This window comes from Rhipicephalus sanguineus, chromosome 3, assembly GCF_013339695.2.
Source record: "Rhipicephalus sanguineus isolate Rsan-2018 chromosome 3, BIME_Rsan_1.4, whole genome shotgun sequence".
Classification (NCBI taxonomy): domain Eukaryota; kingdom Metazoa; phylum Arthropoda; class Arachnida; order Ixodida; family Ixodidae; genus Rhipicephalus; species Rhipicephalus sanguineus.
In genome coordinates this window covers 67,393,107-67,454,523 of record NC_051178.1, presented here as the reverse complement: position 1 = coordinate 67,454,523, position 61,417 = coordinate 67,393,107, and the positions used below count along the sequence as shown (strand labels likewise).

The window sequence follows — 61,417 nt, the reverse complement described above, 5'->3', positions numbered from 1 at the left end:
TGTTGCTCTCGCCTTTCCTGACGCTCCTGTTCCTCACGCTTTTTCTCGCGCTCCTGTTCCTGTTGCTTTTGAATCTCGTTCCACGTTTCTTTAATATCGTCACTGCTCAGATTCAAGCCCTCGATAGCGCTAACAATTGCGTCTTTCTTCATCCTCGCATCTACTTCTGCTCCCAGCTCCTCCCCCAGAATCAGGAGCTGATTCTTCAACAAACGCTTCCAATCCATGACAGAGAACTAGTGTGGTGCGGCTCACTCTCTACCCAGAAGTTCCGTAAACAACTGCTTCTGTGGTAGCCTCTACCAGCGAAAAGATTGCACTTCTATCTTATCAGCCTGGCAACCAAAAAACCAAAGCCAGCACTCACCAGTCCACAGCTGTCAGTCTCCATGATCTCGGCGTGTTCATTCTCCATCCTCCAGGCTCACATCCCACCGCTTGCCATCCAGTTGTAGCGCGTCGTGGCGACCGCTGTCTGCGGGTAGCGGGGCCGGTCGCCGTCACTCCGTCGAATCAGGACCAGGGGAGAGCTTAGAGCAAACTCAATGGGTTTATTTACATTTTGACAGTGAGTTGTCGAGATGAAGACAGAAGACCGCTCTGGGCGAGGCGCCGCACGCCCTTTTTGTTGACCCCCGTTCCCTAGGTCCCTAGGTTGGGGATCACTACACAAAACAATGCGGACCAATGGTGATGTGGAAGTTCCTCTAAGGGAAGCACCTTCCTCGGGAAGGGACACGCCCTTCATGTATGTTCACAGAGGCACAACACTGACCCGCACATACACACACACCCTTGCCACTAGTCGCAGCGCCGCCGTAGAACGGGGAGGGGGAGAACGGAAGATGCACGTGCGCATCGACCCCTTTGGTGCCGGCCGCGCGCTGCGTTCCCACGGGAAAGTTTCAGCACGCACTTTCGAGATGTGCCAGGTTCGTGGAATCACTCCGGGGGAGTTAATCCCTTGACCAGCGCCGTCGTCGTCAATCTGTGGGCGCCGTCTCGTGTAGTCGGCCCCTGTCGTCTCCTCCGTCAAGCCGTGGCGAGACAATCCTTTTGGGCGCTGGTCCGGCGGGCGAATGACCCGCTGGTCAAGGCATAGCGTGATCGCTACACCGGGTCCACCGAGAGTTCAGTGACATTTCCGTCGGAAATGATATAAGTAAAATGACACGAGCACATGACAAATTAAAACTACAAAACGATGTCATTCTACCGCGAATGACATCGTATTCGTACCGACCGCGCGTTTGTTGCTTGGTGGATGTCAATGACGAGAACTTGCCGGCGTTGCAGCCAGAATTTGACAAGGTGGTCGAGGCATTTACAGGCAGAGACAGCATCGGAAGTTATTTTAAGATCGCCTTCCTAAACGGCCAAAAACGCATGTACCTCTTGGTACGAATGTACCTCTTGGAGGACACGCGCGACCAAACCGCGGACCCGGGAGGATGTTGAGTCTACCACGGAAAAAGTTCGCGGAAGCGCCGTGCTGCGCACAAGACGAGAGAAGAAGCGGGCGGAAAGCAGGGCTGCTCGTGAGCACGCAGAAACTCACAGGGTCCCTCATGCATTCACTTAAGGCGACTCGAATGCGAAAACCATCTTCTTTTTCTTCTCAGTCGATGTATTGATGCTGCCCCGCCACCCTTCCAAACCTTTCTGCACCTAACGTGGTTTTGCACTGCCTCCAAGATTGGAGTCACCTCAATTGGTTTTGCATTGCCCGTGTGATCGGACCTTTGAGCAAGCTGCGACACCATGTGGTACGTCATATGATCACGTCATCACGTGATCAAGATTTTTTGCATCACTCGTCCCCGACGCCGCGGGACGCGGACAGTGAAATTTCACGTTTGATGGGGCATCTAAGGCTTTGGCCTTAATAAAGGAAAAAAAGAAGTGTTCGATCAGGGCAACGCGGGTGCCAGTCTCTTCTCTGTCTGTACATAACCCATGCAAAGTGTCGCATAAGTTTACCTGCTGTGACAGCTTCGCACGGAATGTGTCGCGCAGCTACGCCTGATGTCTCGCGTTCGATGTCTGGCCACGGCGGCCGCATTTTGATAGGGGCTAAATGCAAAGAACACCCGTCCGCTTAGATCCTCATAAATTTTCAGTGTCCATTAGCGCTGTTCTGTGGTTTCACCTGTGACGCACACCCACATACAACGGGCCTTGGTATGCGGGTATGCGCCACATATGCGCCAAATGAAGTGTAGCATAGTCGCTAAATACGCTGCCTTACAAAACGTAGCGTGGATATTAAGCTACAAAAATACGGCACGGCTGTCACCTGCCATGTTTCGCTCAAGGGACCACACAGCGAGACACCTGGGGCTCTCGCCTTAATGTGAATATGAGATCACCAGAAGAGGAAAACATGGAAGAGTCCATACTTGGTGAACTGAATCATGGAAAGGCAAGAGATAATTAAGTCAGCGGAATTATAGCCGGCGTTATCTTTAGTTCCTAAATGAAGTGCCCTAATTATAGAATAAACAGAAATGGCAGTAGATTAGAATACGACTTCCCATCAGAGGGGAAGGAAACTACGACCTCCGCATACATGTGCCTTGCACTACAATAGTACCACAGCGGCCGCTGCTTTCCCGCCCATATCCTTGGGAAGTTATGCGCGAGCAATATCCTGGCAGTGTAATACTCGCGACCGTGGTGAAGAATGGCAAGCATTTTCTTGTGCTCAATGGCGCCGCGTAATACTTCAGCAGGCAGCTGACCAACCAACCCTCGCAATGCATCAAACCTGCCGGAGTTGAGACACTGACTATGGGAGTCTCAGTTCTGTGGAACAAAAACAGGCCCCTCAAGAAATTCACATATTCAATAATATAATCAGAACAGTCTCAAATTGCCACCCGTCTAAAAAAACATTATATCTGCAAAAGAATGCAACAATACTGCGGCGAAACAGCGCAAACGACGAGACAAGTGAAAGAGCCAGCAAAAAAAAAGGGCTGGAACGAACAGGACCATATATTTGTCCTGTCTGTTCGTTCACCTGTCCCGACGGTCGCGCTGTTTCGCGACAATGTCCGCAAATCAACAAGCCCAGCTAAGAACTCTTCAGAATACTTGCCCTTTGGACAGAAAGTTCGCAATGTCAGCCATCTCAAGTGGGACGTCATTGACGCTATCGCCTTTCGTGACGTAGTGATAGAGCGTGCCGTTCCTCGCCGACACGGCAGCTGCCATCTTCTTCGACGGACACGTCGTCAACAACTGAACGATGGTTTGGGCCATGTCATTTGGCGCCACAACTTTCAACGCAGCTTCGCGGCTCGCCGCGTCCAACCCGTTCGCGTCGTTCGTTAAGAAGTACCGCAAGCTGTCGAATACATCCGAAGCCTGCAGATTCGTGGAGTTGCTAAACTCCTTGGCCGAAGGAATGATGACGTCATCGTAAAGCCGCTTTCCCTCGCTGACGTCACTTCCGAGCAAGATCTCGACGCCCTCGAAGTAGGCCGTCTCCTGTAGACTCGACAATGCCTCGCCATTCAGGGCACTGGGGACGAAGCGAATGGGCGGACCCACGTTTAGCGACGCCTCCAGAAGCAGCTCTTGAGCCACAGAGCGGAGGCAGTCGGCTTGGTCGGCGATTCTGGGTTGGTAACAGCTGAGATCTCGTGACATTTGCGCCAGGTACGCTCTGCCGATCTCCGGCGTGTTCCGAGGGAGAGGCGCTGTCGGACATGGACCCTGCATTTCAATGTCGGTGCTCGTTATTTGATTCCTTGTGTTTTTAATGTAAATATTTCTTTGACAACACTACCCCTCCCCTTTCTGCATACCAGAAGCATGGGGCGAGAGCAGGAAAGGGAATTGTTAAAGCTGTTCTGCATAAAGAATAGAAGGCATGCTTGAGTCAGCGATAGTGAGTTTTCCTTTATTCTACACTGATAAAATATTTGACACGACCGATGAGCATAGCAGAGAAAACCATGTCACCACGTTAGAGCTGCCGGTCTAATACGCACGCGTGAAAAGAATATGTATGTTCGCTCTTGTGACGCCTTGGTTTCATTAACATTTTCAGGGTAAAAGGCTTCCATGCACGTCATCGCTTGTATGTTTAGAAAACGCGCCTTTTTCGACCAGTTTTCTTGCTTTGCATGTGCTGCCACCATAAGTCGGCAAAAAGAAAACTGGAGATCACTCATACTCACTCTAAAAATACATTTTGCGCTTAGGTCTCACTCCGACTCAGACTCACCGAAATTTCCCTCAACTGGACTCACTCGGACTCACCAAAATATTACTCACCCGGACTCCCTCAGACTCACGGCTCTATCTGAGTCTGAATCAGTCTGAGTGAGTCGACTCAAGAGTCCGTTAGCGCATAATTAGCTTTTTCAACAATGGTGTCAATGCTCTTTAACACCGACGTCTCACATAATGGGTGCTCCACGTTGTGCCTTGTGATCTCGTACTTTCAAATACGAGGTATGTGTGGCTGCGCAGCAGTGTGTACATGACTTCACATGAGCTATTTCTATCAAAAATTTCCCTTGTGCGAGTTTACGGAAGGCGGGGGGGGGGGGGGGGGATTTCAACGCACCTTTCACCCTCCGTAACTCAAGCCTCTGATGAATCAATATTGAGGTGGCATATGATTGCTAGTACACTGAGGTATGTGTGAGTAGACGTGAGTATAAACGTGAGCCGGCATAAGGTTGACAGCAATGCTGAAGTTGAGCGGATAGGACAGTTGGTCGGGAAAAAAAGTGGAGCTCACCCATACTGACTGAAGAAATATTTACCGCTTAGGGGCTCACTGGGACTCAGACTCTCCAAAATTTTGCTGAATTCGACTTACTCCGACTCAGACTCACTAAATTCTTTTCCTAACCGGACTCACTCGGAGTCAAACTCACCAAACTATTACTCACCCGAAATCGCTCAGACTTATACTCACAGCTTGATTTGATTCTGAATGAGTCATAATCAGTAGACTGCTGCGTGAGTTTGCCGACCTGTGGCTGCCACATTGCGGGAATACATGTAATTTTTTTCTTGCGCCGATGTATCTCCGTTTTTTTCTATGCTTTACTACAGCGGCGGGCCGGCTAGTTTTCTTCCTTAGGCCAGTGTCGCCAACCAATTTTCGGAAAATACCCTAAGTCGCCGTCAAAATTACCGCACTGCACCCTACATAGCGCTTTTTATTACCCTACAGTTTACCCTACGCCTAAAAATAGCGCGGTGTAACAATACCGTAAAATGCCGAGCAAGCGCCCCCCCCCCCCCCTACGGTGAAGGATAATCTAACCAGATTTGGAGGGGGGGGGGGCGCTTGCTCGGACCTGGACCGAAATTCAAGGTGGCGGCGGGAGAGCCGCTAAAAACAAAAAAAATGCCCATCCATATCTCTAATGAAATTCTTCATTTATTTACTGTTTTTATTCCCCCTCGTCACTGTCCAACTCGTCAAACGACTCCTCAGAGTCGGACGCAAAGGTTAAGTCCGCACACTCGGCCTAGAGAGACCTGCGGCCTTCTGGTAGTACATCGCCGACACTGGAGAGCCTGGCGTGCAGCGCAGCATCCTCCAATATACGACCGGCCACATAACAACGGAATTTCATAGACAACAATAGATACGGAGAAAACTATTATTTAATCTCCAACCAAAGTTACGAAAACACGTAAAAACTCGACGTCCAGGTGGCAAGAAGGGGCAGGCACTTGGAGTTCGTTTACAGGAGGCCGACGCACACCGGCCGATACCTTCAATATGATTCGTCCCATCCCTCCACTCACAAGGCCTCCGTTGTCACCACTTTACTTCAGAGAGCCAAAAAGATATGCTCCACTGACACGGAACGCCGGAAAGAAGAGGCCCGCGTAATTGCGTACCTCACAAAAAACGGATATCCGAAAAATTTCATCGGACCCGTCGCCCGCCGCGCAGAGCAAAAGAGGTTACGCAACTCCCAGCCAGCATTGACGGACAGCTCTCCAAAACGCGTGTCGGTCCCATACGTCCAGGAAGCCAGCGAGGCGTTGGCCCGGATTTTCAGAAAAGAAGGTGTGCACATCGCGCACGTGCCTTCGTGTACGCTGGGCCGCTTCCTTCCCCGCCGGAAAGACAGACCAACAAAGCACAGGGCGCCCGGCGTCGTATACAAAATACCGTGCGCCGAGTGCCCCTCATCGTACATCGGCGAGACCAAAAGCCTTCCAGAACGAATTATACAACACGTCAACGACGTCCGGAAATTCAACAAAGAGCGCAGCGCCGTCGCCGAACACGCCGAGACCTTTGACCACAAGATAGACTTCAACGGAACGGCCATCCTTGAAAGTGAAACCAAGTTGAGGAGGAGATTACTATTGGAGTCGTGGCACATTCAGCGAACCACTCAAAACATCAACCGTTCCCTCGGAACCCTTCCCCCGGTGTATGCGCATCGGCTTCGCTCCGCGGTAATGCGTGGGGTCATTGACCGCCGCGAGAGTGCCTTCAAGAGGCCGCTAAAGTCGCCGCAGTCCCCCCTGAGGAAGGAATCAAGCCGATTACGACAAGCTGTGTTCTTACGTGTTTTCGTAACTTTGGTTGGAGATTAAATAATAGTTTTCTCAGTTTATTTACCCAACCAGACAGACTTTTGTCTAATGTTTATTTCAACATTAGATACGCATTCAGTGGATACCATTGTTGGGGTTCTCTTTAAACAAGCAATGCTCGTCTTGAAAACCAAAGTGGCAGCAGGTGAGGAGGAGGACGGGGGGGGGGGGGGCGCTTGCTCGGCATCTTACGGTAATAAATTACAGACTATACTTCACTGTACGACATGCAGACGGGGGGGTGGCGTTGAAGTCTGCAGCGACTTCAGCTGTTTGAAAATTAGTTTCGACGATAGACTAAACGACTAAACAAAATGAAAGGCAGCAGATGGGAAGAGAAAGCGCTCCGGTGTTCGTATGGGAAGAGCGTCCACTCACAGTTGAGGAGAATCATCAGCAAGTTCACCCTAAGAACAAAAAGAGTACTATGACTCTCTTGGGAGAGTTCTGGCATGCCACGTATATGACTCTCCTTAAAGAGGCACGTCAACTCTCTGTGGGGTCATTATACGACGAGAGTCGTGTGTCCCACAAGAGTGTTAACGGGCCTCTTTGAGGAGAGTCATATACGTGGCAAGTCAGCACTACCCGAAAGGAGTCACAGATACTCTTTCTTTTTCTTAGAGTGTGTACGACTGGCAGTGTGAGCGACATGGCAACAAAGAGCAGTAAGTGAAACGTCATAGAGGCGGAAAAAGATGCATTGAATAGCAGCGAAGGAAAGCAAACCGGCCCTGGGTAACTACCGAAAGGGTAAAGACGAAATAAGCATGGACACATTTTACGATAATTCAAGGGCAAGCGCTCTGCTGTTTGAAGCGACGTATTGTATTGATCCCCCTGCCCTCGAAAAATTTCTGCACCTAGCGTCGTTTTTGCATTGCCTCTGTGACCGGAGACATTGTTAGCTTTCTGCACCTCACGTGCCTCCGGGATCGGCCCACCTATGACCAAGAGACGATGTCATGTTATGATGTCATCATTTGACGTCACGTTGTGATGTCACAGTAGCATCACTCTGACTTCATGATGACGTCGCAAGTTCTGGTGATCTGTGACGTCGTTATACCATGATGATTTAAATGTAAACATTTCGACAGAAGTCTGTCTGGCTGGGTGGAAGAATTAAGAAGTTGAAATACCTCCAGCCACAAATTCTTGGAGGAAACCCGACGTTTCGAGACCGGCTTGGTCTCTTCTTCAGGGGTGACTGTGCTGATCAGGGAGGCTTCGTCGCAAATTGTTTTTGGCTCCGCCTTTCTCTTTCCCTCACGTTCCGGAGGCCGTGCACGTAGATCGGAGGCATTGTTCCGAGGGACCGGTTCACATTCGCAGGTGTGTTCTGGATGTGCCACAACTCGAGTAAGAGCCTCCTTCCCAGATTCCTTTCCGTTTCTATGATGGAAGCGCCCTCGAAGTCAATTTTGTGGTCGTGCTTCTCGCAATGCTCTGCAAGGGCACTGCGTTGTATTTCCATCTTCTGCAGAGCATTGCGAGAAGCACGACCCCAAAATTGACTTCGAGGGTGCTTCCATCATAGAAACGGAAAGGAATCTGGGAAGGAGGCTCTTACTCGAGTCGTGGCACATCCAGAACACACCTGCGAATGTGAACCGGTCCCTCGGAACAATGCCTCCAATCTACGTGCACGGCCTCCGGAACGTGAGGGAAAGAGAAAGGCGGAGCCAAAAACAAGCTGCGACGAAGCCCCCTTATCAGCACAGTCACCCCTGAAGACGAGACCAAGCCGGTCTCGAAACGTCGGGTTTCCTCCAAGAATTTGTGGCTGGAGGTATTTCAACTTCTTAATACCATGATGATGTGTTTCATCACTGACGCTGACGCCGACGGTTACTTTTGGTGTTTGATGAGGCATCTAAGGATTTCGCCTATCGCCTTAAAGGGGTGGTGCCACCATGTTTGTGGCTTGCGCGTTCTTTGCTGTAAGTGTTTCCTATAGCTCCAGGAAGCAAGATGCACGCACCAAGATTCATGTATTGTCGCTAAATAATTTAATATCGCCTTTTGATGTGGACAACTTTCGGTTTCGGTTTCTTGGCGCCGAGGTTGGGCAGTGACGTAGAAGTGTAGGAGGCTTGGTCACGTGACCACACAAGGCTGTGACGCACTTAGCCGGGAAGCGATCGAAACTCGGCGAGTGATGTAGCAACCGATGCTTTGCCGGTACTATAGTGTACTAGAATATATTCTAGTTCACTAGAGCCGGTACGTACGTTGCGGAGGTCCGGAGGTCACTCAAGTCGCTACAGCGGATCTGGTGTGACGTCACTACAACTTTCGTTGCCTTTCCTATACAGCTACGTCAGAGTTGGCGCGCTACCGATGGGTTTCGATCGGGAGAATGGGCATTTAGGTACACTTTGGAAGTGAATTTAAATATATTCTAAACGTTTCCTGTGTCCAACCCTTCGTGTGGAGTGTCCTTGCATACGGAGGAAACCCACAACAGGCTTGTTATAGCCTCGAAATTTGATGGCACCACTCCTTTAAGAAGTGGAACCGACTGCACTTGCGAAATTTAAAAATCCCTCCATGCAACGAATGAATGGGAGACGAAGGAGAGGGAAAAAACCATCCATGACAAAAAACAACAAGGCTTTCACAGGGATGTGTGGCGTATTATCTTCGTCTCTTCCTTATGCTGGTGACATATGTGCATTAAGACAGTTCCAATTTTGTTTAAAGAAATGTTTAGTTTTCGGATCTCTTTAGGAACGTAACCCTCCGATATGTCGCGCGGATCGTCCACATTTTTTCGTTGATCGATCACTAGCAAAAAGTGCAAAATACCCTACGTCTTATAAGATAATTGTATTACCGGCCTACAACCCCACGCTGGCTGAAATATTCCGAAGATACCCTACAATAGGGTAATTACCCTCGAGTTCGCAACACTGCCTTCGGCTGGTTCCCGCTTGTTGCGCCCGCAAGACTGATGGCTTTCTGGTTTAGAATCTTTCGAAAGGTGACCAATTTTTTACCTTTCGTTCATTGCTCACCGGTACGCAATTACGCCTGTTTCCGTGCAGGCGCCGACTGCCACAAATGATGCCGCTGTGGTAGCGTTTCTTGTTTCGGGCACTAACAAAAACAGCTTCAGTCTCTTTGGCGATGAGACGAATGATTATTATAGGCTTCGGATTTGTTTTTGCTTTCCGGACGCGCTCATAACTAAGTTTAATTCAGTGCCCTCAGCCGCGCAGTTTGCTTGAGCTATGACAAAGCGCACTGGTTTCTCTGCTGCAAGTGAGTCTAGCGGCGACTCCTGCGAATCGCTGCTCGAATGCCGAATCAGAATCTGATGCAGTAAATGTAAGCCCGTCATACGAGGAGTTATTTGCGAGTTAAGACTCAGATGTTGATGAGCGACGATATCTCAAAAGCGTGCGCGGCGAGACGATGCTGACTGGATCAAAAGTGACTTCTCTCCCTCCGTGTTTCCACTTGACGCCACTTCGTGCACTTAATGTTGTACGTCTGTGAACTACACAGACGTTTATTGCAATGCATAATTTTTGAACGGTCGTATAGTTTTTTTTTAATTTATCTTGCTGTTACTCATGAATAAACCATGTGTATTTATGTAACAACACAAACGATTTTTTTGTCAATTTATGGTCACCCTAGAAAAATTACAATTTTTTCTGAAAAAAATTCGACCAAAGAATCTAAATCAGCGACAAGAAAATCGACTCAGCCGGGTCGCATTTGGCGAAAAAATTCTAATCTGAAAGCGTTAAACAGCTTAGAGCAGCTTATAAGCTCGTGTCTTGTTCTTGCTGAGATTTAAGCTTTTGTCACCACTAAAGGTATTGTGCCACAAATTTACCCATCATCATGTATAGAGCAGTAGCCTGAACGCGAAGTTATTACCAGTCTTGGAACCCACAAAGGATATACAGACAACATCTTTAAATACGAGCGCCTTGATCTACCCGCGCTGGTGTAGTGGTTATGGCGCTCGACTGCTGACCGGAAGGTCGCGGTACCAAATCCCGGCCGCGGCGGCTGCATTTTCGATGGAGGCGAAAATGTTTGAGGCCCGTGTACTTAGATTTAGGTGCACGTTAAAGAACCCCAGGAGGTCGAAATTTTTGCGGAGCCCTCCACTACGGCTTCTCTCATAATCACATCGTGGTTCTGGGACGTTAAACCCCACATATTATTATTATTGATATGCGCAAGAACACTATAGTGCAATTTGTTTTCGCTTACTGCAACCGATGTAAGTGCTGTGATACGCAACGTTTGACACTGTAACAAGCTCAGAATATTCGCACACTTGCATCTGTCAGAGGGCATTGAAGGTTAAAGATAAATGGTATCTTCAAGGACAATGTTGATAGCGATAATCGTTTTGCTTTGTAGCTCTACTTTTAGGTATGGGCTAATATGCTTTAAGGTGATTGGTCACCGACACATTGATAAAGGATCAGCTGTCATTCTGCGTCTGGCATTTTCGGGTCAGCATCTGTGCGACCAAGACGTACTGCGGACTAGGGACTTGCCTAATCTTGCAGGCAAAGTGTCGCATATATACTAGCAAGGCTCAGGCTGTGATTTAATGGTTCAATTTTTGTTCTAATCGCTTAGACTTGCCTTTATCGAAAAGTTTTACATAGGCTATTTTTAGGCAGTAGAGAGCTTCAAAAAATTTCCTGTGGCAGATAGCATAACTGTACTCTTTGAGCCCGACCAGTTGACACGGTGACACGAGTTGCTCAGGAATATGACATACCTAATTTACCAGCTAAGTAAAACCAACTAATAGCAGATAAGGTCATTGCTTTATTAACATATTGAAAGTTTCAAATTCTAAGCAGAAAGTTCGCAAGGCTGACTCAATTGAAGTGAAATATGACCTAGCAATGGGATTTGGATACATTCGCCATCAAACTCGCGATAAAAAAATGCACTCTGGTACCAGATGGTTTTTAACAAAACATTATTTTGTGCAGTGAAACAAAATATTAGCTACAACGCGCATTTAGTTCGTGGAATATGAATATCTCGAAAATGTTGTCCCCCTGAAAACTGCTTTTAAAGTGCATACGCCTTGCGAATTCATGGGCTGCAAGTCAAATTGCAATACGTTAGGTAATCATAAGAAATATAATTAGTGAACTATTATTCAATAGCCGATTAACTATTTGATTTTTTGCACAAGTGGTGTCAGCCACTGGGAGTAATTCAGCTTAACCACTACAACAGTGCAATCTGCCCCAAGCAATTTTTCAAAAACGGCATCCTCTAAAACGCCCAATACAGGGATCTATCACGAATGTCTAGGAGCTCTCGGACTCGTGACCAAACCTGCTGTTCTTACCGAAACGACAACAAATCTCTTTCAGGAGCGCGTAAAAAAGGACGATTATCCTACGCTACTGTGCTCAAGGTTCGCAGCTCCATCAGATGACCATGTTGGACGGATAGCAGTACACGGTTATTACTTGCTCGAACTGTAACTGTCATCCGCTTTCGTGCTCGACTTCATTGAATTTATTTCGGACTTTTAACTTTTTTCGATGACTACTACGCGAGCAACTGTGAGCACTTTCCGTAATTTGTGGCCATGTTCCTTGAGCAGGAACTGAAAGCATATATTATACAGCTAATAAGCTGTGGAACATAACGTGCAAATAATTAAAAAAATAATATACCAACACGTAGGATGCATAATGCAAAGGCAGCAAACGTGTCGTATCGGTGTCCAGTTATTAACCAGAGATTCTTGAATTTGTGAACCTAACACAAAATCGAAAACGGAACACTTTCCGTGGGAGCAACATATCGCGTTCCGCTTATGACACGACGGCACGTTCAATTCAAGCAACGACAGCGATATTCCGACGCGCGCCATTAAAAAAAAAAGGAAATAGACTATCTACCTTGTTTAGGATGCGCGTTAAAAAAAACGCAAGCGGTCAATATGCCGATACCCGAATTCACATGAATCACTGTACAGCTTAACAACGCAAAGTGTTAAAATTTATTCAATGACAGAAAAACGAGAGCACACGCATACACACACACACACACAACATATATATATATATATATATATATATATATATATATATATATATATATATATATATATATATATATATATATATATATATATATATATATGTGGCAGCTAATACAAGAGTTAGACAGACGCATGCGTTGATTGTCGTGTTTTCTAGGCTTCACTTCGAATAAACAGCTGAACTTTTCTGCTTCCTACTATTTCTTTATCGAGTCTTCGTTCTTTTCTTACGCTAATCTGTATCTCTCATCATGTGCCTGGCGTCTTATCTTGGAAATTTCAGGAATGATTTATTACATCACAGCATTCACCTGTAGAAACGCTCTCCTGAAGAGGGTGTCGTTCGCTGAACTCGACGACATGAGCAACAGAGAGAGAACGTAGGCCCCGGAGCCCAAGCCGAACGCAGCCATGTTGTCGGTGTCCACGTTCAGAGCGCCGGCGTTCTTATCGACCCACGACATGGCCAGCAACACGTCCTGTAAGGCCACGTTGCCGAGCATTCCCCGCACCCCGACGTCGAGGAAGCCGAACACCCCGAGCCTGTGGTTGGGTGCCACGACCACCCCGTTGATGTCGGCAGCCAGTTCGGCCCACTTCACCGCACCGTCTGACGCAGTCTGAAATGAAATGAGAACCTACTTCGTTTGCATTAATTTATTTACTTAATCGTATTTATTTATTTATTTATTTATTTATTTATTTATTTATTTTTATTTATTTATTCAGTGTTCTAATCAACTGCCATCCGTTTACAAAAGTTGCACGAAAATCCGCAGCAGTTATCGGCGACTTCAGTACGAAAATCTGCATAAGGCACGCTGGGGAACATGCTATTCGCAACTATGGCATGGGGGAACAGTAGATGTGACGTGTTACTAAGGTAGAAACTTATTCATTCGCAGTAATGTTACTGCGCAGAAACTCCGGGTAGCTGGAGGTTCTTGAATGACGGGGGGTAGGGAGGGGGGGCAGTCCTGGGCTCCACTTGCGGCTTCCGCTCTGCGGGCCAGGTCAATCAGTCTCAGCTGATCGTCCAGGCTCTCGCTCGCCAGACATGCCCCCGCCTGACATCCCCATAAGATGCGATAAAGTGTGGCTTTGACTGAACACCATCGGCAGCGAGAAGAATAAGCCGAAGGATGAATCTTGCTGAGAGTATGCAAATTAGCATACGTGCCAGTTTAGATTTGCCTCTAACTAACCGCTTCCGCTTTGTTTAGTGTTCGCTGGGGTGGGGATTATGTTCGCCTAAGTCCTCTCAAGTGGTTGAGTGTGGCCGAATGGTGACACCGGACGGGGACGGCTACCTCGGAGGCTGAGTTAGATGGTGCTCGACTCCTATAGCCTCGAGAAACATCAGCCGCCTCGTTTCCCTCCAGCCCCATGTGAACAGAACAACAGAAAGTTGAGCTAGTTTGTAGGGATTCATCACAAACGGAAGTATGGCTTGCAGACACAAACACACAGGAAAACCAGACATCGGAGATGCCTGCATTGTCTCGTTCATTTCTCTTGTGTCTGTGTTTGCACGCCTCACGTTTTTTCATGATTTTCTTCAAATATGGCAGATATATATCGGCATCCATTGACGAATACCCTCTACTGGAAGCTCAGTGGGACTAGGAAACAGTGAATATATTACATTGCTTACTGTGCCGACGCCAGCATTTCTTTCAGGATACGGAAGTGTGGATATAGAAGTAATAAAAGATCTCGTTATTCTCAGGGCTATAATTTAGGTCCTGGGTTACTATCGCCTTGAAGGAAAGAGGAGCGAAATAAGACAACAAGACGCAGGCCTACATAGACACAGTCAAGGTGAAATCAGATCAACATAGACTAAGGCTCTAAAAATATGCTACTTTATTTATCAGCTTTGACAACAATGATTGCACGTGCAGTAGATATGTATGCCCACTTTGGTTTTTTTTGTTGTGCATATACAATTAAAAACGTTTGGCGAGTTGGTTTTGATTCATAGTGATGTACCATTATGTTTAAAAAAAACTCACAGGGTCCCTTATGCATCCGTCTAAAACGACTTCAAGGCGAAAGCCGTCTTCTTGGTTTTCTTCACTCGATGCATTGATGCTCCCCGCCACCCTCCGATAGCTTGCTGCACCTAAAGTGGTTTTGCACTTGCTGCCTCTAGGATCGGAGGTATTGCAAGCTTTCTGCGCCTCACCTCGATTTACACTGCCTCCGTGATCGGCCCACCTTTGCACAAGCGACGATGTCATGTGATCACGTCGGCATGTGACATCATGCCACATGACGTCACAAATTTTGGCGATGTGTGACGTCAAGATGACGTCATATATTGACGTCATCACGTGATGATTTGTTTTATCACTTGGGTTGACGCTGCCGACGGCCAATTTTCTCGTTTCATGAGGCATCTAAGGCTTTTGCCTCAATTAATCTTGCCCTTGCGCACTCGGGACACCATGACCTTCGATCGTTGTGACATGACAAATGTCAGAATTGCGGCGCAACCCATGCCCTTCTCAAATGTTAATCGGATAGGAGTACGCGCAACGAATCTCTCTATATTGCTTTAATAAACTACGTTCATTTCGCAGGGATACCAATCATCATGGAAACACTGCGTTGTCAAGCAACACGGGAAGTACTTGTGAATGCCTTAACAATACCGAAGCACCCGCATCGTTTCATTCGTTACCGTGCGCGGGGCCCCGATTTGAAAATTGCGCTTCAACGACACCAAAGCTTGAGTGCACGTGATCTTAGGCGCTCTTCCGTTGTGGGGGCGCTTGTTTCTTATGGTATTTAGGCGGGCGTTTTGAATTGACGCAAAATTGTTCTGAAATAACAACGCTAGCAATAATTATACGATGCGTAAGAGCATTTACGATTCAGTTTCGGGATTACCAGACACAGAGCTACAAGTCAGTCAGTCAGTCAGTCAGTCAATCAATCAATCAATCAATCAATCAATCAATCAATCAATCAATCAATCAATCAATCAGGATTTGTTTTCAGCTTCAAAAACACTCAATGAAGCTTGGTGGGTACAGACAAAAAAGCCGTAGATCAGGCAAATTGCAGTAAAAAAGCAGCAAACAAACCTTTCGCTGTCAGAGGTCCTTTTTTAAGGGTCCCTAAACAGCCTCTGAAAATACAGAAAAACGAGAACGTTCTTCTCTCTTGGCGTTTTTCGTATTTTTCACCCATTTCGAGACGCCAGAACGGTGATTCACGCGATGTCATTAGGGTACGTACTCTCAACTGGCCTCTATACGAGAAATATCAGTTGCGAATTGTCTCCTACCTTGCTTTGCCATACAGTCGCCCACCCGTTCTTCCTTGTCTCGCATGGATATCGTGCGCAATCACTGATTTCACTTCATTTCGTGCGTTTTCGGCTGCGCAAGCGGAGATAGTGTAGCCGACAAGCGCAAAATCCCGATAGGCTCAACGCTTAGTGCTGACATTGTAAGCGTGCTTATGAAGAATAAAGTGTTGAGGAGGAGGTATCACCTGAATGAAGGGTAGTGAAGGTGAGAAAGAAAGCACTCCCTCGTCTTTGAGCTCGGAGTGATTTAGATGCCATTTAAAGCTTGAAATTGCAATTTCTCAAATGGTATTCACCGTATGCTCGCAAGTATTCAAATTTTTAGACTGGACGGAATTTGAAACGATGATCAACAGCTAATGAATGTCACAGAAACGTACTGCTTGTCGATGACTACGCTTGTTCAGCATTGTTGGGGCTGAATTACAACAAATTATCCACGTCTTCAGCTAAAAATTTGCAAGAATATAGGTTGTAGCTTAATATGCGGAAGAAAAAGGTAATGTTCAATAGCCTGGCAAAAGGAGACGAAACTATTCTTGCCGGATAGATTATACAATCGGTGCCCAAGCTCGTCTAACTAGGCCTCACATTCTCAAAAAAAAAAAACATATTCTTTAAAAAGTTAGCACAGCTTGCACAAAGTCGCGCAAGGCTGGGTCGCAGTAGAGCTGGTGGGCACCTAGTTGGTCCTGGCTTGGCTAGGCTTTTACCGTCTCACCTCTCTCTTTCCCACCCCTTGTTATACTAAACAAATCATGACTTCGCTTGCTCTCTTTCTCTTTACCTGTTTTTCTGAGTCTGTTTCTGTGTCTTTCTTCGTTTTCTTTCAGTCATTTTTCTCTTTCTCTTTCTTTATATGTCTTTCTTTCACTCTATCTCTGTAGTAGTTCTCTCGCCTTCTGTCTTTTTCACTCTTTCTTCTCTTTCTTTCTATTTCTTTCTTTCTCTTTCTTTGTCTCTCTCTCTATACTCGTTCTCTGCTCCTCATTTCCGTCCTCCTCACCCCCACTTCCCTTTCCCACTCCCTTGCTATACTGCGATATAGCCGAGTGGTTACGACGCTCGCCTTCGGATCATGGGGACGCGGGTTCGAGTCCCGCCTCGCCAGGAATTTCTCTTTTTATCTTTCTCTCTCTCTCTCTCTGTTTCTCTCTCTACACTCGTTCTCTCGTCCATCAGAGTTATTGCATCCCACGCCGGAAAAATCGGCTCACGCGTCTGGGAGAGAAGCAGAAGAGGAAGAAAAGGAAGACGATGAAAACGAGGACGAAGAGAGCGCGTGCCTGTTCATGATGATAATTTTCTGTCTAGGGGCCACGGCAAACCTCGGCCATAACAGCTCTGCCGTAAAATAGGGGAATACCTGGCCTTGCTAGCCAAATAAACGCTTCGCACGACTTAATAATGTGTCGGGTTTTTTTTTTCTTGTTTTGCATAGTAATAGAGGCACCAAAGGCACATTTGTCCACGCTACGCAAATGTAGATTACTCAAATTCGCGGATGACGTTGAAGGTATAATAAGACTTTTAACATAGACTTTCAACATACTCATTTCGAGGCGCTGCGAATGATTATGAACTGGTACAAACTGGTACACTTTTCCTTATGCTCTGAACCTGAACACGACCGGAAATATAAGCATATACCTGAGCTAAAATACCCAGAATTTTTACTTCAACGAGCCTTTCCACATTATCCCTTCTCTATTCCCATGGATTATTTACAAACTACTACGTCTATTTGCACCTCTTTGTATACATTAATTGCACAGTTTAAGCACTGCGTAATAGGGAATCTGAATGATGTGCCCTAGACTTCTTTACTTGTTTTTTAAATGCGAATGTATTTCTTAGTCGGGCTATGTGAGGCATCCGGCGTTGTCCGCGGCGCCCTCTCCCATAGCAACAGCTGCGGGCGCGCGCGCTTATCTACGCCCCTAGCAACCGGAGAATGTGGTGCGAGAGAGTGTAGGAGAGGGTAGGTGCAGTGCTTCGCCGCTCCTTCTCTCGCCGTTCGCTCTCTCTCCTCACCATGGAGGAAGGAAAAATAAGGAGCGGCCCTGACGTCACATTCGTGAAGCTTCCACATCGCAAACACCCGCATCGCCTCCTAGCGAAGGAGCCTCGAAACATTTCGCGATTTCCGCCGTGTCGTTTGCAAGCGCATGCGCGGCATGCGCGCTTCGCCTTTTTTTTTTTTTTTTTCGCCGTGCAAGCGGCGCCGCGGCGCAGTCGTTTCACGCATGGTGCTCCTTGTGTGTGTTCTTTAGGAAAGCTACGCAATGCTCAGCTGTTGCGTATACCCGGTGCAAATCGTGTGCACTGCGGAAAGTACCGGGTGTCACTTTTCATGTGTACGTACACGTTCGCTTCATTGCTGATCACTAATGCATGGTATTTGCATGCGAAGCTCTCGGATGTGCGCTCTGTTGCCTCTTACTCATTGTGTCAACTCAGAACACACGTGAACTTTTGTTTTTGGCGTCTGATGCGCCGTACATAACATGCACCGAAGGCATCGTACGTTTTTAGAGGCTGTGTCGTTCAACGAAAGGGCAATAAACTTATGTTGTTGTTATCGGACTACGTGATGCATGTATTGTGCGGTGTGCGCTCGCTGCGTGCTTGTTGTGTGCGTACTGGAATTACAAACTTTACATGCACGATCGCGTATACAATACAGCGGTGTCCTCTTTTCGACGCGAAGTTACGTCAACTATAGGTAGGCGTTGCGCCGAATAGCTACTACGCTCACTCCATATACACGAACAAAGAACCGCTAATCCGGCAACAGATCGGGAAATCGGGCTACGAGAAAGGGAACGCCTAACGCCCAGCAGAACGCGTAAGTCACTGCTAGGTGAGTTCGAATACGATGATGCAGGGGCTGAACGTTTTTGATCACGGCACGTAGCGGTATTCTGTACTGTTGCACAAAAACGCTCCACGAAGAATTTCAGCACGCAGCGCTCGGGCCTGCCACGCACGAACAGCCTGGTAAACGTCTGCTTGCAACATTTTACTGCGTGCGAACCGCACAATACGCGCTAAGTTTACGCCAGGACTACAAATCTGCGCAGAAGCTAACCACCGCGGGGCGTCTGCTGTTTTGTTTGCCCCATACCGGTTCACTGAAAAAAATATATCGTGTTTCAACGTCGGAACAGACCGTAAGAAACACAGAGTACGATTTGTTTCCTGAAAAATGGCGGAAGTGGACGTTTAGAGCACAAACTGTGCTGCGTCTTTTACGAAACAGCGGGACTGGACGTAAAGGAGTAGTCGACGTTTCCGTTCCGTCGCTCTTTCCGTAAAACATCAGAAAAACTTATGTCTTCTGTAATTCAAGAACACGCATGTAGTGTGCTTCCGTAATTTGTGTGCATGGCGAACAAACTCTCTGAACTTGGACCATCGACTCCATTCGACAATGATACATTGAACTAGAACAGTTAAGCAACAGCCGTGTGCAGCGCCTTGAGAGAGCTGTCGCGGCGGGTGGCAAACGTACAGTGGCAGCACTGTAGTCGCTGACTACGCTGAGGTGTCCCGCATAGGGTTAGGGTTCCGCCTTAGGAAACTCTAAAGCGGAAAAGTGGGGAAAAAGGACAATTAAATGGCATGAAAACCAAGGAGCTGTACCGTGAAACGCCTTTTTTTTTCCACAGAAAGAAAATTTTTCCTTAGGTATACACAAATAATTAGACAGAATTAAAAAAAAAGATTTATGGCTAACAGGTCAGCGTGTCTGTTGCAAAGGGGACGCTTATAATATCCATCCATACATGCATCCTGAATTTCATCCAACACCATGCACCCCTTGACAATTAAGCGCAACAGATTTGGTGTGAGCAATATGTTTCAGTGATTAGGTATTTTGCACGGAAATGCAACTAGCATACTTACACGAGAGAATTATAGAAAGGGAAAGCTCCAAACATGCCACTCGGGAAAGATGGTACACGCAATTTTAGCCTCTAAATAGCAGCGGATACGTCGTTCAGAAGAGGTAAAACCCGCACTACATCTAGATCTATGGTCTTCGTCGAAGGGCTGCACTTCGCAGACACCTGCAAGATTGAAAACGAACAGGTACTTGTACTGCGTCTACGAGCCCTTAATGACAAAAAAAAAACATACCCGTCCGAGGATCCCCGCATATGTGAATCTCGATTGTGCGTATAATAGTTTACGTTTTTTTTTCTTCATCACACCGTGAGAATGCACGACCCACAGGAGAACAGACAGTGTACGCGTTCTCCTGTTTTCATCCCTTTTATCCGTGCTTGCATGTCTTTACTTCTTTTGTGAGAACGTTCTTAGTATCGCAGGTGCGTTGCGTATTTAGCACACTAATCAACACGCCATCAATGAAACACAGTAACGAAGGCACGCGTGATTAACTTACGTAAGTTAGTACAATAATGAAATACTCTGAACTATAAGGCGAGAACAATATTCTTCTGAAGGCTCGTGCAAATGTTTGTCCTTTTATGTATTAATCAGTCTGCTCGGTGAACATCCAGGAGGAATACACTTCTTCACCGAAGAATTCGTTGGTTGTTGAAATGTTCTCACTACCTGCGACAAGGACATCCATGCTTGAGAACTATTTACCATTCTACCGCTTCCCCTGAATAACCAATAAAGTTTTTCCACCACCATAACTCTTCGCAACAGGCAAAAAGAAAAAAGCGCGCAGATGGCCACACATAATACGCTTGAAAAATTCATCATCGTACCCTAGAAATGCGTAATAAACGGTAAGATGTGTGTTTCTCTTATAATGGTTGTTTTATTCTTACCTGTCCGTTGTGCAGATTTGTAACGACATATCAATTAATACGACTGCTGTGGTGTGTACGGCCGTCACCGCCCCATAGAATTGGTGCATCGCAGTATAGGCTAGAATACAGAAAGAGTGAAAGGCAGGCGCTAAAGAAGTTAGTTTGACTTACGTAGTGCGTCGCGAGCGCGATTAAAAGCCGCGCCGCCGGTGCCGCCTTCGCTGCGCGCTTCCCATCGCCGCCGATCACAGCGCCGCCGCTACTTTCGCCACCGCAATGGCAGTGATGGTAGCTCGGTTATGGCTCAAGCTCGGTCGCAACCATGGAGGAAGGAATATACTATAGAAAACGTGTGCGTCTGAGGGGGCGCTGGTTACTTTGCTTACATGAACTTTTCGTCCATCCATCGGTTTAGTACGTGCATCGCATACCACCACAGGGGCGCGCACTGCGCAAAGTTTGTTGGCGCGCAGTTCACCGTGTTCACATTGTTGTTCGTGTTCTCCGGCACCGTACGTGGTTTTCGTCAGCGCTCTCGCAACTGCCTGCCAAGTCTCTCACCTCGCACACACCACAATCAGGTAAGCAATACTTCACTGTTTCGATCATTACCTATCTCACCAATAGTCTCATAAGCAGCTAGTTATAAGGCGCACTCGCATGCCGCAGGTCATAAAGATTAAACACGTGTTTGCCATGCTTGCATTAGGGATAAGATTAAACACGTGTTCGCCATGCATGCATTGCTCATACATATCTTATTACTAAATTAGGTGCAGGAAACGGTAGAGGCAGTAGCTGTAATTTTACTGTGCGTAGGCATATTTCAATGCATTCTGTTGATTCGGAGTGACTGCCTTGAGGCACGACCATTGTGCTCGCACGCTGTGTTGCGTCTTCTTTATTGAGCTGCACATTCAGGAAGGAGTGTAGCGAGCAGTTGAATTTTTCTGAATTCAATCACGCGTTGCTTGCGCTCAGCAAATAACGTGATTTCACACGTCACGTAACCGTTTTACACAAACGTATTGCGGTGAAGCCTGATGCTGGGCTGCATCTCTGTAGTTTGAGGATGTCACAGCTCAGTTTTGGCACGCACTCATTAGTAATTTCACCAATACCCAAAGATATGGCTGTCATAAGGTGCACTCGCAAGCCTGAACCGCAAGTCACATGCACCAAGCGTGTACGTGTCTTTGTTTTCTTATCGAATGCAGACAGTGCTTTCCATGCTTGCATAGCTTGCAAGTCGTACGTACTGTACTACAAAATAAGGTGAAGGAGACCGCATGGGCAGCAACTGTCACGTGGCTTTGTTCATGCATGATCAGGACTATTAAGTATAATTCTGGTTGTTGTCAAAACATTCTCCTAATATTTCACAAGAGTCGACACATGAAGGCGAAGTTTTTGTTCTACTCTCAATCGAGATACTGTGTATTGTGCGAAGGATACAGCATGAAGTGAAAAGAGAAAAATTGAAAGTTCGACCTTAATTTTCTCCTAGTAATCAATCTCACTGATGCTTATGTTACATGGGATTGGGAAATTCATCCACCTAATCAGGGGCGTAGGCAGAAATTTTTAGGGGGGGGGGGGCACCTCCTTGATCTGAAGGTGGGGGCCGGGCGGCAAATGGTCATTTTGCGCTATGTATGCATGTCATGTAGAAAAAAAATTTTCGATGGGCCCGGTGTGCCACCCCTTAGCTTCGCTACCGATCTAAACCACTAAGTGTAGTCTATATTCACATATGTTTCTTAGTTGAGGTCAAGCTTTTTCAGTTTTTAAAGGGTTCCTCAAACACCCCTCCGGCATAAAGAAAAACACATTCTATGATCAATGAACACTGCTAAGCAAAGCTCAGCCATATTTTGTAGCTGTGTGTGGCACATAGAGCTTAACAGCAGAACGTACAGTTGGAGATCAGTATATGTAGTATTTCTGAAAATCTTGCTGCTCACTCTGAGCGTGATCAGAGGCAGTTGGCAAATGTCTTAAGTGCACTGGCCCTACTTTTTGGATATGCGCATCAAAGGCCTTATACATGTGCAGAGAAGGCATTATAAAGAGTGTACGTTGTTGCTTCTCGGATGTGTTTTGATCACTTGTTTTTAACGTTCCTTTCAGACATAAACAACGTGCTGAAGTGGCAGTCTGTGGAAATGTCACTAGCTGGATTGTGACACTTGTAAATAAATTTTGTGTAAATAAATTCATCCATATTTTGTTAAAGGTGCATTATTATTCATATGGCATGCTGCAGCAGAGGTGGTGCACGCATGCACAGTACATGAAGACAGCACTAGTGTAGGTTAAAATAGTGCTGTCAAATGTACACGCATGTGGTGTAGAAATAGTGATGTGTAATTGAATATGATAAAACACCCTACTGTGAGAATTTAAGCAGCTCCATAAACATTCCTATGAAACGTCGGCTTTTCTGCAGTGTACCGACGTTTCACACCTCTCCACAATTCAACAAGGGCTTGTGTTAATTTTTCACAAACTAAGTTACTACCGAACCTAAGTTTACTTAATGCTCACTGAAACAACTCTTTCCTTCAAGCTAAAACTTAATCCTTTAGGACACAAAACCTTAATCAAGCACAGAAAAGCCATCAAATTGAACCAACCGTTTTACGAGAGCTTCAGTTTTCGTTCACAATAACAGAATAATTCACTGGCAGACCATTATACGGCAACCTTCGTTTTTCTCTTTTATGAATACCCCAAATACTGTATTCCTAGTAACAGGGTCATGGTGTGTTTGAAGTAACAGATTTGCTGTATTCCTAGTTACAGGGTCATGGTGTGTCTTTGGTGAGAGTCTTTGGTGATTGGTCTGTAAGCGATTTATTATTCCACTTAAAAATAAAAAAATATTGTGTGCTATCGAACGTGCCACCGATTTATAAATGCAAAGGTTGATGGCCCCCAAAAGTGAGGAAAAAAATAAGGTAACTCTGATTCATACTTCATTTTTTATTTACACACGCACGCAAACACGTCACACTGTCCATAAGATGCGCAGAAACAGTTAAAATTCATTTGGTAAATTGGGAAAAAGTGTCGGCACTGCGTCCAGAGTAAGCCGGAAAGCCCTCATAGGAGCCACTACTGTCCTGCCTGTTCTTGGATCGGTGTACTTGCTAGTCGTCCTTAAGTCTGCCGCCTTGAAATGGAGCTCAGACACCTGAGAACCAATTAAAAAAGGAGTTTATCACAGGCTTGTCGCTCCACATGTTCCTTATTTGCTGATTTACAAAACAACAGCATCTATGAGGTGTCTACAGGCATCTCAATTGCAGCAGTACACATTTCAAGGAAACAAATTAGGCAGAAGTGCTGGCGAAACTGGCGCATAATTATAATACCGCAGAAAGTGGTCGGAGCACCGCTAAGAAATACTATGTACAAAACATATACACGACGCCACGCACCGGCACTCCTTAGCCTTTTTCAGTCAAGTAATCGGAGGTGTTACAAGCAGCCCGCGGTGCTATGCGAAAATACCGAAATGTGTACCGACCCTCAAGGAAAAAACGCCTGTTCTTAGAAAATACTGCCACGAGCGTTCATTGCATCATTTTGACGAGTTCGGGGTGCGAACAGCGGAACGTAAAACGCCTCTCTCGCTCCGCTTGTGAGGTCGCTTGATTGGAGCATGAAGATGCGTCTACTTCGTTTCGCCGTCGTTTTGCAACCAAGGAGGTTTGAAAAAATTTGCAGTGGCTTAGCTCGGCTATGCCAGGATATACGTAGCGTTAGCAAAGGTTCAGCTGATTATTCTGAGCTTTCCAGATTTCCGCAGCACGTTTAGCTTTCCGCAGCATGTTTAGCGTTCATCTGTTCATTCTTCTTACGCTGAAGCGCTAATTGCCAGGCAACTACTTCGGGATCCGATGACATAAGCTTCTCTGCTCTTCTGCGCCGTTGAGCAGTGCAGCATAGGCGTCTACGCAAGCGTCTGAGTCAAACGACACACCGTGTGGTTGGGTAACGAACAACGCTGTTCCCTTTATTAGGCTTTCTTATATAGCTCCGCACGTGAGGGTGCCGTGCGCACCGACGCGTTGAGGAGCACATAGAACGCGGCCCGCGGCCAGCGCGTCTGCTGTTAAAACAGCCACACATGTTACATCTTCTTTCCTTTCAGTAACAAACAAAAGAAAAGGAATGAAACGCGCACTCCACAACAGAGAGACATGAAGAGAAGTTATGGCACTTGACGAAAGTTCGCATCGTATTGCAGGCGTTGGGGCTCCTTGCGCTGACGGGTCGACCTGCGGTGGTCTGCTTGCGAAGCCTCACATTGGGTGAAGTCATGTGCGCAGGCTTGCGGATGACCACCGAAACTTGGTGCAGTTGAGCCATGCTGCAGTAGCTGAAGCTGAGGCTCCTGCCTCTCGTTTTGTTCGCTATTTCCAGCGGTGCTGTTGAAACCCGCCTCTCTCCTGTGGTATCTTTCTTGTGTTTGAAGCAGGTGTTGCCTGTTTCGCCTTAAAAACTTTCCATCCTCTGTCTCCACGATGTGGGATCGGGGAGCCACTTCTTGAAGCACTCTGGCCTTGCTCGACCATCTGTCATCCAGTACACGCACCGTGTCCCCTTGCTGTAGAGGGTGCAACGTCTTGCCCTTGGCCTGCTGTTGACGCTTGAGTACTGGGAGTCCCAGCTCTTCGCTGTATTCTGGAACGTTGGTGCGCAAGCGGCGTCCCTGTAAGAGTTGGGCAGGTGAATGGCCATCCTCCAGCGCAGACACACGATACGACAAGAGTCCTAGCCAAAAGTCGTCGTGAGATTCCGTTGTCTTTTTCATGATGCGCTTCACTATTTGCACTCCCTTTTCGGCAAGGCCATTTGATCTCGGGAACCGCGGACTTGATGTAATGTGCTCAAAGTCATATCGCTTGGCAAAATTGGCAAACTCTTTGGATACGAATTGCGGTCCATTGTCAGTGCAAACTTCTATTGGTATTCCGTAGCGCGCGAATATTGCGGACGTTTTTTGTACGACCTCCTGTGCTGTCGTTGTGGCTAATTTTTCCACTTCAGGAAAATTGGAATGTGCGTCAAACACAACTAAGTGCGCTTCACCAGCAAAATGAAATATGTCGATGCCCACTCTATACCATGGCATACTGGGTGTCGGGCGCATAATAAGGGGCTCAGATTGTTGTTTGTACGCATACTTTTGGCATGCGCTGCAAGAACGAATCATTGATTCAATGTTACTGTCCAGTCCAGGCCAAAACATGAGTGCGCGCGCTCTTGCTTTGCACTTGTTTATTCCCAGATGACCGGCGTGTACTTTCCTTAGCATTTCAGCCCGCATCGACTTAGGTATGACGATTTTGCACCCTTTAAGCAGTATCCCGTCGATGACTGACAGCTCAGACTCAAACGGACGTAATTCGCCTTCCACGGTTGTTCCGCACGATAGCTGATGCATAACTTTGTTTAGATAGGGATCCGATAATATCTCGTCTTGAAGGCGACGTTTTGTCGATGGGGTTATCAGGCACGAAGCGACAGAGGCTGCATGAACCTCCACATCCTCCGCAGTTTCCGAGTTAGGAGATAGCACGGGCGCACGGGAGAGCATGTCAGCCAAGAGCAGATCTTTGCCTGGAACGTACTGCAAGTCATAGTCGTACCTCAAGAGACGCACAAAGAAACGCTGTAGTCTGGGCGGCATTTCTCCGATGTTCTTTTTTGCGATTGCCAACAAAGGTCGGTGGTCCGTTTCTATCAATATCTTGCGGCCATAAGTAAACTGATGAAATTTCTCGCACGCAAACACGATACCAAGCGTCTCTTTCTCGATTTGGGAGTATCGCGTTTCGCTCTCAGTTAGCGTTCTAGATGCGTACATGACCGGGCGCCATTCATTCTGGTGTTCTTGCAGTAATGATGCGCCTAAGCCGGTTGCCGACGCGTCTGCCGATATCTTCGTTTGTTTCTTTTCGTCAAAGAACGCCAGCAGCGGCGGAGATGACAAAGCCTCGCAAACACCCTGCCATTCACGCTCATGGGCTTCAGTCCACTCAAAAATAGTGTCCTCCTTAACGAGACTTCGGAGCAACGACGTTTTATCACTGAGTCTAGGTACATACTTTCGAAAATAGTTAATTACACCCAGCATTCTTCTCACTGAATTTTTGTCCTTCGGCGCGGGCATTGCTCGGACGCTTTCAACCAATTCGGGGCTTGGGCGCACGCCGCCTTCACTGATCGTGTCACCTAGAAATGTTAGCTCCTTTTTACCAAACGAGCATTTCTCAGGGTTAAATGTAAGTCCTGCCTCTTCTGCCCTTTTAAGTACGATGCGCAAGCGTTCGTCATGCTGTGCTTTGTCAGCGCCCCCAACAAGAACATCGTCGACGTAAACGCGTACCCCTGGGATGCCTTCAAAGATCTGCGTCAGTGTCTTTTGAAAGATCTCACTGGCAGACGATATACCGAACGGTAGCCTTAAGAACCGATAGCGTCCAAAAGGAGTGGCGAACGTGCAGATCCGTGACGTAGCTTCATCGAGAGGTATCTGATGAAAACCAGAGTTGGCATCAAGGCGTGAAAAAAATCGAGCGCCTGACAACTCGCTTTCTATGTCTTCGCGAATAGGCATCGGGTAGTGCTCACGCAATATATTTTTGTTTACTTCTCTGGAGTCCATGCATACCCGTAAAGCGCCATTCTTTTTCCGTACCAGGACCAGGGGACTTACCCATTCGGTGGGTTCTTCGACTTTGGCGATGATGGACGCCTTCTCCATGCGTGCAAGTTCGTCGCGGAGTGGTTTCTTCAGTGCCACTGGCACCCTACGAGCAGGTTGCACAACTGGAATGGCATCTGGCCGGAGAACCATCCTGTACTTTCTTTGTACGCAGCCTGTTCCATGAAATAGATGGGCAAATTCCTCTTCGGGGCCTGCGTTTCCACTGCGTCTGACTGAATCGATGCTTGCTGGGATGATGCCGAAGTCGAGGCATGCGTTCAATCCAATGAGGGCTTGGCGCCCCTTTTTGACGATAAAGAAAGAAGTGTCTCTCGTTGTGCCGTTTATCTGTAGTGCTTTTGTGGCGACACCGAGGTGCTTGATCTCGGACCCGTTGTAGGCAGTCAATACTGCTGTGCTCTTCCGCAACGCGGATGCGTTCGAGATGCGTCGAAAGATGCTGAGAGGGATCAAGTTGGCCTGGGAACCTGTATCGACCTTGAACTGAATCTGACAACCAGAGATGATCCCACGCACTTTCCAGTCTTTTGCAGGATGAGTGGTTACTCCACAGATGCTGACGTGAAGGACATCGAAGCTTTCTTCACGATCCTCTTGAATGTCGTGGACTTGAGAGCTCGGGCAGCACGATGCAAAGTGATTCTTCTTGTTACATGCATAGCACGTTTTTCCGTAGGCTGGGCATTGACGCGGAGCGTGCACGCGATCACAATATTTGCATTTGCGTTTCTTTACTTTGTCGCGTTCACTCCGGTACGAGGCATCAACCTGCATGCGCTCGTTCGCCCAGGCAGCATTTTGTTGCGCCGCTACTTCAGCTGCTTTGCACATGTTCTCGGCCTTCTGAAGGGTCAAGGTTTTGTCTTGCAGCATCTTTTCTCTGACAGATTTGTTATTTGTCCCAAAGACAATTTGGTCCCTGATCAGAGACTCTTCCAGGGACCCAAAATTGCAAAGTTTGGCTTGCGTCCTTAGATCACGCGCAAAACGCTCGAATGGTTCCCCTTCATCTTGAACTCGCATACGGAAGACATGGCGTTCATACACTTCATTGCCTTGTTCAATGCAATATTCGTCAAACTTCTTCACTAGCGTTTGATAGTCATCTTTGAGCTCACCTTCGGCGAAGGTGAAGTTGTTGTAAACCTCAAGTGCTTCATCTCCCGCAGCGCTCAAGAGTATGGCCGCCTTAACTGCTTCTGTCTTGGGATTGTCTGCTGAGGTAGCCGTTAGGAAAAGGTCCAGTCGTTGCTTGAAGAGCTCCCAGTTCTTTCTGACGTTGCCAGTCAACTGTAGTGGTGAAGGTAGCTTTAAGCCATCCATGTTGGGCTGCCGCGACCACTTCTGACACCATGCAGCATAGGCGTCTACGCAAGCGTCTGAGTCAAACGACACACCGTGTGGTTGGGTAACGAACAACGCTGTTCCCTTTATTAGGCTTTCTTATATAGCTCCGCACGTGAGGGTGCCGTGCGCACCGACGCGTTGAGGAGCACATAGAACGCGGCCCGCGGCCAGCGCGTCTGCTGTTAAAACAGCCACACATGTTACTCCTTCTCCGTGGCGTTACCCACCTGCAAACGCCAGTCAGAGGCGCTATCAAGTGTCACCAGCGCACTGTCAGACGGCGACTGCACAGCGAAGGCGAATACACCATCTCCCGTTAAAGGGGACCATGAGTAGATGCGAAGCCGGAGCACTTGCACGATCGCGTTCCGTTGGTGTTCGTTGGGCATGCTACCGAGCTCGCGTCGTAGAACGCGAAGAGCGACGCTACGCGCGTCGTATCTTCCACCTAGCCTGGCCGTTAATTCTCACAGGGCGAGCGGGGAACGCGGTCGACAGGCGGGCGAGAGGCGGCAGCGTAGGAGAGGAGAGAGAACGGGGGGACGCGCATGCGCTCGAGCTCATCGCGGCGTTGCGCAGGAGAGAATTTCGGCATGTCTAGCCCGCGTTTCAGAGGAAGAGTGGTAAGGGGGAGGGGAGAGGGGAAGTGGAGAGGGTAATGGGAGAGGGGAGAGGGTGAGTGGAGAGGGGAAATGGGAGAGGGTGGATGACAGGGGGGAATGGTGAGGTGGAGTGGAGAGGAGGTGTGTGGAGAGGGTATGCGCATGCGCAGTAAGGGTGGTCACGCCGCACACCACCACCGGATTGAGCTCCGCCTTAAGATACTTCGCATCTTAGCTGCGCGCGCCATGGCTACGACGTCACCCCTCTCGAATGCGCAGAGCAGCAGCGGCGAGTCGCGCGCGCATGCGCAGCACGGCTCATGATGACCCCCGCGAAACCTGCTCTGGCTAGGCAAGTGTAGCTAACGCTACAAAACAATTCTGGAGTGGAAGCTCTTGCAACAGCTTGCCAGTGCAAGTGAAGCCAGCTTTTGCCCACCAAAGAGCTCGGAGACATGCTCTTTTCTGGTGGTACCTACTTAGAGATCAAATGCCTTTGATCTGTTAGTGTAAACACTACGTTAATTATAAAATAAAAGATCGTTGTGGCCGACAAAAGTAACCCGTCGAGAGGAGTATTGGCGACTGATCTCCAATAAAATTTGCCATGGCTTTGAGGCTTGCTTACGAAGACTAGTAACATGAAGACACACTTGTAGCAATATCAGACCCCTAAAAATTGCCATATTAAACTTGTTTGGCGTGCGTCAAAAACGCTCGCTTTCCTTCGCCAAACGCCGATGGCACATCGTGCCCCTACTAAGATGGCGGGCGCAGCCGCCATCTTTTGGTGGGCACGGCTTCACTATTGCGCAATAATCGTCACTCCAGCAATCTTTTTAACCTCCTTGTTTGCAACAAAGCTCACCGCGTCTCGGCAAGACGCGCTCGTCAAAAACGCGATATCTATGCACAGCGTCAGCGACGCTCAGATAAATGTGCTTAATGTCAAGGCTTACGCTAACAAGTCAGAAGCGCACACAACCTCATTATTTTATCGAAAGAACCAACGTGTTAGAGGTGGTGCCTTTAAGACATCTGAAAAGCAAGTAGTATAGACATACACATACCTTCGAATCACGGAGAGAATGCATATCCATGTCATCCCGATGAACGGCACGCTCTCATTTCTGTTTTTGGTCGCCCTGGGGGAGTGAAAACACTGGAACCTTCGGTACATTGATACTTGGGCCCACAGCACTGCTCCATTGGGAGAGCTTGCAGGTGTACAACGCGGACATTCACTGAATGAAGCACGTCACATCACCATGCAGCACTTCACAAACGCAGACCACGGTCTTCATGCAGACGCCAGAAGAAACACCAGTATGCCACCACAGGCTTCGTCAGGCATAACAATCGTGCTCTCTCGAACGGCGTGAACATGCATGCGCACATCTACTCGGCAGGAGACGAGGGTCAAGAATGAGTGACGTCAGAGGCCATGCCCGGAGTAGTGAGCAGGCCTGAAAATATTCTAGAGGGCGCTGGCTGGGCGCCTCTCAAGAACATCCGGAAATGTGTGCTCGAGACGCCGCTGTGAAACGCCAACGCCGAGCACAGAACGCTGGCGCCCCACTCTCCCGTCCGCTCGCGCCTCACTCTCGACCGTTCGCTGGCTGGGCGCCTCTCAAGGCGATGGCAGAAGTCGGTGAAAGCGAATGTCTGACGGCCACGGTACCCTCTCTCGGCGCAAGAAATGCATTCGCATTTCCTCACGATTCCCTTCGGGGAGGTGGGGACATTTTTTTATTGCGATAGCAATTATATGGACAGTCTCGGCTGGAAAATGTCCGTCCCCGTCGCCGTCATTTACCGTATATGTATAAGTATGTATATATATAAAAGCCATAAAGAAAAATAATTCAGAAATTCTTTCCGACGCGCGGAATCGAACGGACGACCTCTCGACTTGCAGCCCGCCGCGTTAGACGTTAGGCCACGACAGCACCGTCTTTCAGCCTGCTAACGGCGCGCTATTTATATACACCATGTAATTCAGCATGCTTTCTTAGTGGCTACATAGATGGCGCGACGTGCGCGTGCCGCTCCTGCGATCGCCGTTGCGCTTCGCTCTACAGGGCGTGGTCGCTTTCGTGCGCTTATCTCGAGGAAAGAAGGGGCGGCCGGTGGGGTGCTTCGCTTCGCTCGCTGCAGCTAAAGCCCCTCCATCGCGTCTACTGCCGCTTTTTTAAGTACCGCCATCTATTGTTCGACGACGACGCCCACTTCCGGTTCCGGAGCTTCCGGAAGGAAGTTCTTGAGCCACTTCCTTCCGCTTTTTCCTTCCATCTTGTTTCTGCGCACGCATGTGCACACGCGAGAAAGCACATATTTGCTTCTCCGTTTCGCAAGTGTTGTTGTTTTGAGGTTCGTCGTAAACTACCTGCCGCCGAGCGAGTTTTCGCTCGGTGTTTCTGCGTCGCGAGGGCGTGGGCGGGCATGGGGCAGGTGCATCAACCGGAAAAGCAGCAGAAACATCATGGCGGCACTTCGGCTTCCGCTAGGCGGGGAACCGGTGTAAAGGGAGAGGGGGCGGACGAGTTGGCGCTACTTAACCTAGCCGGCGGAAAACGCATGGAGGGGCTTTAGCTGCAGCGGCCGCGTTTGCGAAAGGAGCGCGCTGTTCAAAGAGACATAAGTAACAAAAGTTACAATTAGTTCGCGCTCGTCTTGTGTGTACCTGTTCGTTTTTTATTACACCGTAGCTCTGAAATTGTGCAAGTATACTAATGTCGAGCAAACCTTGCAGCCCGGGTAACACTGGCTGTAAATGTGCTGTTTGACTAATTGTTCAACGTACAAAGCCAAATGTGCCTCAATATACCTCATCGCAGTATGTTTATGTGCCTCTTTTCGCATCACACAATGAGCTAAGAGGTGAAAAAGCTCCAAAACAAGGCCTTTTCAGCCACGTACATTTCCGGTCTGGAACCAGTCCCCGGTGAGCGCCAGCACCAGGCTTTTCTTGTGTTTATCATCGTCTTTTGCGGGTGCCCAAATAGAGAGGTGCAGGCAGTCCTCAGAGCCGTGCGCCGAGCCGCTAAGCCACTGGGTGCAGGCCGGGCCGGGCTCCTGTGCCTTCCACGTTTCCCTAGGGAACCTGCATACCGATATCGGTTTTAGCCTACTTAGAAGAACCTGGGGCGACTGAAAACTTTTTCAACACATCGGAAGGAAGTTGCCGAAGTTCGTTTGTTCTACGGCATTAGTTTTGTTGAAATTTCATCCCCTTTCCCCTCCCCGTGCCGCTCCAACCTTCTTCATCATACCGGTCTATCGAGAGACTAAATTTCGTCACTACGGCCCGCTACTTGTGGTCAGCTTGAGACCCCTCCAGTATGTAGACCGTATAAGGGGATGCTATACATAAACGCCTATTTGGAGGTGCCGTTATATGCGCGCTTTGAACGAGTAGAAAGATATGCTCTAATCGCCTCCTTTATCTGAAATTTCTATGTTACCCCAGTATTCACATATTTCCACTGACCACAATGCCTCTATTTCGTGGTTGCGTTTGTGTGATGTATGCGTATGCCGGGTGTGTCAAGAAATGTGTCCGAAAATCCGCAAAAATAACGAAACAGAGATATTTTCACGCCGCACTCATATGTACTTTTTCCGAGGCGGCAGGCATCTTAAGTTGAGCAGAGGCATCAATTACGACAGTAAATACAGGAATTAGGTTAGTTAACTTTTTAATTAGTGGAGCCAGGCGGCCGGCCGGGTCAAATGGAAAAATCGCACTCCTTCCTGCGAAAAGCCCGTTGCCGCTTTCAGATTTCGCAAAAGCAGCCGCTGGCAATTATCAGCAAATAATGCAATCTGACCAACTTCGCCAGCGAAATCGAAACTAGGAAGAGAGCAACTGCCCTACTCTTCCGAGACGTCCAGAATGAGTGAGCGTCGTTGTCCAATCATCGATCGACTTCGCTTCGTGTTTCTAGGGGTTTCATTTGCGATTGGAGCACGTATGGCCACGTACGTTAACACATGCAGAAGAACTAACACCACTGCAATCGCCGTCGTTAACAGTGACTTCAGTATGGCCGTCTGCTTGTTGCGCTCATCGGACCTTCGGTTTCCATTTCTCCGGTGAATTTGTTTGAATTTCATTGTTCCGCAATAATTATCAGAGGCCGATTTTTTTTTCAAAATCTCAAAGCGCGAATTGCCTCTTCATAGGAAGGACAGCAATTCTCCCATTTGACCCGACCGGATGTCTCCGCTAAATAAAAGTTAATTAATTTTATTTATTACTTCCATAATTGCTATGTCTAGTCATCTTAAGACATCTCCCATGCACCGCGGAAAAGGTTATTATGAGCAGCGAGCAAATATTCCATTTTCATTATTTTTGATGATCTTCCAACATATTTCTCGAAACACCCTATATGCAAAATTGAACGTTTTCATTGGGGGTTTCAGCCCCCATCCACACCCTGGCTACGCGAGCGGTGAAGACGACAAACAAACCACTCTCTTGTAGTTAACCCGGAGTTGTTTAGCGGCCCTTTAATGACGTTTTCTTTCTCATTTTCGCAATTAAAGATGTGAATGTTAAATTCTCAGCTCTCATACTTCTCTGTTCTTGGATCTGGTTCAGTACAAGCTTTGTTTGTTTTACTAAAATTATCACTGATAACGTCGTCCATGTAATGCAGTGTCTCGTCTCCTTCGATGATCTTCCCATTTCACTCTTTTACAAACGCAAATTCGTAATTTTTGTGTTTTACATAGTTGCAGAATCTTTTTGGCGCGCATTTATACTTTTCACAATTGCTACATTGCCGGCTTACACTAGGACATATTCTTTACTTATGTTTTTTAACTATTTCACTTGCCACCATTTTCTAATTACGGTGCCTGTTAAATATACGCAGCACATATACGCAACTTCGTGCAGCACCTTTCTCTGAGGACTTGCTCAATACGCGACTTTGTGGAGCCATCTAGATAAGGCTCCCCCATTTGTTAGAAGCGCCATATTCAAAATCCCGTTTTTTCCCTCAGGTTCTGAGGGTGGCGCATACACTTGGATTAGTCTTTAGTTCTGGTCGCTCCTCATCCTCGTAGAAAATACTACGACTGCTGAATGTGTTATAACCTACCCACCGCAGGGGCCTTATCGTTATGGTGCTGCTCGACTGCTCACCCGAAGGTGGCGGGATCGAATGCCCGCCGCGGCGGGCGCATTTCGGTAGACCAAATGCTAGAAACCTGTGTGCTTAGATTTGGGCGCATGTTAAAGAATCCCAGGTGGTCGAAACCCGGAGCCCTCCCCTAGGGCGTCTCTCCTCATCAAATCGTGGTTTTGGGAAATAAAATCCCGTGAATAGATTGATCTCACCAGATGATCTGCGCATGTGCGAGTTTCTGACGCCAGCGCTTACCCCGTCTTTATTGTAGTTCTCTGAGCGCTGATGATGCGGTTGCTTGCTGTGTGCTTCAGTTATATTGGTGTTTTGTACGAATCCTCGGCACATTTGAACGCGTAGAAAACTGTGTCCGGACCTCCAATGTATGTTACTTCATTTCAGGTTAAACTGCACCCTAACGCTAAGACAAAACACTCGATAGTGCTTACATGTGACCAGGTCGTCTCGTCGTGTTGATGCGCTTGCGTCGCTTCGCTAAGTAAATTTAGTAATAAAATAAAATTGCAGTGGCTTAGCTCGGATATGCCAGGATATACGTAGCGTTACCAAAGGTTCAGCTGATTATTCTCAGCTTTCCAGATTGTCTAGGATTAGCTTGATTGTCATGCTTACTGCTGCTCCAATGACACACATTCGGCCACATCGTTCAGAACCGGTAGACCTGGCGGCATGGCCGGGTAACGATACCCATTGGTAACGCGGAATGTTCTGCTTAACGAGAAAGTTCTTGCACGTTGTACAAACCCGCGCCCCGGTTTCACCCCACTCAGGCGCCGCCACTAAACCCAACGTTTCACGCATGGCACTACTTAGCGGCGTCAAGTCTTTCATGTGCCATATTCTTTCACACACGTCGCACACGTATCCAAACGGACTGTTTACGAAGTCCGCCTCGAAGGACCGAGTCGCACTGGCGCTTTCGCTAAGTTTCACAGTATAGGCAGTCTATCGGCGAGCCTTGACGTCATCGACGGCGTCTTGTCGCTGCTGCAGAGATGGTCGGGTACGTCGCTCAACATCCTGGCGACGCCGCTTTGCCAGACGTTCCTCCCTTTCCTCCAGTGTCTCCGCAGCATGTTTAGCCTTCCTCTGTTCATTCTTCGTACGCTGGACCGCTAATTGCCAGGCAACTACTTCGGGATCCGATGACATAAGCTTCTCGGCTCTTCTGCGCCGTTGAGCAGCATTTGCGCTCTCCTTCTCCATTGCGTTACCCACCTGCAAACGCCAGTCAGAGGCGCTATCAAGTGGCACCAGCGAATTGTCAGACGGCGACTGCACAGCGAAGGCGAATAGCTGCGCGTGCCATGGCTACGACGTCACCCCTCTAGACTGCGCAGAGCAGCAGCGGCGAGTCGCGCGCCCTGGCGCCAGTCTGTCTGCCCGGCCACGACGCCACTCCTCCCGCTCTCCGCCGCCCATAGAGTTAATATACTGACTCTAGAGGAAAAGCTCCCCATAGGGTTTATGCATTGAAACCTACAACCGCATGGGTTCCGCCATGATGGAACAAAACGATCGTTGCCTGCGTTGCCAGACCCTGATACGCTCGCTATATTTGACGGTAGTAATCAGTTTTAATCTACCAACCTAAGCCAGCTACGCGCTGTTCAGAGAACATCAGCTGTGTTTTGATGCGTGAAGCCGTGTGTTAGTGTACGGTTGTCTGTGCAGCTGGTCCGGTTCATAACAGTTAAAATTTCCACCGGTTTGTGCATAGTTTTTACTAGGCACTCCCTACCAAAGTTTCTCCGTTCGCTGGCACAAAGGTCACTCGACAGATTCGCAGCTCGAAGTAAAGTCCGTAGGCCGTGGTCATGCGCTGATTCGACTTGCAATGGCGAGACACCTGTATCCACGTTCTTTTTCAGCTCATTGCTGCCGTACTTCAGCGCAGATAGCCGTAAAGCAGAAAAATGTCGATTGCAGCATGCAGCGGCGAATGTAAGTGAGACATCTCCCGAAAGCTTCAATCGAAACTAAAGTTACACGGCCCACGAAGCTTTATCGCCGTTAAAAAGTCTAAAAAAAATCGGTTGCGATTAGTTCGTACATAACTTTCATGGCTTGTCTCATCTCTTCTTTGCCGTCCGTCCTGGTTTGCACTGAAGTTTCCAGCTTGAAAGAAAAAAGGGCTGTCACATGAAGTCGAGTGGTATGCGGCGACAGAAAACGCACACAGCGGGACACTATGACAACTACGAGATACACGACGCGAACGAAGTTTCAGGGGCTTTAACACGACGCGCAAACCGGCGCAATCGGCCGCAAGCACACACTCGCGTACTCGCGAGTGTTGATATGGTGGTGCCATCTAGTTAACCAGCCTGCAAACGCTCCTTTCCGCGCGCAGGAAATTGCATAAATAGCCGTCGTATTCTTTCGTAGAAATGTTCAAAACAAACACAAAACAATATCCGCAAGTTTTTAATTGTGCAGATGCTTCTTTAGGATTGATATGTGATGGCAAGAATGACAACGTTCCAAGATGTCAGCGTTCTTGTGGTTATAGGTCTCGCGGCCCAGCTTTTCCTCTAGAGTCAGTATATTAACTCTATGCCGCCACCGCGCGCGGCGGTGGCGGAGCGCGTGTGAGGTGCCGGCTCCGCACTCATCCTCGCGCATGCGCAGCACGGCTCATGATGACCCACGCGAAACCGGCTCAGGCTAGGCAAGTGTAGCTAACGCTACAAAAAACGAGAAATCACGTTCCCGTCATGAAAGCAAAAATCGTCTTCAGTGAACCTCAGCAGGCGAGCGATACAAGCTACAGTATGCGGAATATAACTTGTCCCAACTGCGTAAAGCTATTCGCGACTTCGAAGACGGGAAAAAACAAACAAACAAACCGAAGGGACGAACAAAAAAGGAAGCTTTTTGCACTTCTTTTTTGTCCAAGCAACACTTTCCATGCACACTCTGCTGCCGTGCATGAGAGGGCTTGCCGCACGTTGCGTCAGGCGCACTGCAGAAGTTGCCGTGGGTTGCATGAGACTCCCGCCTTGGTTGGCGCCCGTTGCATCAGGCACCTCGCTGGTGTTGGCACTGGTTGCATCAGGCAGTCTGTCGATGTTGACGCCACTTGCGTCAGACGTTCTACCAGCTTGAATACCTTGCCGAAGCAATGAAGTTTGGGTTACGAGCCCATAACAACGTATATACCGCTTCGAAGCTGCAGTGTACGGTACGTCAGTAAGAGCCGCTTACTCTCATACAGGAACCTAAGCTTTGATATCGCTTGAAGTTGCATTCGTGATAACACCGCTTATTGAAAGGAACAGGGAAATCCCTGCGGCATCGCTGGCTGCAATGCCGGCACGGCCGAGTTTTTGCCATGCACTCCGTGGTGCGAGCGGTACACACCATGCAGGTCTCGTTCATGCTAGATACTTGACAGTCGGCATCGCTTTTGGCGAGATGCCGGTTTAAGTATCGCTGTATATTTAAGCGATCTCTGTTTTGCCCGGCTAACACAATGTATCCAATCTGTCGCCCATGGCGGCGATCACCCTGGCAAGGGGATCGAGCACACATTGTATGAAGCTTTGACGTCGCTCATCGGCCCATCGTCCGTGCAGGAGCCTGTTATGACGCAATAGGACACTGCTAAACTACCATGGATTATACACCAGGAATTCACAAATGCGTTGAACAAAAAAACGCGCGGTTGTTGCCACTCTATTCCACTTCGTTGATTGTAGTACACAATCCTGTGGGAGCTTGACGTCCTCTGAGAACTCGTAAAATCCGAGACCTTTTGCTTCAGGTTGTCGTTGTAGCATCCCAGCACGCAGCACGTGAACCCAACCGTCGCAAATCATTAACTAAAGCTCATTAATGCAGCACGCCTATGCACGGGCTATACGCAGCTGGACGTACCGGGTACTATAGTACCAGCATGCACTGCAGCAGCGGTGGCGTAGTGCAACTCACGGTGAGATCGGTCTGTTGTTTTCCTAGAAGCGGCATGCATGCCCTATTCCATCTCTTTGCTATATGGATAACGGCAGATGGCGCTACGCTGCGCGTAAATATATACACTAAAAAAATTAGCGTAGCTTGCACTGGAGGCGCAATGCTAAAGAGAGATTGGAGCTGATGGGCACCTAAGTATATGCTAAATTTCTCAAATATTGTCTTTCTTTCTTTCTATATTTCTTGCTTCCTCCCTCTATTCTTTGTCTTTTTTTTCTAAGTTTATTTCTATTCGTTTGTTTCTCTCTCTCTCTCTATTTCTCGCTTGCTTCCTCCTTCTTTCCATCCTTTTCTCTCTCTATCTCTCACTCCATTTCTGCCTCTCTTTCTTTGATTCTCCCTCTCTCTCTCACTCTTTCTATTTCTGCATTTCTTTCTCTGTATCTTTCTCTTTCTCATTCTTTCTATGCGATGCTTTACTCTCTCCCCTCCTCACCCTCAAATCTCTCTTCCTTACTCTCACTTCCCCTTCCCACCCCCTTGCTACACTACACTATACAAGGCTATGCTATGCACTGCTAGCGTGCCTGAATAGTCGAGTGCTTAGGACGCTCGTTTTCGGATCGAGGGTACGCGGATTCGAATCCCGCCTCGTGAAGAATTTTTTTTCGCCAAGAATTGATATCTTTCTCCTTTATTTATTTATTTATTTATGTATTTATTTATTTATGTATTTATTTCTCTGTCTCTGCACTCTTTCTCTCGCCCATCAGGGTTATTACAGGCCACGCCGGAGAAATCGGCGCACGTGTTCCGAGAGCGAAGCAGAAGACGACGAAAATGAAGAGGGTGTAGAGAGCGTGTGCCGGTTAATGAAGTTCATCATCTGTTTTCGACAGACAAATTACGGTGAGCCTAAACGTTTAGCTTGGCTACTAAAATATTATTCAGGCAGAACCAAGTCTGGTTGTTTTCTATTTGGTTGTTTTCTAGACCATTTCTGGAGTAAACTTTAGCGACGACAACGTTGTCGTTATTACAGCAAACAGCACGTACGTTAGCCGACAATAGCCAATACTTACTATAATTTAGCGAGCAAAAGCCACTATGAGCCATCATTCAGCCAACAGCAGGCGATATTAGCTATAATTTAGCCAACGGTAGCCAAGATTACCGAGTGTTAACTCTGCTAGTATGTGAGCAAATAGGGCAGGCCAGGGCACTGCCATTCTCTGATAAGAGTTCTGTATGCTATTCCAATAATTCAATGTGTTTCCCACACGATTCTCATGGAAATACATGGAATCATCATGGAATCGGCATTCTTCGCGCAAGAATCGTGCGGGAAAATAAAGGCCTGCTGGAATAACACACCTAACGTTTCAGAAGGCTTTGCCGCTTAAAAATTTCGGTAAAAATGGGGCGAAGCAAGCTGCGTTAATATTTTCGCATATCACATTGGCGCAGCCACTGTTCAACAGGACATCTTAATCGGTGTGCTCTCTGTGCGCCTAACCTTGCAAGTGGCACGGGGTCCATGAATCTCCGTGAGCCGGACGTGTCCAGAGCGTACGGCACGCCCAGGAACTGATTGATCCTGACTCCGGAGGCTGTCGTCACTCGCCTTCCGTACACTATTCCGCTGCTGGTGGTCAGCGCCGCCGTGTCCGTCGTGATAGTGAGCGCTCTGACGAGGGCAACCACGCAGACAGCAACAATGCCGATGCACATCGCGTAGCTGCCGACGAGCAGGGCCCTGCGTTGCAAACGCGAGTGTTCCTTCCATGGCTGTGACCTAATAATATTTATAATAATAATAATAATGTCTGAGGTTTAACGTCCCAAAACCACGATATGATTATGAGGGACGCCGCAGTGGAAGGCCCCGGATATTTCGATCACTTGGGGTTCTTTAACGTGCACCCAAATCTAAGTACACGGGCCTCAAACATTTTCGCCTCCATCGAATCCATCGCCTCCATTTTCGCCTCCAGTCGCCGCGGCCGAGATTCGATACCGCGACTTCTGGGTCGGCAGTCGAGCGCCATAACCACTAGACCACCGTGGCGGGGCATGGTTGTGACCTATAGGTATGGCATACGTGTCTATCGTTGCCGTATGCATAATTTTTGCAGCCTGGCAAATATAAGTATTCTCGCCTGTAGATATCTTACAGCTCAATAGGTATAAATCTAGGCAGAATCAGCTGATCATTCTGCCTTCTGCAGACAGTAAAGGCATTATTTGTGCAAAGTATAAATAAAACCGATATATACTGAATGGCGTATTTATAAATTCTGCTATAGCGTGCAAGGTGTTGGCGTGACTGCAAGCCAGGAAAAGCGCTGCGACCCGAAATGTGAAAAGTAACGTAGCGCTGGGCAAAGATACTTTGAAATTGTATCGCGATACGACAGAAGATACTCGAGCAAGAAGTATTTGAGATATAGATACAAGATACAACCGCAATAATTGTAGGCGATACGATACTTTCCACCTGTATCTTAAGGTACTTCGATACATTCGCAAATTTGCTGTTATAGATTTGTGCAAGGAAGGGCGGGTAAGGCGCACCCTCTCCGGGCGCCCACGGAAAGGAATCACAGTAAATATCATACAGTAAAAACACAATGCAGGCGGCAACCCTAATAGCTATGACCATTAAGCATGAAGTATTGCCACCTTACCTGTTAAGGTAAGACACTATCAATTTCAGTGCTATGAAAAATAGCCTAAAACAGATCTAGAAGACCTTGTTCCTGGGCGAGTTGGTACCTAAGTTTGCTAAACATGTTTTTTCTTGGCGCTCATCTGTCTCATTCTCTGTCCTGTCTTTATGTTTCAAGCATTGCGCCAGAAATAACATGTTTAGCAAACTAAAACAGCTCGCTGGGACACTCATGAGAAAAACGGAGCATTTGGTATAACATTGCTTCTCGAATCTCCTTGCTAACATATTAATTTCCGTTATCACAATAAAAACTCGCTTTCGCTACTTTACTAAGTTTAAGCTGAATTTTTGCTAGTGTGTGCTCAAGCACGCCCACATTATTATGTATTAGTCCTGAACATCGCCTTGACATAGCAGTAAACTGAAGTCGAATGTAAATATGTAAACAGTAGTAGAAATGGCCCAGGCAGTTAAAAATAGCAATAAAGCAGGGAGCTTGGCAGCACTTTAGCAATGACATATTGCAGTAAACAGACCGGAAAAAATAGTACAGATGCCTAGGTTATGCATCTGACGCAAGAGAAGCACAGCTAAAAAGGCACTTGTGCTCACAATCAAATTATGATTTTAAAGATTATTTAGCAGGAAGAAAATTTATTTATTTAGCAGGAAGAAAAAAATATGCGGTACGCTAAGCTATATATATGCGGCACACTAAGCTATATGCGCTAAGCTCCATGCGGTACGCTAAGCTTCTGTTGGGTAAATGCTTGTTCTATTAGATCTAGCATCGCACTGGTGGTGGTATAGTTTTTAGAATCGTATTTGCATATAAGTCAATGACATCGCATGTAAGTCAAGCTTACGTCCACGATGTCTTTCAAATGACTGATGTCTGAAAACTACGAGACGCAAAGCAACCCCATTCTTCTGCTCTTCAGATTTCGTAACGACACTATAGCGGCATCAGAATTTGCGCAATTATAAGACGCCGCGCGCATTGGAGTGCGCGGTTCAGGACAGGGCTAAGAGCAAATGTAATGGCACTGACACAACAAAAGAAAGAAAGAAAGAAAGAAAGAAAGAAAGAAAGAAAGAAAGAAAGAAAGAAAGAAAGAAAGAAAGAAAGAAAGAAAGAAAGAAAGAAAGAAAGAAAGAAAGAAAGAAAGAAAGGGTTGGCTGGGAAGACTAATTGGCGCGCTTGTTTGTGACGAGACGGCGTGAGCGCTACCACGTGACCCTGTATCACCAATAGGGACGCGCAGACCTCATCGCCTGCCCTCGCTGGAGGACTCTAGCGGACAGATAAACGAATGTCACTATCTTTAGTTTTACTCAGGAAGATTAGTGGCAGCAGCGAGAGCTTGAGAAGCGGTTTTCAGCCAACGTTTATTGTTTCGCACGGTGGTGTTGCGATCGGAGTACCTTGTATCTTAAGATACAATATACACTTTGTTCATGTATCGAAAATACAGATATTGATATACGTCTTGCGAGACGTATGACCATACAGATGCGATATAACCAAAGAGTATCTAAGATAGTTTCTCGGACACATGTATCTTCGATACTGCCCAGCACTGCTAGCGCGTCCAAAATGCAGGCATGTGCTGCGCCGCCTGTTAGAAACACGTTATATAAATGGCTGTAACGGAAATGAGGGCGGTTACTAAGCAGAGCAGTCCTCCGCGCGTAATCATGTCTCGCGTGTCACCAGTAGCACATAAGCAATATGGGCTATGCGTAGAACAAGCGTGGTAGACAGAGGGCACTGTTCCATTGGGCCTATCATTGGATGTGTTTGTCGAAGTTACCAACAGTTCTGCGATATAACGTACTCAGACGCATAAAGGCACCGCCGACTCTTAAAATCTTGTAAAGATTTCCGAGATCCCGTAGACTGTTCGCCACAATGGTTATTGCGCTACCTCCTTTAGACGATACTACTGTCACGGTGCCAAACTGGTCACGTAGTGCTTCGCGCATATATAGGCTCAACCGACCTACGATTCTGAATGCTGTTTCCAGCGTACTGACTCCGAGATCACCTTGCAGTAACTTGCCCACATGTTTTGCTAAACGATGTCTCAGGGGTTAGCGCGCTCGGATATAAAATGAAGATTATCTCGATGGCACGGGTTCAAATTCCAGCGGAGTCGCGGAAAAAAAACGTAATTTTCTTCGCGCTCTGGCAATGGTGAAACAGCATGGGCCTCACGGTGTGCTCTGACGACCAAATAAGTCGATTTCAGATGACCACAGGGTCGTCACCAAATCAGTGGAACGTACGGATGGACGGACAGTAAATCGAGCTTCGAGCTGTCGCAGTAAAAGTGAGCTCCTATGCGACCAGAAAAGATTGAACGCGCTTGAAGAGCCATAAGTACGAGACACACACTTTCCACCTCCTCGTGGACATGTCGATGTGTATCGCCGACTTCGCGTGTCTCTGCGAAACAGTCCCGAGAACTGCAGAAAATGTGCACGCGGGCCCACCATCAACGGAATGAAGTGCACATCAGAAAAACTGGCATTCGCTTTGCCAGACAGTCCAGTCGCTTGAGCTTTGTGATCATTTCTGTGCCTGAATACGACTTAAGCCAAATAAAAAACGCATTTCTGATAATAGTGATATTTCCACGTGCACATTGAATTTGCCCGCTTGCAAGCAGTATCATTGAGCTATGAGGTTCATTATGAGCTATGATAGTGCAGAAACACACTGGCGTACCAGACGACACTCAATGGCGTTTTGCCAATGCATTTGTTAGCTCATTCTTTTCATTTACGGAGCTTCAGGAGTGCGAATGCGCATTGTTAGGTATTCGTATCGTTTCTTCTACTACAATGATCACAAAAATCATCTCATGATACGCTACAAGGTAACTAGTGCGAAAATACTGCAGCTTATTTCTTTGATCAGAGAATGCAGCATCCCCCCATCACTACTTGCAAGTATAGTGATGTCAACTTCATAACACCTTGCACTACGTAGTTCATTCTATATTGTTTCATGGAGGAATCTCGCACTTTGATACTTGTATCTGTAGTTAGTTCCTGGGCTAGTTGGTCGTGCCTTATGGAAGATGTACATAAAGTACTGCAAAATAGAAACGACACAATAAAGTACACCAGGACAGACGCTACACACAAGTACTATCTAGCATGAAAGTTCCCTACGTATGCATTCTCTTGCCACGCATGTACTACATGTATATACAGAATAAAAAGAAAAAGGACAAGCGTACATCAAAGGCGGTTGTACACGACGTCAGACTGAGTGAAGCAATGCGACTGACGGTTCCCTTACACGTTGATCTCTTCTTTGTGATTAAGAAGGCTTCCAGTGCAAGTCTTGAATAAGCTTTGAAACCTTTTCCGTTCCTGCTGAGAATCGTACGCTCCGGTAGTCGAGCGTAATACGTACATGCACTAACGTGGGCAACCATATCTGCGCACTTACCTTCTTTCTTGTTTATTTCTTGCGCATGTTTCCGCGATTGCGGTCCTTCATTCCACGCTCGCTTATAGGCAATCCAGAATTGTTCACATGACAAGGGGATCGAACAGACCAGCCCCCTGGAGCACTTTACAAAGGGCTTCTCGTGCTTATTATGGCAGCCTCGTCCGCTTCCACGGCTCATTCGAGGGCACAGTTTAGAAAGCTTGTTGCGAGCTGAATAATCTAGAGGTGTACGGTGGCGGTCTGCAACCTTATTAAGGTTGCAGGACACTTGGAGCACTGACTGCATGTCCCCCGGCCTAAAATTCAGTCGAACGTCTGCTCTTATCCTTTGTGGTGCAAGCTTCACTTTTTTACAGGAGCGACTCAGCTGCATTTATCTCGACCGACTAAGCCAATCCAGCTGCCAACAGGCGGCCTTCCTGGTAAGTAAAACTAGACGGCGTTTGTCGTATGCAAGACTTGTTCAGTGGCGATACCAATCACGGCATGGCTAACGCTCGTTTAAACACCTCAGAATGGGCTAAATCGTTGGTCAGTAATTGCTTCAACGTGCGGGGCTAATAAGCCCATTAGACGTAACTGTCAGCACTGCACAGCTTCAATGCTGACAACAGCAGGCCTCTGGCAATGGGCAGCTCATGAGTAAAATCTCTTGGAATTCGTTCTTAAACGGACACTACAGGTTAAAGAATGAATCAGTTTGGAAGGATAAGTTGTACTCTGAAAGCTGTACTGTCGTTCATTTCACCATCATATGTTTATTAATAGAAGAGAAAAGCAAGATAAAAGTTTCATTTTTAAATTTTGCGTCGAAATCTGTGCAGGTGACGTCACGAATTTCAAAGAGTTTTTCGTACTTTCGCCGCATTGGCTCCACAAAATTTCCTGAAACTTGGTATTAACTCTCCCTGAGAGGACAATGTACTTCATTTTTTTTTTCCGATTAGAAACTACGAAGGGACATGCAGATGCCGTCAAAATCTCTGACGTCACGGCGATTGGTATACGAGCACTCCAATGTGGCGTCGCCACAAGCATTTTCTTTTTTTCGCATTTTCTCGCTTACCAAGCGTCTTCTCGCGGCAAGCGTGGTGACTTTGTTATTTTAAAAGAGTGATTTACTAATACGAGAAAAATCACATTTCTCTTTAGTGTCCCTTTAAAATGTTCTAAAATGACAGCACGAGAAGTATGGTCACTCTGTCTGGTTAAAGGAACTACAAAGTAATTGACATACCCCGAAACCTTAAAAACACGTGCCCTATTTATATGCGATTCAAAATCCTTGTGAATAAGAGACAAAACAAAATACACATAATCGGAAATGCGCTTGCGTGACAAGGGGATATATTTGTAGAACCCATTTCACGCTACTAACCCGTTGTGAGTAGGGCTTGTAAAGAAACTATCGATCAGCCAAGGAACCACACAGACAGCCGTTCATCGTTCCAACTTCTTCTTCTACTGCAGTGCTCGCCTGCACGCGTTTATTCCTTTTCTTTTTCAACAGGGCTTGTCTTAATCTACTTTCTTGACTCCTGCTCATTTTTGCGCAAAGTTATCTCTGCTGTCCAGTAGAGAACATTGTTTCCGAACTGCCAAGACGATGTGTACCAACCTCGTGGCGAGGTCCTGCGGTGCGCTCCCGTGGATAGCACTGGGACGGCGATGGGCCAGCGGCGGCACCGTGGAGTTCAACTGCTCGACCGGTTGGCGCTCGGTGGCCAAGGCGCGGCCGGCGTTGCGACCTTTAGAATCGTCCTTGCGAATTTTCTGATGAGACTTACGAATGTCGGCAAGGTCCTGCATGAGTCCACGAAATATATAAAAAATGAATAGGTGACATTCATCCCACAGACACGAGTGCGCGCCGTTACATTTACGCTCTCTGTAAAAAGAGGTGCAGCGAAAGTTAGCCAGAAAAAAAAAAATCTGTTCTAACAGGCGGCGCGGTGTACCATCTGGATTCGTGCGCAACGCGCTTTCTTTGGCTTTACCCTTACGCTTTTTACATAGCGAAAATTTAATTTGTGCTTTTGCTGAGGTGTAGAACATCGTGAAGCGCCATCTTTCACATTTCGTAAAATAGTTAACAAGGCCATAATGTTCACGTCTCATACAAGCACAACCTTTGAAGACGCAAATTTGCTGCCTGATATGTAGTTGCATTCTCTTGCGCAAGAAACGCACGCCTTGTTTAAGCCAGAAATGTATGATCCAATGAAAGGTGAATAGTTTGACCGTAGAGACATGCAGTGAAATGTCAGCCAACTTGAGAGGCTACCGAGTCACTAAGTAAGACAGAAACCAAAGTAATGAACTGTGCAAAAAGTACAGGGACTAAAGCAAGAGATGATGACACACACATCGCGAACTGCCAACAAAACTTTTCCTTGAGCACACACTTTTATACACCGCACAAGCGCCACCAGGCACGTACAACAATCAACTTCGTACAATCAGCTTTGTAGAAACGAAATCTCTTTGCTAGATAAGTTGACAGACGGCGTGCTGATGCATTCACATTCTAATCTAACAATGTTTTCAGCTTCAACGATTTCTCTTGTCATTCGCGGACGGGACAACAGTACATGCATCGAAAACAGGTAGACAGCCACATGTCTTACAATGTATCGCAACGTATGGTGGTAAGATATATATAGACCAGACCGGAAGGTGCCTTAATGATAGACTTAGACAGCAGAATAACAATGTAACAAATGGGCGTGACGGATCGCTTGCGATCCTCGCTCGTGGTTGCGTCGTTCGAACAGCGCGAGCATCTATGATCCTTACGGCGCTGGCGCGCGCGTTATCTCGACAGACATCAACAGACGGCTCCTATACCCTTGTTTGTGCTGTGTTCACACCGATTACTTCGCGTTCAGACGGCAGCATGAAGACCACTGCGCTTCCTGGAGCGGCCGCATTCGTTTTAACCAGCGTTTCTTTGAGTTACGCGAGATCGGATTCAAGCTGATTTTTTGACATACAGGCGCAGCAGCTTTTGGCGCAGCCACATCAACGAAGAAAAGCCAGCCGTGTGGCTGGGTTTGCTCCTGTCTAACATTGACGGTGTCATGAGCGGCACTGCGTTGGCGAAAACACGGGGGAATCTCTTCTGCTATTGATAGCATGCATGTTACCTCATGGACTCACAACATGGTTCCAACATGGCCGCTTAGCTGACGTCAAGGAAGTATCATCACGTGGCGCTTTACCTGCTTCAGTGTGATAGCAACGTCGCTGGAACGCTATTGGGCCTCTGTGCATGAATCACAAGATTCGCGTTCCATTGTAATGGTGCTCTAACGTGGCTGTTTCAGTGACATAAGTGCAAGCCATCTATTTACATCCTCTGAATATAGTAAGGTCATTTTCATTCGTTCGTTCGCGCTGTGATTGCGCGATTCGCCTAGCACGGCGCTTTGAGAAAGTTCACGTCGTTTAAGTAGAACTCAAGTTCAACGGGAATTTTACATCTCGCTGTTTATTCGGTCACTTCTTCTCTGTCATGCGAATACCTCATAATTCCCTCGAGCAGTGCATGTCGAGAATTAGGTGCACCACGCTCTGTTAGTACTGCCAGTTTCCTCGATTCCACTTTTCACAGCCAGGTCATCTTTGCGGACTTTGTGCTGGTATCGTCGGCGTTCACTAAAACCGTTCTCGTGACCAGTTTGAAAGGAGGGACTTCGTGAGGGGAGTGGATGTGTTACTGTAGTGTGGTTGAACAAATAAATAAATAAACTTATTTATTTATTTATTTATTTATTTATTTATTTATTTATTTATTTATTTATTTATTTATAAAACAAATTTCTTTGGCGAGGCGGGGTATGAACCCCGATCCTCATGATTCGAAGACGAGTGTCATATACAGCGGATGTTTTTCCCCGAGCTTTCAGAACTTCAGCAACGGTTGGTGGTCTAACCGCTTTCCTGTCTCCTTCACCATTTCCTGTGTTCGTCCGTTTTTGGCTGTATATATTAGCTTGGTGCACAGCTTGAATTTATATGAAGCATATGAATGCAAGAGGGGAGTGGCCACGTGGACCACTCGTCCGTTCCCTCTCATAGCGAATCGCACGCGCCTCTGCGGGGGTCATTCTCGCTACGACATTGTCATGTTCGTAGAGCGGCTGTTGTGCGCCGGAGACGCCGAGCGCCAGCGGCGAGACCCTGGCGACGACGGTGCCGGTCGTTTCGCTGGTGCCAACACGAGCTTACGAGGAGAGGCGCTTTCTCGAGCCAGTTAGAAGGTACATGGAATAGTTAGCGAACAATGGGTGTATCTTGCACTCGAGGCTCAATGCTAAAGAGAGAGCGGAGCTGATGGTCACCAGGTAGTCCTCGCTGTTGCTGTTTTGATCAGCTTTGCACATTTTCTCTTTCTTTCTTTCTGTGTTTCTTTCTTTTTCTTTCTGCTCCCTGTTTTTAGAGCGTAGCTCTTGGGTGCCTATTCCTGCGTTGAGCGGCGTCGCCGTCGCCGTCTGTGGCGTAACCGATAGACATGAAAAAGTAAACGATAGACATGAAAAATTAAAATCAGAAAACAAATACCCAGGATCACATGAGATTTGAACCCGGGCCCTCTGCGTGGCAGTCGAGTATTCCACCGCAGAGCCAATCCGGCGCCTGAAAGTCATTTACAAGAATATCCTATACCGGCGTCATGCCGGGCAAGGAATCGCGTTAACCTATGTAATATAGCGTGGCAGAAGAGTAAGATAACAACCAGTCACCACACAATGGTAACTGCGTAACGAGTGTGTGGTTTAATGCTTCGCAACCACTGCAAAAGTGCTTAGCCATAATTCTTTATCGTCATCAGCCACAGGCAGCCCCGAAAAAGTGCGCATAACACCTTACAGGTGTGTAGCGGGTACCGCGCTTATAAATCGTTCTCATATCCCCTTCAGGCGCAGTGTCTACATGAGCGCACGCAATTTGTTTTTGCCAGTTTTTTGCAACAAGTGGCCAAGAAAGAGCAAGACACGTTACACTTTATCCGTAGAAAGACGAATAATTGCGTAGTGGGTGCTGTCCCACATCTCAAAAATTATGATTTATGGCGTAGTCGATACCTTGCGGGATGCCAAAACTTCAAACACAGTTGGCATGGCCCCAACACGAAGCTGCGCTCAGAATTCGTATTACGCGGTATCGTAATCGTCGGTGAATTTTTGCGTCTTTTTTGTCCCTGTTTATGTGTATTTCTTTCTTCCATTATCTCTTTCTCTATTTCTTTCTCTCTCTTTGATTGTATTTTTCTCCTTTCTCTTTCTCCCTTCCGTTCTCTCTATTTCTCTTTCTTTCTTTCTATGCTTTGCTTTAGTCCCTCCCCTCCTCCTTTGCCTCCTCTTCACCACCACATCTATCCTTCTCACCTTCACTTCCCTTTTCCACACCCTGGCTATACTATACCACAGAAGACTATGCTATGCTATGCCAGCGCGCCTGGACAGTTGAGTGGTTAAGACGCTCGCCTTCAGATCGTAATTACGCGGGTTCGAACGCCGCCTCGCGAAGAAATTTTTTCCCCTGGAATTTCTCTTTCTGTATCTATATATATCTTCCTTTCTCTCTCTCTCGCCTTCTTTCTCTTTGTCTGTACTCGTTGTCTCACCCAACAGAATTATTGCATCCCGCGCCGGAGACATCCACGCCCGTGTTCTGGGAGCGAAGATGAAGAAGACGATGAAGAAGAGGACGAAGAGAGCGTGTGCCGGTTCATGATGATGATCACTTTTGTTCGCAACTCACGGCATAACGGCCGCCTTAAGCAGTTTCGCTGTTACTACTTTGCTGAAAACTTAGCAGGAAAATGTAGTGCCTGACGAAAGGAATAACAGCTTCGCTGTTCGACGGTTTTCACGCCGTGGAAGCGGCTGGATTTTTTAATGCGATGCATTTCTTAGCGAACCTAAGGAACTTTGAACATTTCTATCTATCTATCTATCTATCTATCTATCTATCTATCTATCTATCTATCTATCTATCTATCTATCTATCTATCTATCTATCTATCTATCTATCTATCTATCTATCTATCTATCTATCTATCTATCTATCTATCTATCTATATAGCCGCATACGTCTGGGTGCTCTCCTGATTGCCTCCTTAACTTGGTGTAAACCAAAATTGGTATAGGAGGGTAGGAAGGTTGGACGAATATGACTGTCTGGTCATGACATGACTAACGCAAAAATCCTGTCGCGTACAGCGTCAAACCCTTTCCTCTGGACACGTGTGGCACACAACCGTATACCACGGGCCACAGTACAAGCGGGTATGAGCCACAGGTAATTTACAGTTTATACCTTCCCAGGAACGGCGAGAGCACACTTTGGTAATTTAAATGCGAGTCTAAAGAAAAACGAACATCGGCAGCGCTGGACCGACAAATACAAAGAATAAAAATCAGGATCCCAGCAGGAATCAAACCCAAGCATTCTGTGTGGCAGTCAGGTATTCTACCACAGAAACACGCCACGTCTTGAATCTGCTTTCGAAAAAGACCATATGCAAGCGTAATGTCGGTTCAACGTCAATTGTGCTTGCAGTGCTGGCTATCTAATTTTAGAACAAAGCAATAAAGATTACATATGTTCTCCTATGGTACAGGCGTCATGCCGGATTAATGGTCATTGTGGTTCCAGTGTTGGCTCCGCTTAATAAACATCACACTTATATTCCTATGATTCAGGAAGCTATATTCAAGCGTTGCTTGACCCCGGAGGAGCACGCTAACGAAAGTTACATGTGATATTCACATCGTCGCATCGTAAAATGCACTTCGTTTCGATAGCACTGACGTCTGTGCTAGAAAGTGAGTGCTGACGTAAGTTCAGTCAGGTGTGAGAAACGCATACGAAAAGTGTCGAGGTTTTGTGACGGCATGGGAAAGGGAGTTCATTGGCATATGATGGATTATGATCGTTGATAACCGCCTAGCCACAGATTAGCGTTCAAAAGCAGCTTGTCCTTTATTAACACTTTATCGCACTCATATCTGCTGCACGAAAAGCAGCCTCTTTAGCTAAATGCAAGCGTGTGACAGAGGAAGAGGATACAGTGGAGTGAGCGAGCCGACCACGGCGCCAGCGTCGAGCGAGTTTTCGATGGGAACCACAACACCCTCGGACAATGAGGTGTCGCCCTCCAGCTGGACAGCTATACTTCCAAGAGAACGACCGGAGGTGGAAGTAGTCCATGATGAAATGCCAGACTGCGCCGCTGAAGAGAACTTCGTATGCAAGTTCGAAGCACTAAGCATTCTTGAGACAACCGAACAGCCAAATTCGAGACCGGGCCTGCAAGGTTTCAACAGCGAGGGCAGGAGACATTGTCGCTGGTCTTGTGCTTGCAGAAGGGCCATAGGTTCACCTGTTTGTGACACCTAATGACGACGCCGTGCAAAGTTTCTACGTGTTTGATTACATGCATGTAGCTGCCTACAGAATATTCGGCTTCGCAATATCATGACAAAACGGTACTAAAGAAGGTGACAGGACACAAAGCATTAAACTGAAACTTTTATATGACGTCCTTTTCAATGACTCAGCCGACCTAAACTACTGAAACAGACCCAAACTAAGCGAACCAGTCCAATCTACTCCAACGAAACCAAACCCAGCCTAAATCAAACCAGCAATACTCAACGGCCACTCTCTAGCACTGCTAAGCAAACAAAGCCAAAGTAATTAATAATAGACGTCAGACTCTGGAGTTTCCAAGATGTGTGGCGCCACCTGTCGGAGAAGTATTGAGTAGTGCATAGACCGACTCTCTCGCACAGTTTGCTATGGGACCAGGTGCAACTAGCGAGTGCGAAACAACGATTGAGCTTAATATCGCGTGTGTTTGCGCATTTAGCACTCAGAACGAGAGCTGTGAATTGCTCTCCGCTAGTCGGACGCGCCACCGGGCCGTCGTGAAGTGCTTGCTGGATCACTCGCCTGAACGACGGCAAAAACAGCAGCAGACGAGAGCCCTCCGCACGCTACGAAGAAACTCCGCAAAAGACGCACTGTTGCGTTGTGAATTGCCACGGACGTAAAAGAATGAATAACAACGTTCAGTTTTACCGATTTCCACGGACGTAAAAGAATGAATAAGAACGTTCAGTTTTACCGATTTCCATAGTTGTCGTACGAAGAAGAAAGGCGAGAGCGCTGGATACGGGCCGTTGCGAGCGTGTTGGGTAAGCGAAGTACCCGCGTTCTCCACAGCCGGTGGCATGAATGTGTGGCTCTGCTGTTGTTTTGCGTAGCCCTGATGCAAAACCGTGGTAACCTTGACTATGAAGCTCAGCAGAGGCTCTGACCGCGGTGCTTGCCGTGTAACACGAAGTGAGCAGCTAGAGGCAGACTGGAGGCGCGTGATACGCACACCGCGACGAGTTGGTCGTCACAACACAGCATCGCGGACGTATGTACGTTTTGAAGGCTCAGAGTTCTGGTTCTAACTAGCTAACACCACGTGCGTCATACAAGTAAATCGCAGAGTGTTGGTCATGACCCCCTTCAGGTTTGTTTCGCCCGTGTCCTCCGCGGTTGCCGTAGCTATCTCGGAGGCCACGATTTTGCGTTTGGTTGTACCCCGCGAAAGTGGACACGCACGTATCCCCATTTGCAGTACATACAAACGGAAGACGACCACAAAGAGACCATTTGAGGATGCGTAATAAAACACTCCAATGCACAGGAAGCGAGAGATGAATTAAGGGAGAATGCAACTGAAAAGGCGAAAATCGCCGGAGCCATTCGCCCCTGATGAACCGAGTTTTGTACCACTGATCGTAAGATGCATAGCTAAGTAAATTGATCGTGTATGTAGGTACTTTATCGCTCTAGCATACGTATATACCCGATTTTAACGCGTTTAGGCTCTAGAGAACGGATGTCGGAGGGCTTGCCTCGAAGTCGGTGTCGTGTGATGCTCGCTTGTACTTGCGAGTTGCAGCACGCGGGAATAACTAAAACTTATTTTGCATTGTACTCGCAGTTCGCTTTGATCAGCTTCCTTCGTTTCTGAAGCGTGGATTGGCGGAAGAAGCTTTCCAGGTCCTTGATTTTCAGGAAACCGCGCCTTGACACCAATGAAAGAGGAGGGTTATATTGCGGCCTATGCACATTCGCTTGCGGGCGGCTCTCTTTGCACTACCCAGTTAGTGCCAGGGCTACGATGAGGGCGCTGGTGGCGGTGTTTTTCGCAGCGCCGCCTGGGCAGAGTCTGACGTCTATACGTGGGCTTTAACGTCCCAAAACCACGATATGATTATGAGGGACGCCGTAGTAGAGGGATCCGGAAATTTGGGTCACCTGGGATTATTTAACGTGTACCGAAATGGAAGTACACGGGCCTCAAACATTTTCGCCTCCATCGCAAATGCAGCCGCCGCAGTCGGAATTCGATCTCGCGACCTTCGTGTCAGCAGTCGAGCACCATAACCACTAGACCACCGTGGCGGGGCAGCCAAAGTAATTAAAACGAAGATCAGTCGGACAAGAATTATCAAAGCGAAACTAAACGAAAGGAGCAAGCAACGACTATGCAACCGGCGCAAGCCATATATCCAAGCCACGTGGACCATATAAAATGGGCATCAAAGTTTTAAATTAGTTGTGGGAAATTAGGTTGCTGGTAATAGAAAGCAAAGTAACACTTACCGCAATTTTCATTCTTTTTTGCTTCATAAATCAGCAAAGAGGCAAATATAAAACAAGAGAAGCAAACAAATTATCTCCGCAGTGCACTATTGTTTAATTTAGTCATGGGCTTTGCCAGGAATTGACTATCTTTAAAAAGCGGTTATACATTGGATACATTGGACTCAAATAAAAAATTGACAGCATATCGGGTAAAATCTTTGGGAATGAGAGACGTCAGACGAACTTATTAAAAGTACTCAACGAACAGCCTATCAATACAGAATATGCGAGTGTATCCCTTTGCTGCTCCTTTACCTGAACCAAGGATGTAATCATCAACAGCGTTCCTTCATGCGGAATATATCATCCGAAGTACGCTACGAAAGCAACCATCTGATGTTCGCGAGTCTGTGCTTCGTGAGCTAGAGATGGGAGGTGTGGGCATGGGCTCTCATCGACCCACACCACCGGAATGTGTGGGCCCAAGTTGACTCAGAGTATCGTTGGTTGGCGCAAGTTGGAAGGGTAGGGGTAATCGGGACGTGTCCTTAAAGCAACGGTGGTACTACTTCGCGGAGGGAGTAGTACCTGAATCAGGGTACTGCTTACCGCCAGGCTGTCACGTGAAGACGCCTGGTCTAAGTTGATCGCACTTTCGGCTGTCGAGATGTACCGGAAGACGTGGCTAAGTCGGGAGCCCATCGCACGCTGCAGTTACATTTTTTAACGTCTCAACGTTGCTAGACTCGGTCTGAGCGGAAGGCGTTGTCCATGTTTTGTTCGTAGCTGCGACGCGGGAAGAATACGAAGACCAGAGGGCTCGTCACCGCTCTGGCAAACCGACATGCTTACGTAGCTTCTCCTATTTCTGCCTGCAAATCATTTCCTCAACAAATTTAGCTACCACTTTTACGCGAGGCAGCGACGCAAACACTCCTGCCACGAGTGTTTTTTTTTTTTCGCCGCATTCGTGGCCGGGTTGTTTTTATTTGTCAGTAAACGCCATCTTGCTCGCTGCCTTCGAGCTGCCAAGGCACGTATTTCTGCTTAACCTAACTCGCGATTGGTGGGGAACGCGCCCTTTCGTGGTTTCACGAACACTATCCTTGCCCAACGCTGCAACTAAACTCCTGACAAGGACGATAGCGTCTCCACTAATCACCACAGGTGTTTGGCTACCGTCCTTTTCGCCCAAAGATTCCTGAGAGCTGTTTAAGGTTCATAGGCCAGTTCTAAGCAACGGCGCATCATCAAGTTACAAACAGCAAGGTACCTGCACGTCGTTGCCGCGCTATACCCTCCGACATTGCCGATGCCGTAGACTAGCTTGCCCGCGCACCCTTGTCCTCACTCTCCTTAAATGACGACTCTGCCCCCGAAGTTTCTACGTGTTTGGTGTCGCCGGTGAGCTGACATTTCATAATCCATTCCTCAACTTAAATTGAGGACGACGCAGCGAGCGATGGAAAGGAAAATGATAGGAGTAACCTTAAGAGACAGGAAGAGAGCAGAGTGGGTCAGGGAACAAACGGGGGTTAAGGACATCATAGTTGAAATCAAGAAGAAGAAATGGATATGGGCCGGGCACGTAGCACGTCGGCAGGATAACCGGTGGTCACTAAGGGTAACTGACTGGATTCCAAGAGATGGCAAATGCGTGAGGGGGAGACAGAAAATTAGATGGGTAGATGAGGTTAAGAAGTTTGTAGGTATAACGTGGCAGCAGAAAGCACAGGACCGGGTTGATTGGCGGAACATGGGAGAGGCCTTTGCCCTGCAGTGGGCTTAGACAGGTTGATGATGATGAATCCATTCCTAATGGTCCCATTCTAATTATGCGCTGCACGGCAAAGGTGTACGTTCCGCTGACCGGCGGCATTTGTTTCGTTTCTCTCATATGTGTGCCGTCCTTGCGCTACTAACGATAATTGTGCCACTGATTACACCCTCTAAATACGAGGTACTTGCCGCGGTAGCCAACGACGGTGACGACGTGGTTGCATCACGCTTTGAACGGTGGAGCACGGAAGTCGGCGACTTGTGACCACTCTGGGGCGCGGCTCCTGCGACACGTGCACCAGTGGAAGCACTCGCAAAAACACGTAAAACACTCATTATATCAGGGAGTCCTTGAATTAAAGAACCCAAGCGCCTTTATGCACCCGGAAGTAGCCAACCTTGTTTGCGTTTTTTTGTGCATCCGGCGCGGTCTGCTTCCCCTAAGGATTGGATGCGCAATATTAATTTATTTTCCTATTCTCCGCGGCGGCGCGTTACGCCGTAATTGGTTTATGTTGTGTTAACGTTTCCTTCGTCACTAAATATATGATATGGTACAATGCGACAAACATGAGAGCCTTTTAGAAAGTTCCGGTAATACCGTACGGAAATACGGCACGTTATTACCGTATCGCTCCTTCTTTCTCGCTCGCTGTGCTATCGCTCCTCCCAGTTCCAGTGACAGTGCGTCACCCAAACGACAGGTTCTTCGTTAACAATGCGCAGGCTGAGAAGCAACAATGAGGCGTTAGAACCCCATAGTAACTTTTGTAAAAAGAAGCACTTGTGGTGTTGGCGGGCCTGCAGTGGAGTTAGAATAGACAAAAGCACTACGAGATGGAAAGGAGGAACGGTATGGTAATAACGTACCGTATTTCCCAACGCAATTGCCGTAACTTGCTAAAAGACCCTGATATGGTCTTTCAGCTGTGCCGGTATACCGCATCGTCGGCACGTCGCTATATTAATCTGCTGGGCCTGTATGACACACTCTAATCCCCTCGCCATGTTACTGCACGCGTCGATCAACTTGTGCCGCTAACACCGTTTTCGGACAGTGGTACATTTAACACGGAATGGTAATACCGTGGCGTAGACGGTACGCTACTATATATTACGGCTTTCGTGTTAGCGTACCACGATGCGAAAACGTTAGAGTAGAGGTTTTTTTTAGCTTGTCCGGTATTGCGCTGTACTCAAAGCATTTTGCGAATAACGGAATGTCGGCTGTGAACTGCGCATGCGCGTGTCTCACCGCAAACTCCCGATACGTTTAGAAAGCCGGAAAAACATGGCCGCACGGCCCAGGGCTGTTGTCGTCCATTTCGAATCTATCAAGTGGTCATCGCGTACGCTGTTGCCCGAAAGTTCGTATCTACTCTTAATTAGTGTTCAGAAACTTCGACAGCAGTTTTCGTGATGATTCGGCCTCGTTTCCGAGAGCCATACTCACATTACCAATGCTGTGGAACGAGTGGCGATGGGTGCTACGGGAATCCCGAAGGACATAGGTTACGAGTTACCTAGCTTTTTTTTTTTTTAATCTTGGCCTGCATAGCTCGCGTCAGGATTGCCAGGGTTGTCTACCTTTTTGCCAATTTGGCTACATTTTTTAGGATGGTGGCGGCCAAAAAAACGTCTCGGCTACTTGGATAATTTCTGGTTACTTTCAGTTACGTTGATCTTTGAGAAAATGTAGATATCTGGTGAAGTGGCTGTGGCTGGCATACGAGTATATGGTGTGAGAACATGGCGGTCATTGCGTGTTTTTGGCTTCCAACATTGAATTTGGCGCTTTAATTACAAATAAAAGGCTTCGGTCACATGCCTGGGACTAAATAAACACTGTCGCCCATGGCCTGAGTTTGCACACCCTTGATCCTAGACGCGACTGTGAACTGCAATTTGACGCAAACAAGACAATGCCTGGCGCTCCGCACTCCGCGCCGCGGGCGTTCGCATTAGCACTCGGATGTTCGCCCAGCTGCTTGTGGCAGTTATTATGGTTAAGTAAGGACTGCGACTAAAGAACGTTAACTGTACGCACTTCGCCATTTGGTTCGTAACAACTTTATTGATAGCCCTGCAGAGTTTTCGCCGACCGGGCCTTAGGTCTCCCACGTGGGGACTTCGTCATCCCACAAGAAATTATTATAAGGGTAAACACTGCAGTTTATGCTTGAATGCCGGCAACCGCGACCTACGGCGTACCTACGGCTCATTGCCGTAGGTACGCCGTAGGTCGCGGTGTACCTACGGCTCATTCATATTCATTGTTATCGTCGCCAAAAGGCCGTTAATTCTGGTCTCTTTAAGAAAAATCCCGTAAGATGCGCGAAGAGTCATTTTCCCAACAGCACCAGGCACTTCGTCACTCCGCACGATACGATTGCTAAAATCAACAATTTCTGCCTAAATCTGGTCAGTTTCGCTTTTAAAATGTTGATATTGTACTTATTTACATTTTCAACAAAATCTTATTACATTTAGACTCATGAATGATAACGTCGTTGTGGTTTTCAAAGAAGTGTCGCTAGTTTTGGCTACTTTTACCGCTCTTGGCTCAAGTTAGCTATTTTATGGCTAGTTCTCCCGATATTTTGGCTACGCTGTGTCTCCTCAACCTGGCAACCCTGGCTGGTGCCCCTTAATACAGGTGTGTGCAGTAAATCATAACGCAGGGTGAAAAACAAGCATGCAAAATAATAATTTAGCCAAACAAACACAGGCACTGTTTGAATTGTGCCAGCTTGCGACAATGAGTGCGAGCTTATTATTTTCTACATCGCGCATGCAAATGTGGCAGCTAAATTTACGTGGGCGTCTATTTTGGCCGTGCGTACGCTAAAGCTCGTTTACAATTTCTCTACATCATCCGGTACGCGCTATCCGGTATCCCGCTTCGTCTTCGCCTATATATAACGCAGTACCGGGCAGGCCAAAAACCCCTACTTTCAAGAAATGCTCGATGCGCATACAGTAGCGTGAAGATAGCGGTGCCGGTCGGTAAATCGGCGCGATAGCTTAGCGCCTCAGGTGTAAACCTTTTCAGCTTTTAGACCCGCGTTCCATTCTGGGCCACGGCAGCCGCATTCCGGTGACGGCCAAATGCAAATACACCTATGATAGGTGCTCGTTAAGAACTCCTGCTGGTCAAAATTAACGCGCTGTCCGCCCCCCCCCCCTCCCCCAATTTCCCATACGGCTTGCCTCACTGTCATAACGTGGTTTTAATTAGCATTTTGATCCAAAGAATGTATCTTGCTGTCTCGTGGAATTCTCTCATTGTATTTTCGCTGTATTGAACTTGTGTTTATGCTCTAAAGACATATTGAGTGCTGTGCATTATTTTGGACTGGGCGGGGAGTGGCGCATTGTCAGGCATTCAGTTGCCTTTTCGCCACCCCTTCAAGTTAAACCACTGGCTAAAGATGTATGCTTCAATGATGAATAAACTTCAAACTTCAAACTAATTAAACAGGGCCTTTGTTACGCGATCTCGCCTCTCGTGGATTAGATCAGTCACATAACACGGCTGGGAGTTCTAAACGACAGGGCCCGGCGTTTCTACTCTATTGTGTGGGTTCCAATAAGCCGTCACTGTGCCTACCACAGAAAAGCCTTGCGGGTTTTTTTTTTCTTTTTGTTTTCCTGTACGCTTGCCAGCCTTACTCCAATCAAAGAGAACCCGCACGACAAGCGTATACTACACAAGCACAGCCGCATACAAAGCGCACTGAAATGGCGAGGCCTAGTGCCAGCGGACAACTGTGGAGCTTTGTGTCCAGATATGTGGCTGGACGTCTTATGTCCCGATTATGCTGCTCGGAACCCGCGCGCACTGCAACTATAGGAGCGGCTGTAAATAGCATATCGGGGATCAAACCTGACAGCCGAGGAGACTTGAACCCGTCGCGGGCGGCTGCTTGACGGCGTTCGCCGTGCAACGACTCTTCCTTCCCGAGTTGCTTCTGAGTGACCGATCGCTGTTGCTCTGGCGAGGGCACACATTCAGAGACCACTTCGGGCTTCGACGCACTCGATGACATCTTCTTTGTCTTTCTATCGCAGCACGTGTCGAAGAGTGGTACCCTCAATCCCCCTGAGTGGGTGTGAGCCAGCAGTACAGGATCTACATCTACATCTACCTCTACTTGCGCATACCTACCATTTCTCCCAAATATTTTCGTAGTGTTGACAGATTCTGGCTGGTTTACCCAATTGTACCATTTTTTTTTCAGAAAATCTGAAAGTGAGTGAGTGAAGAAACTTTATTTCCCTTTTTAAGAAAGGGGAGGAGCCGGAGGGGAGAAAGGGAGGTCTGTGATCCAGTCCCAGTAAGCGTCCGTCACCACTTCGTGTGGCATAACGTCAGACTACCAGTCGTGGTAGGCCTCCGCTATCTCCTCAGCCCACCTCAGGACTCTGTCCTGGAGAGTGGGATCGGAGCTGCGCAGGGCAGTCTCCCACAGCTCCTCACTACTAATTAATGGTTTGAGAGTGCGGGCGGGAGATTTCATGGGACACTGCCACATGATATGCGAGAGATCTGCTATCTGGACAGGGCAGAAGCGACATTTGGGTGACTGGTATGTGGCAGGAAAAAATAAGTGCAGAGTTCGCGGTGTAAGAAATGTGCGAGTTTGTAGTTGCCGCCACAATATTTCTCTCTGGCGCGTGCTAGGCAGGGAAAGAGGTGGATATGTAAAGCGTTGGTGTCTGTAATGTGTGCAAATTTCGTGAAATGTGATCAGCGAGTCTTTATGGGGGTCTTGTGAGGAGTTATTGGGCCCTAGAGGTTGGCGCACATTTGCGGCCACTCGGTCTGTGAATCCTCGAGCAGCTGCATGAGCCATTTCGTTTCCTCGGAGTCCTTGATGTGCTGGAGTCCAGACTAGGGCGATGTTGTTTTGTGGTGGGTGAGCGACGAGTAAGGAATGTGCGGTATTGGTAATATAACCACTACTGAAGTTCCGGATAGCTGTCTTAGAGTCGCTAATTATGACATCGCAATAAGGTAGCCCCGATGCGAGTGCGATGGCGGCTTCTTCCGCGTCGCCTGCCGAGGTGGTCTTGATTGACGCTGAACGAACAATGTTGCCCTGGTTGTCCACGACCGCTAGGACATAGCGGTGTTTAGTGGTGTAGGCGGCGGCGTCCACATAGTATACTCCTTCTGCTTGGCCGTAACTGCGTTCTAGCTTCTTGGCTCGAAGTTTCCGGCGTTCGATATGAAATTCGGGGTGCATGTTTCTCGGTAGTGGTGGGATGTTGTACTGATCGTGTATGTTCGGAGGAATTTGATGTCGTTTGTTCTCGTTGAATGGCGG

The 61,417-nt window shown here is 47.5% G+C and overlaps 1 protein-coding gene across 1 annotated transcript; it reads right to left on the bottom strand.

The window, feature by feature from the left end:
• Positions 1-3,051: 3,051 nt before the first annotated feature.
• On the bottom strand, positions 3,052-60,180 carry LOC119385535 (neuroligin-4, X-linked-like). The gene is made up of 5 exons (XM_037652954.2): positions 59,974-60,180; positions 46,270-46,454; positions 32,360-32,543; positions 12,952-13,260; positions 3,052-3,720 (listed from the first exon to the last, which is right to left on the bottom strand). The coding sequence occupies exons 4-5, from the start codon at positions 13,141-13,143 to the stop codon at positions 3,088-3,090; spliced, it is 825 nt and encodes a 274-aa protein (XP_037508882.2). The 5' UTR covers positions 13,144-13,260; positions 32,360-32,543; positions 46,270-46,454; positions 59,974-60,180; the 3' UTR covers positions 3,052-3,087.
• Positions 60,181-61,417: the final 1,237 nt, after the last annotated feature.

Bases quoted from the DNA above. Each gene is read 5' to 3' on its own strand.
- LOC119385535 (XM_037652954.2), bottom strand. From the start codon at position 13,143: ATGCTCGGCAACGTGGCCTTACAGGACGTGTTGCTGGCCATGTCGTGG. The intron at 3,721-12,951 runs GTGAATGCTGTG...ATTGAAATGCAG, and splicing joins TCAGGAGAGCGTTTCTACAG to GGTCCATGTCCGACAGCGCC.